Source organism: Saccopteryx leptura, unplaced genomic scaffold (assembly GCF_036850995.1).
Source record: "Saccopteryx leptura isolate mSacLep1 unplaced genomic scaffold, mSacLep1_pri_phased_curated manual_scaffold_31, whole genome shotgun sequence".
In the NCBI taxonomy this organism is placed as follows: Eukaryota; Metazoa; Chordata; class Mammalia; order Chiroptera; family Emballonuridae; genus Saccopteryx; species Saccopteryx leptura.
Window position 1 is genome coordinate 687,366 of NW_027095713.1, and position 69,192 is coordinate 756,557.

Sequence of the window (69,192 nt, forward strand, 5' to 3'; positions counted from 1 at the left end):
CTTACCTTCATGTAGGTTTTACCTCAACTTGTAACAGTTACAAAGCTAGCAGGGCGGGCCCCTCCTCCGGCTCTGACAGCCGACGGAAGCACAGATTTTCGAGGTCTGGGCATCTGGGCATCTGTGGTCACCGAAAGCCAGGGGAGGGGGAAGGAGGAATGGAGGGAGAGCTTGGCTGTGGCTCAAGGAACACGAGGTCCAGTGCACAGTTGACCCCAAGCTGCTCAGCCCAGTGTGGTCCAGGAGATAATGGGGGCAGTGGGGTCCCTGGGCACCGGGGAGCATTGTGAAGCTCTGGACATAGCAGACAGTGCACCAGAAGAGACAGTATAGGCAGTGACCTCCCCCAAGGTCACACTGTCCCGAGTCAGGGAGGTTGTGTGACCTTCCTCGGCAGAACAGGATTGGAGTGAGGGGGGAGGATGGCCTTGTGAAGCCTTAGGCATCCGGAGACTTAGCTACCTGTGTCCAGCCTCCCCACAAGCCACCCAGAGAGACAGGCAGGTGACCAGGACGGAGGAGGAGGCTAGGGAGAGACAGCCGACCCCTGGGCCCGGGGCTCATTTCTGCTCGAGACCCTAACTAAGCCGCTCTCTTCGCCCCCATCCTCTGCGGCACAACCTCATGACCCAGAGCAAAGTTAACAGGGTCCTTGGAGGAAATGAACTATGTTTCATTTGGAAATGCAACAAAGCAAATGCTACAACCCACTGTTTACCACCAAGCACTTTTCTGTGACTTTGAGAAACAGTTTACAAACAAAAGGCCACAATGTTTCAGATCAAAAGAGGACGTAAAAATTCTGTGCAAGCTTTTGCTTTCTTTCTTTCTTTTCTTGGTAGAACTTTTTCCCATTATATTCTTAATTTTTGTCTGGAATTATTACCTCCTTGAACCAAAAGCACATTTCTTTTTTGTCTCAGGAAGAAAAAACAATTATGCTATTCAATTTTTTGGCTACAAAGATGTACTGTAATATGAAGTAATAAAAAAGAAAAAGCAATATAAAGTAAGAGTTAGACAGATTAAATTACCTAATAGAAACCTGAGACAGGGAGGCCAGTCGGCTTTTATTGAGAAAGCTTTTACGAACGTGCAATCAATAATAAAGTTTATACATCCTGTTTTATGATTTGATTAAAAAATTCTTCCATTTATTAAATAAGCCCACATCATTCTACAAGTAATGAAACAGCTGTGGTGGATCTCAGGTCATTTTTCTTGGGGGAATAGTCAGCGTTCTGCACGGCCCCGCGGTTCTACGGTGCCTCCTCGGACGGACGCTGACTTGAAAGTCTGGAACGGATCCAGTTTATCCGGGGGGGGGGGGGGGACGAGGGACGTCCGCGGTGACCGGCTCTCCCAGAGAAAGTGGGAGATGCAGGTGTCAGCGTTCGGAACCCCGCGTCTGCTCACAGCTCGACGTTTGTGGGAGGCAAGCGCGTGGCTGTGATTTAGGACACTGTCTAGATAGAAGCCGTAGGACCATAACAAAGAGCTTTAATATCAGGGGTTCGATATTTGAGACGGGAGCCTCTGAGCCGAGCTTACCACACTGGGCCCCGACTCCCCAGCCGAGGGTGCTCAACTTGCGTTTCTCAGTGTGGCTGAAGACACCTGTCCCTTGGCGAGGGCAGTGCGGCACCAGGAAGCCGCTCAGGTGTACACGAAGCATCATACGGACGCTCACGTCTGTGTGGCCCCCCTCCCCGCACCGGGCTCAGCCAGCTCTCTGCCCACCGTGATGTGCTAGCTATTGGGCGCAGGGCGGCTGGGAGCTTGGGCCGCGTAACAGGGAGCATCGTCTGCCCGTGCGTACGGCCGCGGGCCTCAGATCTCAGCTCCACCACACCCAGCAGACTTCACGGAACCCCGGGTGTGACGATAGAAGGATGGTATGACTTCCAGAAATGCCTCGCCCGCTCCAGGGTCAGGTGGCCACTGGGCATAGAAAACCTGCTGCCCATCGGCCACCTGGTCCTCCGAGGGCCATGTGCGCAGACACAGCGAGGAGGCTGGACAGGAAACTCACTGCCCCTGGGTTTCCTTGGCAACCCCTCCCTGCCAGCTCCAGATACACACACTCTCACATGGCCACAGTCACAAACAGCCCCCCCCCCACACACACACACACACCCTCTGTGTACAAATGTTTTATCCCTAAATCCCAGCGCAGACAGACGGCAGCGGTGAGCGCTGGAATTCTGGAGTGACATATTCCTAACTATGAAAACGCTGACCACCAGGACTTTGGGCATCAGCCCCACCTCGCAGCAGAATGTTCCAGATAACTTCTGCATGGGATCGGCATGTCACTAATAGCCACGGGTGAGGACACGGTGAAAAAATGCCACCTCTTCATTTATGCACAAGCATCTCTCTCCCCCACTCACCTGCCTTCTGAGTCCTCGTAGGTCAGGGGCCTAGCGTGGTGGGGACCCGGTTGTTGGGTTCAGCACCAACGGCCTCACCCCGCTGTGCTGAGATGGAGGGGGCTCATTTACTCCTCACCACAAAGGACTCCGGCTTCCCCGAACCAGCCAGCCTGTCCGAGGACCCAGGAGGCCAGCTCCTGAGGAAAACTGATTCCACATACGAGGAAGGAGGAAGAGAGAAGGACCAGTATCCTCAGCATCTTATAGGAAAAGAATCCACTTTTGCAGGAAAAGAGAAAAGGAGAGAAAGGATGCCCCCTGCTGCCTGTGTGTGCTAGGGGACACGGGTCGTGGCTTTTGCTTGACTAGGGGTGCCCTGGGGTGAGAACACAGCTTCTTTGCGTGTGAGGTTCAGTGGGGCCTCAGGGGTGCCGCAGGGAGGGTCCCCGCGAGAACCAGCCCCGGCCTAGGAGGGACCAGCAGATAACCCAGGCCAGGGGTCCCTGCGGGGCCACCACCTTGCGCACGAGAAGGGGGCACTGCATCAGGCGCCCAGAACTGACCGAATGCCAAAGAGGCCCCCCCCTCCGGGGAGCGCGCACCTTGGCAGAACTTGGGGACCAGCCCCTGAGGGACAGCGGGAAGAGGTAACGCGGCCTTTGCCAGAAAGAGGAAAACCTCACCCTCTGTCTGAGGAAAAGCAGCGGTCGGCGAGAAACCTCTCTGCTCGGGCGCCTCTCCTGGCTCTCGGACCCTGAAACCAGAGGTCTCCGGAGCTGAGCGGAGGAAGTCTTAAAAAAAATTAAAATATTAACAAGGGTCACAATCTGTCAGTATCTCCACCCAGAATAGCGGGGCCGCGGTTCCTCCTTCCGCCAGGCCAGCTGCGCTCCCGAAATAGAGCCGCGCGCGCGCGCGCGCGCGCGGGGGTATCAAGTAACGCGCAGAGGTGTGTGCCCGACACATGCTGTCCGCGCACCCCGCGGGGACGGCTTTAGGGTGTTGAAATCCACTCCACTTGTGCTGTGGTCACAAATAAACCTTCCCGCTCGGCTCCCAGGCGTCCAGGAGCCGTGGGCTTGGCAGCATCTGGACAAACCTTCCTTCTGCACCGCGGGTGCCGAGCTGGAGAAGTCCCCTTGTTCCGCCGTGTCCGTCCGGTCCACGGGTGAGGGCTCACATCAGAGTCCCTTTATGTAAAAAAGCAAACAAGAAACAAAACACACTCGTCTCTCTGCCACTTTCTCTGGGGTAATTACCTCTGTCTGCACCACAATCTTTCTTTTAAACTAGATGTATTATAAGAACTGGTAACACTGTAAGTTTCAGGGGTGCAGTGTTATCATTCCACGAGTATCTGCTGCGTCCCCCAGGTCCAAACTCTAGTTTCCATATCTTTGACCCTGTTACCCAATGTGCCCTTTTTCTACGCCCTCCCCACCCTTTGTTGTCTGTGTCTGTTTTTGATTGTTCTGTTACTTTTCTGGTTCATATTCTACACTCATGGCAACATTATTAGCAATAACCAAAGCAGCACATGGAAACAATCATTCCTTTGGGAGCTAATGCTGCAGGTCCCAGGTCCCCAGGCCCTCCGCATCCACCGTGACCCACCCTCTGAGCTCCAAGGACGCTGACCTGGCCTCCATGGCAACCCCTTCACGGTGCCCTGACCCTGTGTACGCAGGTCCGTCGTCCAGCAGATGAGAGCTTGGGCTGTACCTCGATTTTGACACCATAACCATCCCCTTGAATGGCACCTACACCACTGCCAGGTGAAGGAAGAGTCGTCCCCACACACTCAGAGCAGGTGTGTGACCTGCACGAGACCAACATCTCTGCTTACAGAGAAGGATTTCCATGCTGAGTGAAAAAGTCCAACAGCTGGTAACTCAGAGGTGGACGCACACATCCACCACCAGGTGAGCATGCTTCCCATGTAGACTGGGTAGCAGCAGGTCCTGGGCACAGCCCCCGGGCACAGGGCATCTCCAGTTGCCCCTCCGGCCAAGTTAGCCTCGGGCCCCTCCCAGCAGCCTCCTGCCGGGTGATGTCCCCCTCCCCTAAATCTGGTGATATAGGCTGCCTGCCTGGCACCTTAAACCTACAGGCTCAAGGGGACAGGAAAGATAGAACACGTGTCCCAGACACAAATTCTGCAGGAAATCGAAGTGCTCACGGGTTAGAAACTCACGGTTAAGACGTGCACAGGCGGTTTTTGCCACTCCAGGGTATCCACGGTGTGACACTACACACCGCTGGGGACCCTCAGCATCCTGGGGCCATAGAATTATATGATTCTATCTGGCTAGCTAGGCATCACTCATCTATCCACCTTCTGTCTTTCATGTACGAGCTATAAATCATCTGTCTATGTGCCTGCCTGTTGTGTACGTCTGTTCTCTGTTTATGTAGCTACATATCTGTCATCTGTCACCTCTATATTACCAATGAAGCTATCATCCATCTGTCTATAACCTATCCATCTGTGTATCTACCATTCATCTATCTTCCTGCTAATCTGTTTATCTGTGTGTCTGCCTGCCTGCCTGTCTCTCTGCCTGCCTGTCTGTCTGCCTGCCTGCCTGTCTGTCTGCCTGCCTGTCTGTCTGCCTGTCTGCCTATCTGTCTGCCTGCCTGTCTGTCTGCCTATCTGTCTGCCTGCCTGTCTATCTGTCTGTGTGTCTGTCTGCCTGCCTGCCTGTTTGCCTGTCTGTCTGTGTGTCTGTCTGCCTGCCTGTCTCTCTGCCTGCCTGTCTGTCTGCCTGTCTGCCTGTCTGTCTCTCTGCCTGTCTGTCTGCCTGCCTGCCTGTCTGCCTGCCTGTCTATCTGTCTGTGTGTCTGTCTGCCTGCCTGCCTGTTTGCCTGCCTGTCTGTCTGTCTGCCTGCCTGTCTGTCTGCCTGTCTGTCTACCTGTCTGTCTGCCTGCCTGTCTCTCTGCCTGCCTGCCTGCCTGTCTGCCTGCCTGTCTGTCTGCCTGCCTGCCTTTCTGCCTGTCTATTTGCCTGCCTGTCTATCTGTCTGTGTGTCTGTCTGCCTGCCTGCCTGTTTGCCTGCTTGTCTGCCTTTCTGCCTGTCTGTTTGCCTGCCTGTCTATCTCTCTGTGTGTCTGTCTGCCTGCCCGCCTGTTTGCCTGCTTGTCTGCCTGCCTGCCTGTCTGTCTACCTGTCTGTTTGCCTGCTTGTTTGCCTGTCTGCCTGCCTGGCTGTCTCTCTGTCTGTGTGTCTGCCTGTCTGCCTGCCTGCCTGTTTGTCTGCCTGTCTGCCTGTCTGACTGCCTGGCTGTCTCTCTGTCTGTCTGCCTGTCTGTCTGCCTGCCTGCCTGTCTGCCTGTCTGCCTGTCTGTCTGTCTGTCTGCCTGTCTATCACCCGTCCCTTTCATTCCTGTGCCTGAGGGAAACTGAAGTCACTTCTCATCGGCTCATGTCACTCGTGATGGCAACTTTGCAAGCAAAGAGCTTACACGGGTTGGGGCACCACCGGCAGGTTCCGGTTTGAAGTGGGTCAGGAAGTTCCCACTTCCTCCCCGTCCCCCAGGCCAGACCCGGCCACCCTCCCCGTCCTTGGGAAACGGCGATCCCACGGACCAGCCGACGACCTGCGGGAGCGGACGTGTCCTGAGGCGAGCACGGTGCTGAGTCGATGCGGAGGGTTAACAGTTGACATAGCTGGGATTCCGGAGCCGGGCAGCAGAGCCGCCTCCGTGCCGTGGGCAGCTGTCATTTCCTGAAATCCGCTGGTCCAGGGCTCGGGGCAGGAACCAGAGCCCTGAAAGTGACCGGCTGTGTGCCACCCAACAGACCTCAGTTCGGTGCCCACACAGAAGCCCGTCCACCAGCTTCCCAGAGAGCACAGCACATGGCACCAGGTCCGGCGTCCTCCCGAGCCTTGGGGACCGTGGTGACAAGAGGACAGGGTGTCCAGGGAGAGCGGCAGCCTTGTCTCACCAGTTTGTCACCAGAGTCCCCACGGTGCTGTCTGAGAACATTATCGGGGACAGTGGCTCACACATGGCACTCAGGGCACAAGTTGTGATCACTTCTGCATGTCCCCACCATGATGACCCTGGTGCTCTGGGAACACATGACCACAGACTGGGGTTTAAACCACAGACGTTCATCCTCTCTCTATCCTGGAAACCAGACATCTGTGATCCAGGGGTCCCAGGGCTATGCTCCCTCCGGGGGCTCCAGGGAGGGTCCCCCTGCCTCTCCCAGCTCCTGGGGCTCCAGGTGTCCCTGGGCTGGTGGCCGCCTCCCTCCCGTCTCTGCCTCCGTCCCCACGTGGCTTCTCCTCTGTGTCTGTGTCTCCTCCTCCGTCTCTTCTAAGGTCCCTGTCACTGGGTGCATGCAGGGTCCCCCCCTGACCCAGGGTGACTCCTCTCACACCGTTCACACAGTCACATCTACACAGGCTTAATTTCCAAGTAAGGTGCATTCACTAGTATATGGGGTTTGTATGTGGACGTGCATCCCGGAGACACAATGTAACCCAGTATACCTAATTACCTTTCAGCAATTTGCTCCTGACCAGGTAAAGACCTTTAGAGACTTTACACGTAGACTCAGACACATGTGTGTACCCACACAGGCCAGTGACCCACCAACGACCCAACTGTCCACATTCCATCTCCGTCATCGTCACCGTCCGTGAGCTTGAGCGACTCGCAAACGTTTGTTCACACAGCGATGATGAAACCTCCAGCACAGCTCAGGACTGGACGCCTGGGGGACCCCGCTTCCCCTCTGCTCAGCTGCAGTCACCCTGAGACCTTCCCCTCTGACCCCAGGGCTCACCTGTCCCTGCTCAGCTCTGTGTGTGACCACCGTGCTCCAGGCTGCTGTCACCCTTCAGGACCCCACGGTGACATCCCGCCCACCCCACCCCTCTCCACACAGCAGCTTTTGAGGACACTTTCAGAGTCTTTTTTGGCATCTTTGTGTTTTTTTTTGCATTTTTTTTTCTGAAGCTGGAAACGGGGAGAGACAGTCCGACAGACTCCCGCATGCGCCCGACCGGGATCCACCCGGCACGCTCACCAGGGGGCGACGCTCTGCCCATCAGGGGGCGATGCTCTGCCCCTCCGGGGCGTCGCTCTGTCGCGACCAGAGCCACTCTAGCGCCTGAGGCAGAGGCCAAGGAGCCATCCCCAGCGCCCGGGCCATCTTTGCTCCAATGGAGCCTTGGCTGTGGGAGGGGAAGAGAGAGAGGGAGAGGAAGGAGAGGGGGAGGGGTGGAGAAGCAGATGAGCGCTTCTCCTATGTGCCCTGGCCGGGAATCGAACCCGGGACTTCTGCACGCTAGGCCGACGCTCTACCACTTTGGCATCTTTATTTAAATATAATTTACATACCACGCAGTTCACCCAACAAAGGGTATAAGTACGTTGGTGCTTCTAGTGTGTTCCCTGAGCTGCACAGACATGACCAGATTCATCCCAGAACGTTTTCATCAATCCCTGTTCTGCACGTGTCCCAGAAGTGGAATCACACGCTGTGTGTCTGGCTTCTCTCCCTGAGCATCGTGGGTTCAAGCTCCACCCGGGTTGTAGCCTCGTTCCTGTTCATGGCTGCGTACTATGCCACCGTGTGGGGAGAGCTCCCTTTATCGGTCTGTGTGTCGATAGATAGTCGTATTGTTTCCCCATTTTGGCAATTGCGGGTAACGCTGCTAAGCACAGGTGTGTGGAAGCATTGGTGAGCCTGTGTTTTTATTTGTCACCCGGGCTGCTGCGTCACACGCAAGCCCTCGCCCCAGTTGTTGTCTCTGCCTATAACCCGTCCCACATTTTGGGGGCTGGTCTTCAGTGCTGAGGATCTCTGGATGACCCGGCTGAGATGAGCCACCAGAACTCCAGCTCTCTGCAGAACTGAGGATCACCACTCACCACCCCCTCCTCGAGACAGGGAGGCCCATTTCCACCCTCACTGATCCCTAACCACGAAGATGGTTCCCATCTGGGGGACGGAATCCGGGACAGGACAGACTCGCCATTCTTGTTTTCTGTACACCAGGGGTCCCCAAACTACGGCCTGCGGGCCGCATGCGGCTCCCTGAGGCCATTTATCCGGCCCCCGCCGCACTTCCGGAAGGGGCACCTCTTTCATTGGTGGTCAGTGAGAGGAGCATAGTTCCCATTGAAATACTGGTCAGTTTGTTGATTTAAATTTACTTGTTCTTTATTTTATTTATTTATTTATTTATTTATTTATTTATTTATTTATTTTGTATTTTTCTGAAGCTGGAAACGGGGAGAGACAGTCAGACAGACTCCCGCAAGCACCCGACCGGGATCCACCCAGCATGCCCACCAGGGGGTGATGCTCTGCCCATCTTGGGTGTTGCTCTGTTGCAACCAGAGCCACTCTAGCGCCTGAGGCAGAGGCCAAGGAGCCATCCCCAGCGCCCGGGCCATCTTTGCTCCAATGGAGCCTTGGCTGCAGGAGGGGAAGAGAGAGACAGAGAAGAAGGGGGGGGGGTGGAGAAGCAAATAGGCGCTTCTCCTATGTGCCCTGGCCGGGAATCGAACCCGGGTCCCCCGCACGCCAGGCCGACGCTCTACCGCTGAGCCAACCGGCCAGGGCCTACTTGTTCTTTATTTTAAATATTGTATTTGTTCCCGTTTTTTTTTTTACTTTAAAATAAGATATGTGCAGTGTGCATAGGGATTTGTTCATAGTTTTTTTTTATAGTCCGGCCCTCCAACGGTCTGAGGGACAGTGAACTGGCCCCCTGTGTAAAAAGTTTGGGGACCCCTGCTGTAACCCTTTGGTTAGGTCTCCTGAATTTTCTCCAGCCAGTTCCTGGGACTGTTGCAGTTAGAAAAAGAAAACAGGTGCTCTGTGATACGGTGATCCAAGCACTGACCAGGGGGCTAGGAGAACTTACAGCCCCCTGTCGTTTTTATAAAACGTGCATCTTACCAAAGACTCTCCTCCAAGTCAAGTCCGGGTCTTAAGCAAGAAACAGCAGCCTCTACCGCACCGAGACCAACGTCCCTAAACCTTGCGCTGACGGCACGGGTGGCGAGTATGACACTGCAGATCCAAAGAGCTGCCGCCTCATTTAAGTTCGGGGAGCGAGGAAAGAGTGTCTCAGAACAGAAGTCCTGTGTCTGAGGCTTTGATTAAGCTGGTCCAGGAAATGTCCTGCTTTTTCTTAGAGAAAACCTGTGAACCCGCTCTTAGGAACACATGTCCCACAGAACAGCCAGGAGCCAGTGCTTTTCATTTCCGAAACGTATGCATGGCCTCACCTCTTCTAAGAAGAATTGTAACAGAGATTTTTATTTTTTATTTTTTTACAATCGTGAACGCATCACTCTTTGAAATTTGGAAGACAGAGAAAACATTTTTTAAATCACTACTGATCCCTAGCACCTTCATACAGGTGATATTTTGTTTCGTGTGCTATTTCCTGGCTCTCTTGTTTTGCTGTCTAGACCTTTGTGTGGAGATAACAAGCATATTTTGCCTGGTCTCCATTCTTACGCTGAGCCACACAGCAGGGTATGTTCAGTAAACATCCCATAACTTGGCCAGACCTGTGGTGGCGCAGTGGATAAAGCGTCGACCTGGAATGCTGAGGTGGCCGGTTCAAAACCCTAGGCTTGCCCGGTCAAGGCACATCTGGGAGTTGATGCTTCCTGCTCCTCCCCACTTTCTCTTTCTCTCTTTCTCTCTCTCTCTCTCTCTCCCCACTTTCTCTCTCTCTCTCTCTCTCTCTCTCTGTCTCTCCTCTCTAAAATGAATAAATAAAGTTTAAAAAAAAACATTCCATAACTTACCGCCCTTGTCCCATTCTCGATCGTTTTCATGGCTTTTCATTCTCCCTTTCCAGGGATCTGACAGTGTGGGGTTCTGTGCTCCCATTGGGGGCTGTTTCCTTAAGAGGATTTTGCAACCTGAGCATTTTTGAACCAAAGAACAGGAACCTGTGAAACTGGCAGAACATATTACAAAGTTGCTTCTGAGTAGGATCTGAGGGAACATCTAAAGGAGACACAATGTGTTCATTTTGTTAAAACAGGCATCTGAAGCTGGGTGGGACCTAGGGACCTCAGGAAGGTGCATTCTTTACACCAGTCTCTGCCGACACGGGGTAACCAAGTGACCCGGGTTCCCGGGGACGAGAGCGTCCGGAGCACTCGAGCTGGTCACCTCTCTCAGGTCTGAACTGATGACTCAGCTGATTGTCTTCAAAGCGGGTAAGTTCATCTATGGGCCTCAAATACAACATTGGGCTCACTGCAATGTGATCAAATAAATGAGATTCCCCTCACCCCTCACCTGAAGGTTCTACCAAATAACCCTGGGGTTTACAGAAGAGTGTCTCTTATCTCCCAATGGGGACAGGAGGGGGGTTGCAGTGGTGAGTGAGAGCTGTGGTCTGCAGACCCCAGGGCCATAGTGGAGAGGACAGTTCTGTGAGTGTCTTAGGACCACAACAAAGGTCCACAAACCAGGGGTTTAAAACAACAGACATTCATTATCCCCAAGTCCTGCAGACAGGAAGTGGGTCCCAGGCCTGCGCTCCCTCCGGGGGCTCCAGGGAGGGTCCCCCCTGCCTCTCCCAGCTCCTGAGGCTCCAGGCGTCCCCGGGCTGATGGCCACCTCCCTCCCGTCTCTGCCTTCGTCCCCACATGGCTTCTCCTCTGTGTCTGTGTCTCCTCCTCCATCTCTTCTAAGGTCCCTGTCACTGGGTGCAGGGCCCCCTTGACCCAGGGTGACTCATCTCAGACCCTCCCCTTCATCCCATCTACAGAAACCCTGTTTCTGAATAAGGTCCCATTTTGAGATTCCAGAATGGTTCTGAGTGTTTCCCTTTGTCAGCTCATCAAATACTCATCAGAATCCCGAGGCTTATATAGAGACCACGTCATCAAGGTGGGGACTGAGACGCAGTGTAGGTGAGTCAGATCACAGGAGATGGGGTCACAGAGGTCACCAGGACCATGACCACATCAAGGTCACTTTGAGATCACACCTGAGAGCTAGCTGACCAGGTGTGGTTAGGGTCTCACAGGTCACCCAGGCAATAGTCTGGGCGTCATCAATGAACACAGTCACATCAAGGTCAATCAAGGTCACCCCTGTCCTGACGGTCCAGCCCATGTCTGGGTGTCTGACGGTCGTCAACTTCACCATCCAGTCCACAGAAGGGCAGAACTGACCTCCTCTTTTTCTAACCAGCACCCTGGAAATCTCAGGGTTCTCAATGGAACTTTGATGAGGAACTAATCTTTCTTCCCAAATATTAATACCAGAAAGCCTCCCGTCCCTCCCTCAGGCTGTGTGTCTGTGACCTTGTCTGTCCTCTGTCACGTCTCCCGTTTGGTGGGAATAGAAAACAGAAATTACCACCCAGTGTTTCCGGATGTAAATAAAAGATGACTCTTAGAAAAATGTATTGCCAATAAGTCCATTCGTGGGCGTGTTCATTAGCTCATGGACGATGGCTGTTATTATCACTAAAGACACCAAAACAGATTCGGTTTCAGGGGAACAAAAAAGGGTAGGTCCCTATTGTGCTTTTCTGTCTTTTCCTTGTACATTTAAAATAAAACAATGTTAAGGTGAGAGGCAACAGCGTCTATCTGAGGTTTGTAAGAACAGCTGCTCGGGAAGCCCTGCTTCAGGCGGGAGCCCAGATAGCGTCCCCATGAGGAGACACAGGTGACAGGTGTTTATGGGGAAGGGACAGGGACAGTGACCTCCACAGCAGGGGGGCGATGCTATGGGTGCCGATGACGGGACATGGTGACGCTGATTCTAAACATTTAGTTTAATGTCCATTCAGTCGTCACATGTCTGCTGTATCTTGTCACCTTTGCAAACAGCGCTTGGGGACACCAGGCGGCTGTGGGTCCTGTGCAGAGGTCACTTTGTCCTGTTTTAGCGTCCAGAGGTTTGGGGCATCTGAAGTGCAAGGTGGTCCCCTGTGGGACAGCAGCTTGGGCTCATTTGTCAACCAGCTTCATTTATTTTATTGTTTACGTCCTTCATGTCTCTGAAAGTAATTCAACCACAGAGCACAGCCGTCTGAGTCCGGGTCCGCAGATCACAGGCTCCAAGTTCATTTTCAGCTGCCCACTCTGGACCTGGCACACCTTGACGCCCACTAACCTGAGCCCTGTACCCCCACTCCACTTTCTGCCAGGATCAGCCGGAAGGGTGGTTGAGTTTTTGCACACTGGCCAACAGGACTTACCCACAATAATCTCCTTCTAATTCTCCTTTACCTCTAAAGTGTCGACCTGGAAATGCTGAGGTCGCCGGTTCGAAACCCTGGGCTTGCCTGGTCAAGGCACATATGGGAGTTGATGCTTTCAGCTCCTCCCCCCTTCTCTCTCTCTGTCTCTCCTCTCTCTCTCTCTCTCCCTCTGTCTCTCCCTCTCCTCTCTAAAATGAATAAATAAATAAAAATAAAAATAAAATAAATAAAAAAAACAACTTACTATACTCATTCTCTTTTACCTCAAAAAGATGAATTTTTGCCTTTTCCCTAAACCCTTCTTAGGAAAGGCATCCCTGTCCCCCAAGATCTCACGACTGCTCCTCATTTCTTGCTAGGAGCCCGGTTCCCCGAGACCCACAGTTGTTCACGTAAATAGCGCCCGTGGGCTGCCACCTTTGCTCTGTGTAGCTGTTGCCTTGTACACTCTCTCACTTGCATTGATTCTTAATTTGTGACCAGACTCCCCCCCCCCCCCAGCAATGGAGCTGTTATGGGTCAGGTAATAAGAGAACGCAAGGTCTAATGCTGTAATGTGCATTTCTGCACTTTATGAGAATATTGAATAGACTTCATTATCTCTCCTGATACCAGAGCGCATCCTACCATTTGATTACGTGAACCGGGAGCATCTCCACACGCCATCCATCACCCTGACCAGTGCAGAGCGCTGAATATTCAGATTAAATTGGGACTTTTTTCCCTATGAATAAAGAATTTGATTCTCTTCTATAATATACACTGTCTCCGGGGACAGGAAATTGAGTTGAAGGTAGCTGAAGGCAAGTCGGGAAATTTTATTATCCAAATACAAGATTCTTTTCCTTCTCATCAAAAGCCCGAACCGCCACCCTGGAGGACCGAGGGGTCAGCGGAGAATTCAATTAGAGATGAAAATGGAAAGGGGGGCATTTTTCAACTTACCTTTTATTTCCCCAAACAAGTGGCACAGAAGCCTGCGGGGCACAAAGGGGTATTTGTCAAGGTCTCCGACCGGCTTCTGACGGATCAGGGAGCCGTCGCAAGGACTTAAAGGAGCAGGCAAAGTGCCCGTGGGACACGTGTGTGTGTGGGAGGCCACGCGGGTCTGTCTCCAGGGTCCTAGAGACCCCCCTGTAGACCAGGGTGCCCCCAGAAGAGCACAGATGAGCAGCCCTAACCCTCCCTCTCACCTCCATGCACAGTGTCTGCAGGAGGCAGGTGGGCTCAACGTTGCTCCTGCAATGATGTCCCAGCATCTCGGAGGGGTGAGGGTGGTAGCCCTGTTTCTCCCCTTCCCCCAGCACAAATACTCACTCCTGGTGCCACTAGAAGCTGTGAAAGACAAGGCACCAATTCTCCCCCCGGCACCCGCTGAAGGCTCCGGTCTGACCACTCAACTCCAGCCCCAGGAGAGTGAGTGTGAGTTTCCGACGCCCGCCCGTCACAGAACACAGTCGGGCTGTTTTAGCCAGTGAGTCTGTGGAAGTTGGTCACAGTGGCCTGAGGCCACCAATAAGTCATCCACAGTGCAACAGCCTCCTCATTAGTATCGAGAGTCTCATGCTTCCAGACCTTCATCCTTGTCACCAGATGTAAATGTCTCGCTCGTATTCGACTGTTTCAATGCCCAGCTTAAAAGCCTTCAGTGGCTCTGGCTGTTCTGTATCAGTCAGCCGGCAGTGGGTAACAACCATCCCGAACTCAGTCATTAGAACAAGAATCACATCTGCATCATGGCAGGGGGGGGCCTGGCAGGTCCAGGGTGGTTCTTCCCTCTGAAGTCACTTACAGGGATTTGGGGCACATCAGGCTTATCTTGCTGGGAGCTCATTGACCCACCTTTATCCTTTCAAACATCTTCACAAAGGGCACTAAACCTTCACGGGGTCTTCTTGTCTCCAAGACTGTGTCAGAATGGACAACACCCTTCTGATTGAACAAAACAATGTGGATTTCTGGGTTGTCTGGATAGTGTCTAAGATCCTCTTGCAAACACGCCTAGTCTTCATGAATGTCTCTCTTTCACGTGCTAACTTACCCAAGGCGACCCGTGATGACCAGCCCACAACTGTGGGTTCCGACCCTTCTCCAATGTCGCAGGCGTACCGGGCGCACATTGTGCCTCCCAGGTGATCGCAAGCAACAGGCTTACCTAACCTTTCGGCACAACGTAACACTGTTTCCAGTGTCTTCATGTAACTGATTGTACGTAACAAAGTCCGAGCATCTTTGCCCCGCACAGAGCACTTTTGTTTCTTGTGGGTTCTTTCAATGCATCCTGCCTTTCAGCAGAAACCATCCTTAAAACCTGCACATGAAGAGCCCTAACCCCCACCAGGTTTCTCTCCCTCCCTCCCTCATTCAAGCACTCTCCTGTCTGTCCTCTGTCATAACCCCACACTGTCCAGTATAACTGCGTACTGAATTATCTACTTCTGTAATGCCTCTCTCCCTCCCTGCCAGACTGCGAAATCTGTGAGATCATGAACTGTTTCCTTCCTCTCTTGTCCTCAGGGTTCAGCACACAGTCAGAAGACCCGATTCTAACCAGTTTAATTAGGCTTGTGCTGCCGTGTAATCGATACATTGTAAGTAAGTTAAAAGAGAAAAGACTGGTAGAGGCGGGCATGCTGATGGGAAGAACTTACAGCTAATAACAAGCATTCGGACAGTAGCTGGAGTAAAAAAAAAAAAAAAAAAATTTAAGTGCATCACTGCCTGACCAGGCGGTAGCACAGTGGATAGAGCATCAGACTGGGACACAGAGGACCCAAGTTTTAAACCCCGAGGTCACCAGCTTGAGCATGGGCTCACCAGCTTAAGCGCGGAGGCGCTGGCTTGAGCTTGGAATCATAGACATGACCCCGTGGTCGCTGGCTTGAGCCCAAAGGTCACTGGCTTCAGCCCAAGGTCACTGACTTGAACAGGGGGTCACTCGCTCTGCCATAGCCCCCCGGGCAAGGCACATATGAGAAAGCAATCAATGAACAACTAAGGATGAAAAACTGATGCTTCTCATCTCTCTCCCTTCCTGTCTGTCTGTCCCTCTCTGTCACAAAAAAAGAGAAAGCAATTGAACATCTAAAACACACACACACACACACACACACAAATGCATACATTACCTCTATAAAAGTCTTTCCTGTAGATAAAAGGGCAAATTTGAGCGCTGCTCAATCTTTTTTTTTTTTTCAAGTCATTTGGGATTTTTTTTTCGGTTCTCTTTAGTTTGACTAGAATTGCTATAAATTAGTTTCATTTTTCCTGAGTTCTTCAACCCCTTCATTCTTCTAAAGCTTATCAGAACAGGCACTAACAAATTAGTTTTTTAAATGACCAGGTCCACCTGGCATTTTTACATGAAATGCTACTGCTTAGGGGGGAAATTTTAATGGATTCTCCCCCCCCCCCCATCCACACACCTTTTTTTTTTTTTTTTCTTGTTCTGGTTGCAGCAAAAACGATAGCCCATAAGGAATGGCCATAAAACCGTCTCAGCTGAAAAAAAAAAAAAAACCTTCAAAGGCCATTTGATTCACCGTTCTGTCTCTGGAAGCCTATCACGGGAAACCACTCTGCTTTTAATCAGGCGAGCGGGTCGCTCGGTCCTGCCTGTCTGAGTGCCGGCAGGAAGGGGGTGCAGGGGTGCGGGCTCGCAGGAAGGAAATGTTTCAGCGACAATAATGGAATATGCAATATTCAAATAATGGAATGCGTCTGCCAGTCAGCCGCATGTGCCCGACCACCATTACGGGAACGGACGGAACAGCCCCGGAAAAAAAAAAAAGCAATTCCTCCACTTGAACACTGTACGAAGGGCAGGCTGATTGAGCACCAAATGAAACCAAATGTTGAAAAGGGAATCAGTCAGCAATAAAGCTAGGAGAAATGGGAGAGGGGAGAGTCGGAGACGGGGCTCATAAATGGTTGCCAAGACCCGCCAATCAGAGAGGGACCGGCACCCAGACTTTATTGAACGCCTCGTTAGGTACTTGGAGAGGAAATGACTTGAAATCAAACACATGCACCTTGGTGGCGATCCCAGGGTCCGTTGCAATGAGTGAGACAAGGACTTAAACAAAAGGAACTGCCTTTCGCACAGATGGCAGGTATCAACCCGACCGCTCTTTGATCTGTGGCTGCAGGGGCCCCCTGTATTTGGAGCTGCAAGGTCAACGCCAGGACCAGGGAGAGCCACGTTCTAGGACACTTTCCCTGGGGTGTCTTCACTTCTTATGCCCAAGTGTGCGGCCGTGGGCATCCACTCCGGGTTCCGAGGGAAACCACGGAGTGAGATCCAGGTGGGGCTGAAGTTGCAGGCATTTCACCAGGTTTCAGGGACCACAGGGAGGGACACGGGCTCAGGTGGGCCAAGGAAGAAGCACACGCCCCGCCCTTAACATACAAGTGAAGCCCACTCAGGTGTCGCTCACCGTCCTCCTATGAAGTCCTCCAGAATTCTCCTTCCTGTGGCACCCGCCCACCCCCCCACCCCAGGACCTCCCCAACCCCGGCAGATGGAAGGAACCACCAGTTAAGCTTCCATTCCAGCAAGTGCTCAGCCCGGGCTGTGCACATCCCAGTCCCACAGCACCTCTTTGTCCCCCAGGCAGGGTCACCCCGAGCCAGCGCAGACTGAAGGTGCATCTGTTTCTATCCTGATGTGTATTCCTGTCCACTTGGCAGCCACACAGGCTGTCGCCCCGCGGATAAAGCCGTCTTGTGCGGGCGTTCAGGAAGCCCTCTTCCCCCCAAACCACTGATGAATAGGACTCTGACAGGCAGCTCCTCGCAGGCCCCGGAGTGAAAGGCACCCTTGTTCTCGGACAAGAGGTCTGTATGTGATAAAGTCAGGCCGACATCTGCATGGAGGTTGACTCGTCGCCTGAGGTGACAGCAGGGCTCAAGTAGACACTGGCCTCCGGACTCAGGGACAGGACTCCTGCCTGGGTGGGTGGCTGCGTGACCTAGGACACTCGGGATTTCTCCCTACAGTCTGGAGACACCGACTGAGTTTGAAAGCGTTGTGCATACAAAATAGAACTATATTTAGGAGATGTAGTTAGTGACTCTGACTAGAGCTCACTAAACCCTGAAATTACCCCCTAAAGGGGACCCAAACCAGGCAAAACTTTATAAAATTTTTAAAATAAATAAATAAGATAAAAAATGTTACACAATAAATTAACAAAAAATATCAGGAGTCAAGAAAAAGGCGTACGTGTGCAATGTGATGGTTTCCCGACCCCGGTACAAGGGTAATGATCTGAAATAAACTGGTGAGGCATACAGCAAAAAAAGGTCATGTTTGTCAGATTTATTATTTGTGCAATGACGACGGTTCGTTCTCATGCTGAAAGGCCAGCGTTTACAGCAGCTGCACGTGTCCAGCCCACCGTTATTGGTTGATAAACACAGTTAACGTAAACCGGGCTCCCATGATCAGAAGTTGCCCTTTGGATCTAAGGACTGCGGTCTCCGGCTCGCGCTCGCTCCCGGCCCCCGGAGCGCGCACGCTCGCTCCCGTGCTCGGCGGGCACGCACTGCGCATGCCCGCCCGCTCTCAGTGCGCACGCACGGCGCATGCCCCTGCGCCCCATCCCTTCCCTCGCACGCCGCCGAGCCTCCTGCTCGCTCTCGGTGGGCACGCAGTGCGCATATTCGACCCAGAGGCCTACACCCCTCCCACCCCAGACCGCCCCCCCCCTCCGGGCAAGTACAGTCTGCGCATGCTCACGCTTCCCAGGCTCTAGGGTTGCCTCGCCCGCGTGACTGCGCCCCTGATAAAACCTAAAAGCAAATGAACCTGGCGTGGGGTGGCCACCACCACCCCCTCCCCGTCCCGCCTCCACACCGCCTCCTGAACGCCCCTGGGCCCCAGCAAAGCCCCCAAGCAGGACCGCGCCAGCAAGCCTCCCGTGCCAGTGGGGAGGCGTGCACGCCGGCGTGCAGCGCCGTGCGCCGTCGTGATGACGTCACAGTGCGGCGACGCGCTACGTAAGCGACCGTGTATGGGAGCGCGTCCAGCGCGGCCGTTTTGAAGCTGCGCTGAGAGGCTGTGGAACCTCGTCTGCCTGCGGCGGGCGCCCCGAGTCTCCGCAGCCCCCCACGCGGGGCGGCGCGCCCTCCCGGCCCCGGACCACATCAGCCCGGGCGCCGCCTGCACCGCGGGCCCCGGAGGCCCCGACCCGGGCCCCGGCGTGAGGAAGGGGCTCCCGGGACGGCACGGCCGCGCCTCGGAGATGCCGCCGGGCAAGGTGCTGCAGCCGGTGCTGAAGATGAAGGTGGACGAGCTGTTCCTGTGCTGGCTCAGCGAGGCCGGCACGCAGGCCATGCTGCACGACTGTCTGAAGCGGCTCCAGCGGCCGGACGCGGACGCGGGCGGCGGGGAAGCGGGGCCGCCTGGGCCGCCCGGGCCGCCGCCCGCAGCGCCAGGACCCGCCCGCAGGCCGCCCGGCCCGGCCGCCGGGCTCACCGCGCTCCCGCTGGGCGCCGCCGCCGGACCCGGGAGCGGGCCGCCCGCGCGAGGGGCGCGCAGATCCGCGGGGACGCGGGCGGTAAGTCTCTCCTCCCGCTCCCGCCGCCCGCAGACGTAACTCGGGTCGCGCAGCGACGGGCGGCGGGGTGTCAGGCGTGACAACGCCTTTGCACTTAGTCCCCCCCCCCCCAGGGAATCCCCCCGCACTGAAACAACAAACGTAGTCCCCCAGGAAAGCCCCCCGCACTGAAACAACATAGTCCGTCCCCCCCAGGAAAGCCTCCCGCACTGAAACAACAGTCCCCCCCCCCGAGGGAATACCCCCCCCGCACTGAAACAATGTAGTCCCCTTCCCTCCCCAGGAGAGTGCCCTGCACTGAATAAACGTAGTCCCCCCAGGAAAACCCCCCCGCACTGAAACAATGTAGCCCCCTTCCCTCCCCAGGAGAGTGCCCCGCACTGAATAAACGTAGTCCCCCCAGGAAAACCCCCCCGCACTGAAACAATGTAGCCCCCTTCCCTCCCCAGGAGAGTGCCCCGCACTGAATAAACGTAGTCCCCCCAGGAAAACCCCCCCCGCACTGAAACAATGTAGCCCCCTTCCCTCCCCAGGAGAGTGCCCCGCACTGAATAAACGTAGTCCCCCCAGAAAAGCCCTCCGCACTGAAACAACATAGTCCCCCCCCAGGAAAGCCCCCCCCCCCCCCCCCCGCACTGAAAGAACATAGTCCGTCCCCTAGGAAAGCCTCCCGCACTGAAACAACATAGTCCGTCCCCCCCAGGAAAGCCCCCCGCACTGAAACAACATAGTCCCCACCCCAGGAAAGCCCCCCGCACTGAAACAACATAGTCCCCACCCCAGGAAAGCCCCCCGCACTGAAACAACATAGTCCGTCCCCCCCAGGAAAGCCCCCCCGCACTGAAACAACATAGTCCGTCCCCCCCAGGAAAGCCCCCCCGCACTGAAACAACATAGTCCCCACCCCAGGAAAGCCCCCCGCACTGAAACAACATAGTCCGTCCCCCCCAGGAAAGCCCCCCCGCACTGAAACAACATAGTCTCCCCCCCCCCAGGAAAGCCTGCCGCACTGAAACAACATAGTCTGTCCCCTAGGAAAGCCTCCCGCACTGAAACAACATAGTCCGTCCCCCCCAGGGAAGCCCCCCGCACTGAAACAACATAGTCCCCACCCCAGGAAAGCCTGCCGCACTGAAACAACATAGTCTGTCCCCCAGGAAAGCCTCCCGCACTGAAACAACATAGTCCGTCCCCCCCAGGAAAGCCCCCCGCACTGAAACAACATAGTCCCCACCCCAGGAAAGCCCCCCGCACTGAAACAACATAGTCCGTCCCCCCCAGGAAAGCCCCCCCGCACTGAAACAACATAGTCCGTCCCCCCCAGGAAAGCCCCCCCGCACTGAAACAACATAGTCCCCACCCCAGGAAAGCCCCCCGCACTGAAACAACATAGTCCGTCCCCCCCAGGAAAGCCCCCCCGCACTGAAACAACATAGTCTCCCCCCCCCAGGAAAGCCTGCCGCACTGAAACAACATAGTCTGTCCCCTAGGAAAGCCTCCCGCACTGAAACAACATAGTCCGTCCCCCCCAGGGAAGCCCCCCGCACTGAAACAACATAGTCCCCACCCCAGGAAAGCCTGCCGCACTGAAACAACATAGTCTGTCCCCCAGGAAAGCCTCCCGCACTGAAACAACATAGTCCGTCCCCCCCAGGAAAGCCCCCCCGCACTGAAACAACATAGTCCCCACCCCAGGAAAGCCCCCCGCACTGAAACAACATAGTCCCCACCCCAGGAAAGCCCCCCGCACTGAAACAACATAGTCCCCACCCCAGGAAAGCCCCCCGCACTGAAACAACATAGTCCGTCCCCCCCAGGAAAGCCTCCCGCACTGAAACAACATAGTCCGTCCCCCCCAGGAAAGCCCCCCGCACTGAAACAACATAGTCCGTCCCCCCCAGGAAAGCCCCCCGCACTGAAACAACATAGTCCCCACCCCAGGAAAGCCCCCCGCACTGAAACAACATAGTCCGTCCCCCCCAGGAAAGCCCCCCCGCACTGAAACAACATAGTCCCCCCCCCAGGAAAGCCTGCCGCACTGAAACAACATAGTCTGTCCCCTAGGAAAGCCTCCCGCACTGAAACAACATAGTCCGTCCCCCCCAGGAAAGCCCCCCGCACTGAAACAACATAGTCCCCACCCCAGGAAAGCCCCCCGCACTGAAACAACATAGTCCGTCCCCCCCAGGAAAGCCCCCCGCACTGAAACAACATAGTCCGTCCCCCCCAGGGAAGCCCCCCGCACTGAAACAACATAGTCCGTCCCCCCCAGGAAAGCCCCCCGCACTGAAACAACATAGCCCCCCCCCCAGGAAAGCCCCCCTGCACTGAAACAGCGTTGCACTGACAGCCCCACGTGGGCTGTGATTGTGCAGTGTCCAGCGCCAGACCGCTTCCCCGCAGTTCTGCTCCCCGGCTGCACGACTGAACCTAGACGTTTTAGCCCCAATTTCTGTACAGCGGTGGGAGCGGGACGGCAGGTAACAACCAAGAAAGGTGCGCGGTGTGTGCCTCCAGCGCTCCTCTGGAACTTGCTGTTCACCTTTGACCTTTGCGGTTGGGGCCGCCCCCGTCTGTCTGTCTGTCCGCAGCTAACTAAGCATGTCAGGGACTACATAGTGTCACTTAGTCTGGTTCCCAGCCACAGTGAAGCAGCCACTGAGGAGAGGGACGGGTGGTCTTTGCTGTGTTCTAACGGATGCAGCGAGTTCTCTGGGAAGGAAGTCTCCACGGAGAGGGGAAAGGAGCTGGAAGCAGCAGCTTCGGAGACCACCGGCCAAGCCCAGGTGGTGTGTCTGGAACCCCTGGGAACCCCCTGGGCAAGGGCCCCATCCCTGAACTCTGGTCTGACTCCCGGACCTACGGAACTGCACGGCCGCTGCCCGAGCCTCTCCTTTTTCCAGGTCACGGGCTATGTGAGTGAGCAGAGCCAGCGCCCAGCATGCTTACTCTGTGGGAGGGGGTCTGTCCTCCCCCCAGGTGGCACTGTCACTGGGATGGGGGGGTCTCAGTGAGCTTCCCACTTGTCACTGAATGTTTCGATGACAAAGCCCGGCAGCGCTCAGCGGTAAGCTCTTGTGTGTCATGACCTGGGACTGAGTTGCCTAGGACTGGAGATGGTCGCAGGTCAGCTGTGGGAGACCGCGAGCTGGCAGACCCGCCCATTTCAAGGCTTAATAGGTGAGCTCGAGGCTAAGCTCTTCTCACACCTCCTTCGCCCTGTTAGCTGTGAAGCTGAGTGTTTCTACCTGTCCCCCCCCCACACCTTGCTTGCTTTGTTGAGATGCTAGAGGCAATGGACGGGCCCTTCCTGTCACCCTTCCTTTGTTCTGATGTTTGTTGATTTCAGTTATGCAGCCTGGAGGGTTTTCTACACTTGGGAGAATTCTTGGGTTGCCTTGGAGATGTGTGACTTTGTATCAGAGACTTTCTTATTTGCATACTGCTCTGCACCATATAATAAAGCAGACCAGGCATTTTGCTTTGCTCTTGCAAGCTATGGGCTGGGCAGAGACCACTGTTCCCATCCTTTTTCTCTCTGAGTTTATTTCTTCGTTCCGCAGCACCGTTCTCACTCAAGACCTGGACAGTTACTAGCCGTGCTGGTCTGTCAGCCGTGTGCAAGGAGGGTAGGCGGGGTGCACGGGGGAGAATGCAGGCAGGCCTCCTGCGCGCGGCGCGGCAATCCCCGTGCCAGCGACCACAGCCTCGCTAGATGCCGTTGTGCTGGTGGAGGGTTTTGCTTTCCATGTGTGAAAAACACACCCCTGTTGTGAATCACAGGGAAGCTGATCGCAGCACAGTGCAGTCTGTCTGTGCGGGTCTGCGGAGCGGGCCACCAGCCCCACACCTGGGGGTGCAGGTCCAGAGGTGTTGCAGGCAGGGACAGGCGCTCCTGTCTGCGTGGACGGGGGCTGGAGGAGGAGGTGCGGTTGATCCTAGGGGACACTGGTGGGGGCACAGGGAGCACTTCCGGAAGTGTGCACACTGGGAAGCTTGGATGTCCTCAGGCTGCAGGGCAGAGCAGGGCAGGGGGAGGCAGTGGACGCCCTGTTGGGCTGGATCCGAGTCCTGGTGGAGGGACCTGGGCTGGGCAGCTGCTGGGTGTCCACGCGACAGGCTTGGTGTTTCTGTGAGGTCACACTGTCCCAGTGTGTGCAGCTAAGGACCCTCGCTTCCGAGTCTGTGTGGACATGTCATTTGTTAGGAAGATGCTGAAACCAGAACTACTGGGTTTTATGGAGAATGTACATCTAACTTTTTAAGAAACTGTCCACCTGTTTTCCACAGTGACTGCACCATGTCACATACTTGTCCCGTGATCTGCGCGTGCGTGTCAGTTGCTCCACGCCCTGCCAGCGCCCCATGTCAGCAGGTGTGCGGAGATGGCCTGTTCTGGAAGGGGCGAGCGTGCGTCCCACTGTGGCTTTTACTGTGCCTCCCTGGGGACCCTCGCTGCCCGGCGTTCCTCCCCGGGGACCCTTCGCTGCCCGGCGTCCCTCCCCGGGGACCCTTCACTGCCCGGCGTCCTTCCCCGGGGACCCTCGCTGTCCGGCGTCCCTCCCCGGGGACCCTCGCTGTCCGGCGTCCCTGCCTGGGCTGCCTGGCTCCCGCGTGGTTTCCGCGGCGAAGTGCTTTGTCCTTGTTCCAGTCTTCCCGTCCTCCCCTGAGTTGGCTGCGCAGTGGGTAGTTCTGTGTGTCCGTGCCTGTGACGCCTTTGTTGGGCACAGGGTTTGCAAGCTCGCCCCGTCTGGGACTCCCCTCCCCTCTTCTCCCTTCCTCTCCACTCCTCACCTTCTGAAGCAGAAAGTTTGTCACTTATACGACCAAGTTTTCAACTTACTTTCTTTATATCTTCTGGAGGTGTCGTCCATACTGTAAACAGCATCTGTCAAAGCCCCGTCAGAAAGGTGTTCTCCAGTGCTGCCTGTTCGGTCCATCTCGCTTCCACACTTACAACTGTGTTCATTTCCAAACACTCGATACCCATTCCAAGTCCCCTCTTGCACATGCTCTCAGGGACATTTCTGTCTGTTGTTTTTATACAAATACCCAGTTGCTCCAGCACCGTTTTTTGAAAAGACTATTCTTCTCCCACGACGTTGTGTCGGCACCTTTATTGGAAATCATTGGGCAGCAGTGTCAGGGCCATTTCTGGACTCTTCCTTTCGATGCAGTGAAGTTCTGTGCTGACTGACACCCGCATCTCACCCTCGGGGTTCTTGTGCTGGCGGGCCAGCTGCAGGTCAGCCCTCCAGCAGGTCAGCCCTCCAGCTTGCCCTAGGTCTTTGCATTTCTGAGGACTTCTTCTGATGTCTGCACGACATCCATGTGTCCGTGCCGACGTCCCCGTGAGGTCTGTGTGTCCGTGCCGGCGTCCCCGTGAGGTCCGTGCCGACGTTCACGTGAGGTCCATGTGTCCGTGCTGACGTCCGCGTGAGGTCCGTGTGTCCGTGCCGACATCCGCGTGAGGTCCCTGTGTCCGTGCCGACATCCGCGTGAGGTCCGTGTGTCCGTGCCGACGTCCGCGTGAGGTCCGTGTGTCCGTGCCGATGTCCCTTGAGGTCCGTGTGTCTGTGCTGATGTCTGCCTGACCTCCTGTCTCTTTTTCGGGGATATTCATCTTTTTTCTGCTCCAGTGGTTTTGGCTTTGTTGTCAGAGTTTTGCTGGTGTCATAAAATTAGTTGGGAATCTCCCCCCTCTTTCTTTTTCTGCAAGAGCATGCAAGATTCATATCTTTGTTTTCTTAAGCAGCTTCATACAATGTAGGTAGGATGGTAATCTTTGTTTCAGAGATACTTTCCTTGTGTCACATCCCAGACTACAGAGCATTCCGGACACAGGTCAGGAACCTCCTGCCCTTCAGGCTGAATTCTGTCACCACTGTGGACAGAAGTCGACGTTGGAACGTAACTCTGGAAACTAAAATCAGACGTCTCAACAGTCATGGGTCAAGGAAGTAGTCACACGGGCTTTATTAAGTTGCTGAGAACCACACAAGAGTGAACACGTAAACAAAAGAAACATACAAACGAAAAAAAGGACAAGAAAGAATGACCCCGAGGCCCTGGTTGGGTAGCCCAGTGGGTTAGATTGTCGTCCAAGCCACCGAGGCCACAGGTTTCCTGCCTGGTCAGGACACAGCAGAGAGCCAGCAGAGGCATAAACAGGTGAGACAACAAGTCTGAGTCTCCCCCGCCCCTTCCTCTTTCTCTGTCAGATAGACAAATAAGACTTGAAACAAGAAGAAGAGCAGTGTCCTCAGTTGTGACCCAGCTGCACTGGTGCTGTGGTGGGTGGTGGGTGCCCTGTGCCGCCCCTGTGAGACGTGTCTCTGAGCTGGTTTTCGGGAACAGTGAGTCCACACGAGCACCCGTGCTGTGTCACGTCAGGATCAGCACCGCAGTGCTGCGGGACAGGGATCTCCCGCTGGGGTCATTCTGGCCCAGGGTCCCCTGCCCGTCCCAGGCCTGCGTGCCTCAGTTTCCTCATTGAGAACGGCAACGTAACCTACTTGCGCTGTGCTCAGGGCTCACGTGCCCCTGGGGGAAAACCCTTGAAACCATCGCGTGTGCCTGGGGTCTCTCTTGTCTTCCTCCCTCCCTCGCTGGCCTCCTGAGAAGGGGCCGAACTGTTCATCCTTCCCAGTTTCCTCGAGAGTGGACAGACGGGTCACACAGTTCTTTGTCCTGACGGGTGCCAGCTCTGGTTTGTAGCAGGCTCTGATGGGGACGGGTTCAGTCTGTCTCGGGGCCACTTCTTCTCCAGCTTCTGTGACCTGCACTGTGGTGTCGGTGTGGACTCTGCTACACTAACACCTGGACGTCAGGCTCACGGGGTCCAGCCCTCTGTGACCTGCACTGTGGTGTGTGGCTCTGCTGCACTAACACCTGGACGTCAGGATCACGGGGACGGTCCAGCCCTCTGTGACCTGCACTGTGGTGTGTGGCTCTGCTGCACTAACACCTGGACGTCAGGCTCATGGGGTCCAGCCCTCTGTGACCTGCACTGTGGTGTGTGGACTCTGCTGCACTAACACCTGGACGTCAGGATCACGGGGTCCAGCCCTCTGTGACCTGCACTGTGGTGTGTGGACTCTGCTGCACTAACCTGGACGTCAGGATCACGGGGTCCAGCCCTCTGTGACCTGCACTGTGGTGTCGGTGTGTGGGTTCTGCTGCACTAACCTGGACGTCAGGATCACGGGGTCCAGCCCTCTGTGACCTGCACTGTGGTGTGTGGACTCTGCTGCACTAACCTGGACGTCAGGCTCACGGGGACAGTCCAGCCCTCTGTGACCTGCACTGTGGTGTCGGTGTGTGGGTTCTGCTGCACTAACCTGGACGTCAGGCTCATGGGGTCCAGCCCTCTGTGACCTGCACTGTGGTGTCGGTGTGTGGACTCTGCTGCACTAACACCTGGATGTCAGGATCACGGGGACAGTCCAGCCCTCTGTGACCTGCACTGTGGTGTGTGGACTCTGCTGCACTAACCTGGACGTCAGGATCACGGGGTCCAGCCCTCTGTGACCTGCACTGTGGTGTGTGGGTTCTGCTGCACTAACCTGGACGTCAGGATCACGGGGTCCAGCCCTCTGTGACCTGCACTGTGGTGTGTGGACTCTGCTGCACTAACCTGGACGTCAGGGTCACGGGGTCCAGCCCTCTGTGACCTGCACTGTGGTGTGTGGACTCTGCTGCACTAACACCTGGACGTCAGGATCACGGGGTCCAGCCCTCTGTGACCTGCACTGTGGTGTGTGGACTCTGCTGCACTAACCTGGACGTCAGGGTCACGGGGTCCAGCCCTCTGTGACCTGCACTGTGGTGTGTGGACTCTGCTGCACTAACCTGGACGTCAGGATCACGGGGTCCAGCCCTCTGTGACCTGCACTGTGGTGTGTGGACTCTGCTGCACTAACACCTGGACGTCAGGGTCACGGGGTCCAGCCCTCTGTGACCTGCACTGTGGTGTGTGGGCTGTGCTGCACTAACACCTGGACGTCAGGGTCACGGGGTCCAGCCCTCTGTGACCTGGTGTCCCCAGCGGGCGAGCAGCCCAGTGTGGTGGGTTTCTGCTGCACCCTCTACCCTTTGTCTCTGCTCACCTCGCTGTGTGTCCGTGCCTGTGCTGTGTGAGCACCCAGGTCCTTAGGGACCACGTTGACCAAGCTTACGCATCTGTGTTGGGCCGTTGGGTGGCTCTTCCGTGGCGTGGTCAGGGGGACATCCCCCAGATTGGGACAGGCCAGCAGGGAGGGCCTGCACATCTTTTCAAGCTGGGAATCACGTCTGTTTACAGGTCTGCAGGGAACAGGGACAGGACGGGTACACAAGGGACAGTACAGGTGCAGCCGGTCAAGGACGGGAGCCCAGCCAGAGCAGGTGACTGTGCCTGTCTGAGGGGTGCACCTGGCCACCCTGCCGCCCCCAGGCTGACCTGACCTGTGGTTTGCTTCCCATGACCAGCATTGCCTCAAATGCTGCCCAGGTCAGATCGAGGTGCTGGGTGGCCTGTGGCACCAGGGTTTCAGCAGGTGGCCCAGTTAGGGACCCTGGCCTTAGGCCCAGCTTACGTGTCTCCCCGTTTTCTGTCCCTCGTGGTTGCATGTGTTGCCCCGTCTGTCTGGAGAACTCTGATGGGTCACACCTCTGTGCTGGGGACATTGATGAAGTGGGGAGGGAGCTGGACTTGGGTAGAGCCGGTGAGGCAGAGAGGCAGAACGAGGGGGCGACCCTGACGATCATGGGGAGAGTGGGGGTCAGGTGGAGCGAACATCGCAATAGGGAAGAACGCCAGCCTGGGCTCTGTCCTGTGTGACCCGAGCAGGTGACGTGCTGGCCTGGGGACCGGGTAGAGGGCCCTGGTGCTGGGAAGTGACCAGGGGCCACGGGGACGTGCAGGAAGGACCAGGACCACGGCAGAGCAGGTCCTTGTTGGTCGGTTCACACCCTTGCTGTGTGCGCCCAGAGGGAACCCTGCCGGAAGCAACCTCGGTTCACAGCAACGTGGCCGTTGTGACAGGTACAGCACCCGCTCCCTGCAGGGCGTGGGTGGTGGGGGTGTGAGTGGGGACGGGGCCGTGGAGCCGTGCGAGCGGGGACGGGCCCGTCGAGCCGTGTGAGCGGGGACGGGGCCGTTGAGCCGTGTGAGCGGGGACGGGGCGTCGAGCCTTGTGAGCGGGGACGGGGCCGTCGAGCTGTGTGAGCGGGGACGGGGCCGTCGAGCTGTGTGAGCGGGGACGGGGGCGTTGAGCTGGGCCTCCTGCTCAGGGTTCCGCAGACCTCCAGCTGCGGGGAGGAAACAGGCCGGAGAGACTCAGGGAAGGGTGGATGGAGTGTCTGCTTCGTGCCAGTGATCCAACTGTTTCTTGGCTGCCCTCCCCCCCAGAGGCCTGGAGACACAGAGGCTGTGTCCACTTGTCTTGGGGACCCTGTGAGTGTGAGGCTGACCGCTGGGCTGATGAGAGGTAGCTGGGGTCCTGAGATGTGGGCCTGGGAGCTGCAGCTCTGCACTGCTGGGAGGGAAGCCCCTGCCCGGCCCCTGTGGGAATGGCTCAGAAAGGCTGCGTGGGCAGGAGGGCTGAGGCAGCGTGAGCTGCTCAGGGTCCCCCTGCGCCTGTTCCTGGGACACCTGGGTTTCTCATTGGCTTGGAGAACAAGACAGCCGGGAACTAGGCCTGACGCAGGGAGCCGGTCTCCTGAGCTTGTGGGCCTCGCCTGCCACGTGGTGGACACTGGCTGGTGACGTCCGGGGACGGGGGAAGACAGAGGTGGGGGTTCAGATGGGAAGAGGGGCCCATTGTGGGGAGGAGGCAGCAGGCCCCACACCGTGGTGTGGACCCCGATAGAGTGCGGGACTCAGGTGGTCAGGATCGCCTCACCAGGCGCAGGGCAGAGGGTGGTCAGCATTGCCTCACCAGGCGCAGGGCAGAGGGTGGTCAGCATCGCCCCACCAGGCGCAGTGCAGAGGGGCCTGGCCACACCCCTTATAGGAATCGGCCCACCGAGGCTCTCCCCTCAGGAGCCAGGATATCCTGGGAGAGCCCTCTGAGCCACCGTTTTCGTGTTATCCCACCTCCTCCTCGGTGTCACTGCCAGCACACACGCTCCTGGTGTCCCGCCACCAGAGATAGCCCGCGTACAGTGTGCACGGCCGCCCTCCAAGCTCCTCTGTGGCAGCACCGTGTCCTTGTTTCTGTCCTAAGGCCCTCGGGGTTCCGGTGCACGCACGCGGTGCGGGTGGTGGCCGAGGTGCCGCTCTGCGCCCTGCGCGTTACTGCGGTCTACCGCGGAGGGTTTTCCCTCGCGCTCCCATGGCGGGACCTCCTGGACCTCAATCCCAGCAGTGCCGAGTGGCTGCCTCCTCCTGACAGGCGGGCTGGGGGGCGCCTGGGCTGTGTGGCAGGCAGGCTGGTTCTGAGCCCTGCCCTCGCCCCTTGTCTGCACCGCGGTCCCTTACCACTAGGTCACAGTCCCTTACCACGTCGCCGCCCAGCACGTGCAGCCCGGCCGGTGCCTCGGAGCGCCGCCCAGTGTTTGGGGAGAAGCGAGGCTGCGGGGCAGTGCAGTCTGTTCTGTCAGCTCCGAGAGCAGGGAGGGGCGTGCAGCAGCCCCTTTGTTTTCTGTGTCGGGGTGGGAGCAGCTGCCCTGGCCTGGGTCCTCAGGCCAGCACAGCCGCAGGGTCAGCGCTCTGACAGGCTCCTGTGCTGCTGGGCAGACCTCACTCTGCAGCCAGCGCCTTGTCCCCTCCCTCCTGAGGACTAGCTGGCGCTGTCCCCAGATCATCCCTGCACCGACCTGCTCACTGGCTCGTCCCTCCGCGCTGAGCGAGCCGCGGGAAGGTCCCCGTGCCCCGGGCGAGAGCGCGGCCCCCACACCCCTCCACAGCAGGACGCAGCAGCGCAGGGAGGGCAGCTCTCACCGCCTGCTGCTCCCTGCTGACCGCCGCCTGCTGACTTCCCAGCTCAGCTGCTCCGCGCAGCAGCCCGGCCTTCCCCCACCCTCCAGCATGTGCCCGCCTCAGCCTGTGGAATGCGTGCGGCCCAGGGCCGGCCCCCAGAGCGCCCGCCCGGCCGCGCATGGAGCGCGCTGAGACCGGCCGCCCGCACAGTCCCGCCAGGCGCAGCTGCCGCCCCGAGCCCTCCGGCCCCGGCCAGGCCCAGCCCCAGCTCCGTGAGCGCGGCACCCGGCCCATGCGAGCCGACATGCGGCTCAGGGAGCTGTCCCTGCGCCAGGATCCCGACCTGAGGCAGGAGCTGGCCTCCCTGGCCCGCGGCTGTGACTTCGTGCTGCCTTCCCGGTTCAAGAAGAGGCTCAAGGCCTTCCAGCAGCTGCAGGTCGGGCGCGTGCACTGTGTCTGCGTGAGGGGCCCCTCACCTTGTCCCTGCGTCCCTGCTGCGGTTGGGCCTGGGGGAGGGGGGTTCTGTACCTCACCTGCCACCTGCCGCGTGTGTGTGTGTGTGTGTGTGTGTGTGTGTGTGTGTGTCCTGGGGCAGGTCCCTCACTGTAGGGAGGCTCATGCTCCCTGCGCTTGTAAAGTTTGCTAGGGACAGGGTTCTTTAAAAAGTGGCTCAGTGTCTCTTGTCCTGTGGTGGTCGATGCCCACCGGCTGTGAAGCCAACTTCACCGGGTGAGCCAGGGCCGTCTGCGGACGCATTGTGGCTGTCCACATTGTGACGGTCTGCAGTGGGTCGTGCGGTCTGTCAGTAAACATGGGACGCCCCTGTGAGCGCCCATTGCAGCCTTTCTCAGGGCTTTGGGAGAAGAGAGACTTCCGTGTGACAGACACCAACCTGGGCGTGATTCCATACGGTCCCACAGCAGTATTGCAGTGGTGGCCTCTGCTACAAGCTAGTGTGCCTTTACAGGGATTTATTGAGATATTCACACACCACACAAGCCAGAGTTCGTTTCTGTGGTTTCCGGTAACTGAGGGCTTTTATACTTCACCTTCATGTTGTAGGTGCTCAGAGGAGTAAAGCATGTTTTCCTGTCTATGTGTTGCGTGTGTTTTATGAATCAGTGTCAGGGGCCCACATACTGTAAAGTGTGAGAGTTTCCATGACCTCTGAGAGTCACTTTGTCATGGGAGGTGTCTCTGGTGGAGTCTCCTCCCCTGCCCCCGCGGGGCTCGGCAGAGGTGTCTAACCCTTGCTTTGCAGAAGCTGCAGGTGGCCACTTGTAGTGTTTCTCTGCAAGTCAGTGCCATGTCATGGCCTAAAAAAAAAGATCACACCAAATCAGACCGTTCTATTTGGGGGAAACAAAGACCTCCTTTCTGCTGATGTTTTTGTTGGGTGTGTTTTCTAGGATCGCATTTCAACTCTTACACAACCTCTGAGATCTTCCAGTGCTCTGTTCCCACGTTCCGCATGTTGTCTGCAAGCGGCAGGGTGGCACTTTGCTCCTTGGGTTTAAGGAAAGTCTATTTATTTAAACTCATCTTAATTTGGAGACCTTAGAAATGGAGTCAGCGGCACTGAGACCTGATTAGGACACCAGAAAGGCGGACGTTTGGTGGTTCACACACGTCACTGGTCCAGGATGTTGGGTGCGTTGGGACGTCCTCTGCCCTTGACCTCCATCGCGACTTGACCCGTTTGTGAGTGGATGGCTGTAGGATGCTGTTCGTCCTACAGTAAACTCACTGGGAAACATCCGTGGATGCCCTCGGCAGGAAGTTGTGTCATGTTACAGAAAATGTGTCCCCTCAGTGCTTCTCAGGAAAGACAGACGATGCGTGTTACGTAAAGTGCGTGTTCCCTGAGGTGCGGCGACGACTATGGGGGTCTGCTTGTGCAGGGAGGCGGGGTGGGGGTGGGGGAGGAGGACTTCGGCTTCTTTCGCGGCATGTGGTTCAGTGTGGATGCCCCACGCAGCCTTGGCGGGTCAGTAAATGCGTGGTTGAGTGTGAAGGCAGGACGTACGGCTGCGGGTATGATAGAGCGCGAAGGGTGCCGGGGCGCGGAGGGAGACGGGGTGCGGAGGGAGATGGGGTGCGGAGGGCGACGGGGCGCGGAGGGAGACGGGGCGCGGAGGGAGATGGGGCGCGGAGGGTGACGTGGCTTCTGGGCCTACAGAGTAGACCAGTGTCTGCAGAGACAGCACCTGGAGGGGCTGCTCGTGCGAGGGCCCGCACTCTGGCACCCACTGCGCGGCACACTGTCTGTCTGAACAGGGCGTGTTGCGGTCCATCTGATTGTCTGCAGCCCATGTGCCGGGAGGCCCGCGGGTGTGTCTGCGATTCCTGGAATTGTGATGGGCCAGAAATAGCTCTTAGTGAGGCAGGGGTCATCTTGATGGTTGCCCTGGCGACAAGCGTGCCAAGTCTGCGTGGAGTCCTGTGGAGTGGGGTCAAGGTTCAGTGCCTGGGAACCAAACACCTCACCCTGTCAGCTCTTCTTTGCGGAGCCCCAAGGCCGCTGCAGAACTCCTCTGACACACACGCACTCGCCCATGTGCACATTTCTGCTACATCTGCTGTCGCTCATGTCCAGCTCATCACGCGGCAGTCAGGGAGCGCTGCCCACGGCCCTCAGCCTCGGCTGAGCCTGTGCGGCCGGGAGGTGGCCGGCTCCCAACTGTCCCCCGTGTGTCGGGAAGGAATGTGCTCTGCAGCTGTGCTGGACTCTATTTGTGTCCCGGAGATTAAGGCTGCAAATCCTCCGTGTCCGCACCGGCCGGGTGTGTTTCTCCTTGTCCGGTCAGCTCTGCGGTGGGTGCGGGGAAGCGGGCCCCGCCCCTCCATGCCGGTGTACCGCATTGCCACCAGCGTGCGCTGTCTGTGCCGGGGCGTGAGTTGACACCATCGGCCCCTCGTGATGTGGGATTCCTGCCAGTGCTGTCCACACCTTCCGTCCACCCTCCAACGCTACCTCACAGATAGACACGTCTGAGCTTACAGTGGGGTCTCACCGATAAACCCGTTCTGAGTTCAGTGTACCTGAGCTAGCCAACGTCCTAGCAGAGCCTGTTTCTACCGGACTGCGTGGCTGCCGCAGGCTCAGGGTGAATACTGAGTCTGTACGTCGTGGGCACTAGGTAGCATGCTGTCCCCACACCAGCACTGTGCCTGTTTGCTGTGTCTCGTCCTTCTATAAACAGTCCAACCGGTGTGCTTGTGTGTCTTATAAATAAATATGGCATTTCTCACTGTCCTTTTTTTTTTTTTAAGAGAGATAGATAGATAGGGACAGACAGGAATAGAGAGAGAGATGAGAAACATCAGTCATCAGTTTTTCATTGCGATACCTTAGTTCATTGATTGCTTTCTCATATGTGCCTTGACCGCGGGTCTTCAGGAGACCAAGTGACCCCTTGCTCAAGCCAGCGACCTTGGGTCCAAGCTGGTGAGCCTTGCTCAAACCAGATGAGCCCACGCTCAAGCTGGCGACCTCGGGGTCTCAAACCTGGGTCCTCCGCATCCCAGTCCGATGCTCTATCCACTGCGCCACTGCCTGGGCAGGCTCATCCTTGTCTTTTAAACAGAGTATTTAGTTTACTTACATTTATTACCACTATTGATGCATTTCGGTTTATTTTCAGTCCTACTTTGTGATTCTTTTCACCCTCTCCTTTCCTGTGTCCTTTTATCATTTCCTCATCCAGTGAGAAGTTGACCCTTTGTTCCAGTCTACTGCTCACCGTGGACATATCAACCCTGTAACGCAGTCGTCCCCAGGCCGCAGGCCGCAGGCCAGTACCGGTCCATGGGCCATTTGGTACCGGTCCGCAGAGAAAGAATAAATAACTTACATTATTTCCGTTTTATTTACATTTAAGTCCGAATGATGTTTTATTTTTTAAAAATGACCAGATTCCCTCTATTCCATCCGTCTAAGACTCACTCTTGACGCTTGTCTCGGTCACGTGATATGTTTATCCGTCCCACACTAAAAGCCGGTCTGTGAAAATATTTTCTGACATTAAACCGGTCCGTGGCCCAAAAAAGGTTGGGGACCCCTGCTGTGACGTTTCTGGGTGCAAAACCAGTGTCTTGACTCTCCTGTTCCCTCGCCCTTCATCTGTGCTCTGCTCTTATGTCCTGAGAGGGTTTTTAAACAGAGCTACAGTGCGCTGTCGAAACCCACAAGCTCTGTGAGTGGGTCGCCACAGCTCCCTGTGGTCAGACTTCCCCTGGGGCACCTGACTCCCACCCGGCTGCCCCTCAGCGTGGCCTAAGGTCAGTGTCTGCTCACGGACACTCACAAGCTCGGTGAGTGGGTCGCCACGGCTCCCTGTGGTCAGACTTCCCCTGGGGCACCTGACTCTCACCCGGCTGCCCCTCAGCGTGGCCTCAGAGAGTGTCTGCTCACGGACACGCTTCTTTCTGTTTTGTTTTTTTTCTGGTATAGAAAGGTAATGTAGTGTTATTCTTTGTGACCCACCCAGCAGGCAGGGTTCTAGCTTAGCAACTGTTTCCTCCACCTTCTCATATCTGTGGTTTCTGTTGGAAAGTTGGGGACGGGTCTGTTTGCCCCTTTGAAGGGGATCCCCTTTCTGTTGTGTTTCCTGGTGGCTGCTTGTCAACAGTGTTTCCTCTTAATTTGCTTTTCATTTCTTTCTTTTAATTAAGTGACAGGCAGAGAAGCAGAGAGACTCCCACATGTGCCCTGATTGGGACCCACTGCAAGCCCTGTGTGGTGTGATGCTCTGCCCATCTGGGCCGTTGCTCTGTTGCTTGGCAATTGAGCTTTTTTAGCACCTGAGGTGGAGGCCATGGAGCCATCCTCAGCGCCTGGGTCCAACTTGCTCAAACTATTCAACCATGGCTGCAGGACGACGGGGAGGGGGAGGGAGAAGCAGATGGTCACTTCTCCTGTGTGTCCTGACCAGGAATCAAACCTGGGACATCCACACGCTGGGCCAATGCTCTACCACTGAGCCATCCAGCCAGGGCTGGTTTTCATTTCTAAAAGTTTAATTTGGGCTTCTCTTAAATATATTCTCTCTCCCCATGTACTTTGAAGCATCTCTGATGTTTCTGGAAGTCTGTGAAGTCTGCTGGTTCTGTATCGGGTCGTGCTGGGTCTGGAGCCTGTGCAGGTGGATCCTGCTCTCAGGTTCTGCTCCCCCCCTCCCCCCCGTGCCTGTGTCCGTCTGTGTTTGGTGAGTCTTGGCCGTGAACCACTCGTCGTCATTAGAGCTGTGGGGAGTTCTGGGTTTTGAGATGAGGCTGAGTGAGGGGACAGGACCGGTGCAGGTGGGGGTCTGAGGGAGCGCCTGGTGTTGTCTGTGGGGGGTGATGACCTGGGTGACAGTTCCTGGGAAGGAGCTGAGTGAGGGGACAGGACGGGTGCAGGTGGGGGTCTGAGGGAGCGCCTCGTGTTGTCTGTGGGGGGTGATGACCTGGGTGACAGTTCCTGGGAAGGAGCTGAGTGAGGGGACAGGACCGGTGCAGGTGGGGGTCTGAGGGAGCGCCTCGTGTTGTCTGTGGGGGGTGATGACCTGGGGTGACAGTTCCTGGGAAGGGGCCTCAGTGGGCACGGGTGGAGTCAGCAGCCTATGGGTGAGAAGGGACATGTGTCCCCCAGGAGGGCAGCCTTCCTGCTGGGGCGGTGGGTGTGGCCGAGCGGTGGGGGCGGGTCTGCAGAGCCCTGCTGAGAGCAGCAGAAAAATATCCTTTGGTGTGTCTGCTCGAGGCCTCACAGGGCCCGGACTCCCGCCCCGTCACCCCTTCCGTCCCTGTCCCCCTTCCCTCTCTGCCCGGAGGCCCTCCTCTTCCTGCCCTCGGTCAGCTTCCCGGTGGGGCAGTGTTCCGGGCAGCTCCTCCTGTTCCCGTGTGCCCTGTCCGCTCTCTTCTCTGACAGCGCTGTTTCCACACAGGATGTCGGGGTCCCTGTGCCCCGTGTCTCCCTGGCCCCTCCACGCAGGTGGTCCGTCCAGCTTCCCGGTGGGGCAGTGTTCCGGGCAGCTCCCCCTGTTCCCGTGTGCTCCCTGTCGGCTCTCTTCTCTGACAGCGCTGTTTCCACACAGGATGTTGGGGTCCTTGTGCCCCGTGTCTCCCTGTCCCCTCCACGCAGGTGGCCCGTCCAGCTTCCCTCCTTCCTGGGATGCGGCTGCGTCCAGGACGTGGGCCCGGCACGCGTCCTCCCTTGGAGCTGGCCGTCCGTCTCTCCATCCATCTGTCTGCCTGTGTGTCCCTGACCAGGTGTGGCCCCTTGATCGGCCACAGAACAGAGCTCAGGCTGGGTCCCAGTGATGCCTCCGCTGCACGTCTGCCAGCAGGGAGCCCGTGCTCAGGTCGGGTTCACGCAGCCCCAGCACCGGTGAGGATGCCGTCAGGGGAGGTCAGCGAGCCCCAGCACCGGTGAGGATGCCGTCGGGGGCGAGACCAAGTCCACTGGACCGGTGAGGATGCTGTCGGGGTGATTCAAATAGTGACTACAGGAAAGAAAGCTCCTGTGTGCTGGCAAACCACATCAGAAAGTCCGACGGTGTCTGCGACAGGACCAAACTCTCTAACCTAAAAACACAGGGGTCCTGGGAATTGGTAAGAAAAGGACCAAAAACATTGTGCAAAGTAGCTGAGCAGGAACTCGCAGGGAAAAGTTACCGCCTTGGACAAACGAAAGGATGCTCAGCCTTCGTCAGTCAGATGTGAAACACGGCGCCGCGAGACGTCTGTCCCGTCACACGGGGACACCCCGAGTGCGCAGGCACACCCTGTGGATGGCCAGGAGGAAGGGGCACCGCGTGGTCGTCGGTGAGAGGGTCCCGTGAGAAGTGAAGGGAAGCACATGGAAAGCCCACGGGTCAGACGGGCGCTGTGCCCGCCCACACGAGGCTGCTGAGGGTCCTCGCCTCACCCACGGGCGCACAGCGCTCAGCAGGCACCGGGCACAGTGGCCTTCAGGGTGTGGTCTGAGCAGACCCAGCCGCAGGGACACCGGGCCCGTTGGGTCCTCTCAGCGTGTGCCCGTGTGTGTGGTCAGAGCAGCCGGGGGCCAGTGTGGGTGCCCGGATCCCTGCCATGACCCAGTTCCCACAGCCCGGCCGGCTGGAGCACAGCCCCGTGCCCCGGAGCATGGCTGCCGTCCCTCACTGTAGCTGGTGTCCTTGCACGGAGGACACTGGGCCAGGGAGCATGTGCCAGGGACAGCCGTCTCGCTCCCAAGCAGAGGGTTTCTGAGCCGTGGCTGAACGTCGGCACAGAGGGACAGTGTGGAGGGCGGTGTGCGTGACACGTGGGCCATCACTCCGTGCATTCCAGACGTCCCCCAGGGCAGCCGTCCTGTCCTTGTAGAGCCTGACGTGGACCAGCAGCACGGCCTCACCAACGTGCTTGCTGCCCTCGTCCACTGGGAGAGCTCTCTGAAGCCGCGAGGACGGTCCACCCAGCCCTGGTGACGGGGAACATCTCCATGTCCTGAGGGTGGGACTGAGGGGACACGGACTGCTCTGTGGTGTTTGAGGAGACACAGGAGCATCCCCCTTACATCACTGAGGAGACAAGGACGGTCCCCAAGATGGGACTGAGGGGACACAGGACTGTCTGGTGTTTGAGGAGACACAGGAGCATCCCCCTTACATCACTGAGGAGACAAGGACGGTCCCCAAGATGGGACTGAGGGGACACAGGACTGTCTGGTGTTTGAGGAGACACAGGAGCATCCCCCTTACGTCACTGAGGAGACAAGGACGGTCCCCAAGATGGGACTGAGGGGACACAGGACTGTCTGGTGTTTGAGGAGACACAGGAGCGTCCCCCTTACGTCACTGAGGAGACAAGGACGGTCCCCAAGATGGGACTGAGGGGACACAGGACTGTCTGGTGTTTGAGGAGACACAGGAGCGTCCCCCTTACGTCACTGAGGAGACAAGGACGGTCCCCAAGATGGGACTGAGGGGACACAGGACTGTCTGGTGTTTGAGGAGACACAGGAGCGTCCCCCTTACGTCACTGAGGAGACAAGGACGGTCCCCAAGATGGGACTGAGGGGACACAGGACTGTCTGGTGTTTGAGGAGACACAGGAGCGTCCCCCTTACGTCACTAAGGAGACATGGGGATGGTCCCCAAGATGGGACTGAGGGGACACAGGACTGTCTGGTGTTTGAGGAGACACAGGAGCGTCCCCCTTACATCACTGAGGAGACACAGGATGGTCCCCAAGATGGGCCTGCGGGAACACAGGACTGTCCTGTGTTTGAGGAGACACAGGAGCATCCCCCAGATGTCACTAAGGAGACATGGGGACGGTCCCCAAGATGGGCCTGCGGGAACACAGGACTGTCTGGTGTTTGAGGAGACACAGGAGCGTCCCCCTTACGTCACTGAGGAGACATGGGGACGGTCCCCAAGATGGGACTGAGGGGACACAGGACTGTCCTGTGTTTGAGGAGACACAGGAGCATCCCCCTTACATCACTGAGGAGACACAGGAGTGTCCCCCTTACGTCACCGAGGAGACAAGGACGGTCCCTGAACTCATGGGTCCCCCGTGGTCGGAGGGGTAGGGGAGTCTCACAGGGTTAGCAGCCCCTAGCACAGGGCAGACCTGACTGGCTGTTGTATCCTGGTGAACAGCACCCGTGGTGTGAGCTGCCTGGTCAGCGACTCCGTGTGCTCGGGGGGTGGTGGAGAGGAGTGAGCGCCCTCAGTGTGTCACTGCCCGTTCGCCTCAGCAGTGCTGGCTGCTGTGGCGTGTCCCTGGGGTGAGGCCCCGTCACCCCTGCAGGGTGAGCCCTCGTCTTGTTTGGGGCGTGCATCTCCCTGGGCTGGGGTGCGCCGCCCCCTAGGCCCCGCGGTGCCCGTGAGCTCCAGGTTCCACGCCCTGTCAGGTGGCGAAGCCCTCACGCTCCACCTGCTGAGTGTCGGTGCCCTCGGCCACCCTTGGGCTCGGCCCTGGCCTCAGGCTCTGGTTGTCACTGCTGGGTCCAGTAGGTCCGCCAGGGTGCTGGCTAGACCTGCCCTGTGCAGCTGTGGCCTCTGTCCTCCAGCACACGGCACACAGAGTGGCCTGGAGACGCGTCCACGGGCTCACACCGCTTCCGGCACTGCCAGTCGGGATGACCGGACGTGGTGCTCGGTGGTCACCTGGGAGCCCCGGCTTCAAGCAGCTGTTTGCGCACCAGCAGGCCTGTGGGTCGGCAGGGAGAGGGCCGAGTCCCACGGGGAGACGGTGCCCGGCAGGGCCTGGACATGAGGCCGTTCGGGACAGCACAGAGCAGCTTTGCTGTGCCCCCTCACGTGCCCCGGCCACCTGGTGCCGGCTCCGGGCTGACGTCCCGCAGGCGTCTCTTAGTGGTCCTCTGCACAGCGGTCCTGAGGGAGTTTGGGATGCAGGCTGCTTTGTGTACAGAGTGCACCTGGGACCTGCACCAGCAGCCCGGCCGGGTGGGAGCTAGCTCAGCGCGAGGTCTCGGCCCCTGGGCTCAGAAGGGGCGTCAGGAGGGTGCGTGGCTCAGGGCAGATGCTGTGAAGGCGTCAGTTTCGCTCCATGGGACTCAGATCGCAGCCTGACCCGTTCCCCCTCTGTTCACCCCACGTCTTTCTCTCTGCGTTTGGTGAGGACGAGAGCCCAGGGCAGCCCTTCCTGGGAGGGCCCTCCATGCGGGCGGGCAGTGGGCACCTGCCCCGCTCTGCGACTTGCGGCTGTGCGGCCAGGAGCTTACACCGTGAGCTCCAGACAGAGGGCCCTGTCCTGGTGTGAGCGACTGCCCGTCCGTGGCCCGCCTGTGCTGACCTGACCTCCCAGGGTGCTGCAGGGCCGGCTCCCCACAGGGACTGTGCTGGCCTCAGGCAGGCTGCGTGGGTGGCTGTCCCCGCCTCGGGGTCCCGCCCGAGCAGACGGCCCATGAGCAGTGCGCATCGGGGTCCCACCCGAACACACCGCCCATGATCAGTGCACATCGGGGTCCCACCCGAGCATACGGCCCATGATCAGTGCACATCGGGGTCCCACCCGAGCACACGGCCCATGATCAGTGCACATCGGGGTCCCACCCGAGCATACGGCCCATGATCAGTGCACATCGGGGTCCCACCCGAGCAGACGGCCCATGATCAGTGCACATCGGGGTCCCACCCGAGCACACGGCCCATGATCAGTGCACATCGGGGTCCCGCCCGAGCAGACGGCCCATGAGCAGTGCACATCGGGGTCCCTGTGGCGCTGGTCTGTGTGTGTCACGTCCCGCACACGGGGCTCGGGACCGGAGGCGGCTACAGGGCGGTCGGGAGTTCTCTGTGCACACTCAGGCCCAGTGGGCCCGGTGCATTCACCGGGGTGGATTTCCCGTCCGTCCACCACGCATCAGTGCAGAGAAGGTGTGTGCACCCCACGTTCTGACTCAGGTGTCCCGTCTCGTTCCCCAGGTTCAGACGAAGAAGGAGGAGGCCCGGCCGCCGGCCGCCAGCCAGAGCATCCCAGCCTTCTACTTCCCTCGCGGTCGGCCCCAGGACACGGCGAGCATAGACGCCGTCATCGCCAAGATCGAGAAGACGTTCGCCCAGTTCCCGCACGAGAGGGCCACCATGGAGGACATGGGCCGAGTGGCCAAGGTGGGCGTCCAGTGTGCGGCCGCGTGTCTTCTGTGCGTATGTGGTGTTGGGGGTGGGACGTGTGATCTGACTCCTGCCACCTCCATTCTGGGAAACCAGACAGGGACAGGCCTTGTCTGTGCTGACCCTGAACACTGCAGACGGGCGCTCTGTCGTCCGGCGGACCCGCCCCCGAGGGGCCCCAGCCCCATCTGCACCCCCTGACCTCGTGTTCCCTTGTCTGCTGTGTGGCCCTGGGGCGGGGAACCCAGACCTCACTGCACATGCCTGACTGTAGCTGCACACACACGTGATCGTAGCTGCACACACATGTAATCATAGCCGCACACACGTGATCATAGCTGTGCGCATGTGATCATAGGTACATGTACACACACATGTGATCATAGCTGCACGCACACATGATCATAGCTGCACACACGTGATCATAGCTGCACACACGTGATAGCTATATGTACACACGTGATCGTAGCTGCACACATGATTGTAGTTGCATGCACACGTGATTGTAGCTATATGCACACATGATCATAGTTGCACACGTGATCGTAGTTGCACGCACACGTGATCATAGCTGCACGCACACACGTGATCGTAGCTGCACGCACACACGTGATCGTAGCTGCACGCACACAGGTTTCAGGGGCGTGCCGTCTTGCAGTTGGGCCTCTCCTTCCAGCACTGTTTCAGGGAGACCTGGGCTGACGCGTGCAGACGCAGCATGGCGGTGTGGGTTCTGCGCAGTCCCGCGGCGGGAGCCCCGGCGGCCGAGTTCTGCATCTCCCCGGCATGCGTGCTGCGAGGGGCCTGTGTCCCTGTGGGTCTGTGCCTCGCCCTGCAGGTGCAGTCCGGGCTGAGGGCCCTGTCTCCTCCCAGACACGGGCACAGGCCCCGAGGCGCACACACTGTGTCTTCCCGTCAGTCACAGCTCTCACCTGTGTTCTGCGTTTCCCAGTGTGAGTGCCACACGTCTTGTCACTCCTGTCCCAGGGGGTTTGCTGCTCCTGAGGCGACCTTGGCGGAGTGGGTTTCCGGGTCTCGTCCTCGGGTCCCTCACTGCAGGGCCATCGCTGCAGCTGATTCTCGGGGTGGGGTCTGGTGGCCGGCAGCCCCGAGCTCAGCTGCCAGTTCTGTCGTTTTCAGCACGTTCGTTAGCAGTGTGTACAAACGTGGTCAGGTCCACGTGCGCTCGGCTGGGCCCTGTGGGCGGTGTGGGCGCCCTGGGCGGGAAGGAAGCCTGCAGACTGTCTGGCTCCTGAGTCACAGGGAGAGCCCAGTGTCCCCGACTGCGGCGTGGCCGTGGGGTTCAGCCAGGTGCCCAGCCGATCGGGAACACTCCCATGTCCTGGTGCATCTGTCTGGTCATCCAGGACACAGGCTGGATCTGAGAGGTGCTGTGTGCTCCGGCTGAGATGGCCGTGTGGTTAGGCCGGTCATTTTGTGGACACTGGGGAGGAACACACAGGAGTCGCTCTACGGCAGTGTCAAGCCGACCCTGCGTTCCTGCGATGAGCCCCCGGGTCACGGTGCTCCCACAGGGCGCTGCTTCTGTGGGGTGTTCTTGGGGGTGTTCGTGTTCGTGTCTGTATTCGGGAGCGGTGGTCGGTGATCCCTTTGCCCACTTTTGGCGTTAGTGCTGCGTCCGTGTCAGAGGACAAGCTGGGAGTGTTTCCATCTGTCGGGGTTTGTGTTTTTATAAGTATCTTAAGCTTTTGTTTTATACACGTGTGAAAACACACAGGCTTCCAAGGTCAAAACGAAACACCAGGGAATTCCAGCTCCTCTCCCTGTCTTCTCAGCTCTCTCCCTTTCTCTGTCCTAGTTTTCAGCCCTTGGGTTCGGCCTTTCCTGTTGTTTTACGTGGAACGTGTGAACTACAGGCAGCTCTGTGTGTGCGCACGCGTACCTAGCCCCCCCCCCTCCCCGTAGAAAGTAGCGTGCCGTTCCACACTTGGGGGTGTCCTCACTGGACGCGTGACGGCTCGGAGGCCACCCCTGGTCATCACAGGTGCCGTCGCTGTGCTCACGGGCAGAGCCGCACGGCCACCCTGCAGGGTGCGGTGGGCACAGGGACTTAACCCCGGGGGCTCCACAGCTGCTAGGAATGGTTGCTTATAGCTGCTTGTAGGTGGCCAGGAAAACGGAAAAATAACAAAACTTTTAGTACCGTATAGTTTAAAATACTAAAAATGTGAAGAATTAGCCTGTTATCTTTGTAGAAAACCTGTCAGATGGTGAGAACAGAGCTTGTCCCGGCTGCGCAGCTCACCCTGCAGAGCGGGCACCCTCTCTGAGCCCTTTCCAGTGGCCACACCATTTTCTAAGCTCGGTCCTCTTCCAGCGGTGACCCTGGCCCTTCCACCAGTGACCCTTGCATGTGCTGCGTGCTGAAGCGTGTCTGGGGTTCCCTGGCTGGGGGCGTCCCTGGCCTGGCTTCCTCCAGGATGCCTTCACGTTTCCTGTCACGATGTGCTGTCGCCAGGTCCTCGGGCTGGACCTCTCGTCCCTGCGGCCGCGGCGCCCTTGCCAGCCAGGGCTGCTTCAGAAGGTGACCTGTCTCCTTGTGGGCTCCTGTGCTCTGCAGACGGCAGCTCAGCACACAGGAGCGAGGCTGCAGGAGCCGCACAGCAGACGGGCAGGGCAGTACCCCCCCCCCCGACTGGAAGGAAGGGACAGGCTGTTTCCACGGTGATGGGACCAGAGGGCCCGTGTGGGTGACCGCTCTGTCGTGCACATTTGGGACCATCTTGTACAAGCAGGGACGCCGGGCCCCAGGGTCTCTGCCTGTGTGACCACGTCATCGTGTCCCCCACAGCTGTGCCACCCGTGCCCGGTCAGCTGGGAGGGAGTCCCTCGGTCTCCAGGGCCTGTTCTCCGAGGCCGGAGTCGGCCCTCGCACGGGAGGGGAGGCTGCCACCTCAGGAGCTGGCGGCCGTGTGTCCCGGAGTCTGCAGTGTTTGCTCTTTATCTGTGAGAGGAGAGCCACAGCGCCGTCCAGCTGGGGGTTTCGTCTGCGTCTGGCTCAAGGTTAACTCCAGGGTTGTGTCCCTCCGTCACTGCCGTCCTCTGGAACTGGTGACAGCGAGGGATTACCTGTTCCCTGCCGGCACCCCACCCCCCCACCTCGCCCCTGGCCACATCTCACAACAGAACCTCCCCTCTGCCGTTCAGCCCGCCCACGGGGTTGCTCTCTGTGGGGTTGTAGTTCCAGAAGTCAGTGTCATTATTTTCTAAAACAATGTTTTGCCTAATTTATACACTTTTTTTTTAATTATTATTATTATTTTTTTTACAGAGACAGTGAGTCAGAGAGAGGGATAGACAGGGACAGACAGGAACAGAGAGATGAGAAGCATCAATCATTAGTTTTTCATTGCACGTTGCAACACCTTAGTTGTTCATTGATTGCCTTCTCAAATGTGCCTTGACCGTGGGCCTTCAGCAGACCGAGTAACCCCTTGCTCAAGCCAGCGACCTTGGGTTCAAGCTGGTGAGCTTTTGCTCAAACCAGATGAGCCCGCTCTCAAGCTGGCGACCTCGAGGTCTCAAACCTGGGTCCTCCGCATCCCAGTCTGATGCTCTATCCACTGCGCTACCGCCTGGTCAGGCTATACACGTTTTGCTATAAAACTTCTCCCTTATCTTTGTGTATGATTTTTTTAAAAAACCTTATTGAAACCTTCACATGCGACCCTATTCTAAGGCTGTCCCCTGTGCCCAGTGTTGCTAGGGTTTAGTCTCTTCTTAGGAAAATGTCTGTTTCACAATTTACCTAATTTTTTTATCTCGTGAATTTCTGCCTCTTTTTTTCCTTTTTTTTTTTAAGTGAGAGGAGGGGAAACAGAAACACAGACTCCAGCATGCACCCCAACTGGGATCCACCCAGCAACCCTGTCTGGGGCCAATGCTTCAAATCAACTGACATATTCTCAGTGCCCGGGTCCAATGCGTGGAGCCATGGCTGTGGGAGGTTAGAGGGAGAGAAAGAGAAGGGGGAGGGGTGGAGAAGCAGATGGGTGCTTCTCCTGTGTGCCCTGACCAGGAATCGAACCTGGGACGTCCACACGCCGGGCTGATGCTCTACCACTGAGCCACCAGTCAGGGCTGTCTTTATTAATTTCTTACATGTCTCCCTGCCGTCACCCTTTCTGCCTCCTTGAATGAGAGTTAAACCTTCTTCTCTGTCAGCTCTGTTGCATATAACTTTTGCACAGTGAGATCACCACCTTTGAGGACACAGTCTGCTGCATGGTTGCACCCTGAGGTGGAGGAAGGGCCCATCTGCACGCCCTGCATGCCCTGTGCTCGTGTGCACGCCGCCTGGCGCACACGCACGCGTGCGCGTGCACATACACACGCACACACACGCACACACACACCCCTGCCCGACCTGCTCCCCTGCCGGGTCTGCCTTCTGTGGTGCCCGTGGGAGGCTGCCCGCAGTGTGCTGAGTGCTGTCGGCCTCACTGGCATCATGTGACTGTCTAGTCCTGCCCATCGGTGCCCCTGGAGAGTGTTCATGGCACAGCCATGGTCTGCGTCCTCACCACAAGGTGCGCACTCAGGTGTTTCCCGTTCCTGCCTTCTGATGAAGCTGCCTGTGTGTTGGTACGTGTGACTCGTGCACACGTGTGTGCATTTCTCTGGGGTGAACGTCCCTCAGGCTGTACTGCTGGGTCCCCGGGGACCGCGTGTCTGATGTCAGCAGCAGCTGCAGCAGTTTGCTGTGCGGTCCACCCCTCCGCCACTCCCGCCCGCGGCTGTTCATGAGGGTGCACTGTGCTGTGACCTCCTGCACTTGCTGTTCCCCGGATGGATCTGAGGGTAACTCTCCACGTCCTCCACGGTCCTGCTGTGGCCAGTCCCAGCTCACGCTGCTGCAGCGGACACCACAGAAGGGCTTGTGACCACACACGTTCGCTGCTCAGCATCTGCGGGTTGGTGGTCTGAGGCCATGGTGCTGGTCGGTGAGGCCTCCCGGCTGCAGACGCCACCTTCCCGCGTGCTCAGGGGGTGCAGGGCTCCGCAGCTCTCTGGGGCCTCTGGCAAGGTCACCGGTCCCCTTTTGGGGGGCGCCACCCTCATTACTCATGACCTCAGGGCCTCCTGTGGCCTCCGTGGTCACATGGTGAGGTGGGGGGTAGGAGACAGCAGAAGGAATGAGGGGTGTTAACAGTGAGAGCAGACGGTGTCCTGCGAGGACATGTGCCCTCCCGTGGCTATGGTCTGCGTGGTTCTAGGACATCAAGCGTTCTGGGGGGAGGAGGAAACTGCCCTCTATCCTCCAAACACGGCACAGAATGACGAGGGAACAACTGCACCTAAGGCCGACGTGTGGGACCCTCACACGTGGGAGGGGGAGCCCCGTGTGCAGGAGGGGAAGAGGGCACGGGTGAACAGATGTCCTGAGCAGGGACACAGGCCGGCGCCCAGACAGGGGGAGCAGGTGAGTCGTGACCCGGCTTATTCTGCTCTGTGGACCCATTGGAAGAGGGGTCTCGGTGGTCTGTTGCGGGCAGGATGTGTGTCCTACGCGTCTCTCCCAGTCTGGCGTTGTCTTCTCATCCCTCCAGTGACTGGAGCGGCAAACTGATTGATTTCTACAGAGTTGCGTCTCACACTTCTTTCCTGAGTAGCAGCCCTGCTTGGGGGCGGTCTGTGCGGGGGCGGGTCCGTACCGCAGCGGGGTCGCTCCGTGCGGGGGCGGGTCCGTGCCGCAGCGGGGTCGCTCCATGCGGCGCTGCCCCTGTGTCGCTGCCTGTGCGCTCACCGCCCTGGTTGCTGTCCGCAGGCCTGCAGCTGCCCGCTGTACTGGAAAGGGCCGCTGTTCTGGGCCGCCGGGGGAGAGCGCACAGGCTCCGTGTCCGTCCACAAGTTCATCGCCATGTGGAGAAAGTGAGTCCCGGGCCTGGGCGTGGGAGGGGAGAGGCGGCCAGCAGTGCCTCCCCCGCGGCTGGCCCTGCCGGGCCCCTGTCCACGCACCGTCTGGCACAGCCCGTCTCCTGGCTGGGGGAGGGGCGGGCACATGGGTGAGAGCACCTGCAGACACCCTCTGTGCCTCCAGGATCCTGCAGAACTGTCATGACGATGCTGCCAAGTTCGTCCACCTGCTGATGAACCCCGGCTGCAACTACCTGGTGCAGGAGGACTTCGTCCCCTTCCTGCAGGTAGGCCCTGTGCACCACGCGCCCCGCCCCCGCCCGCACCACGTGGCCCTGGTGCTCTGGGACGTGGAGTCTGTGCCACATGGGCATGGGGGCAGCGGCAGTGAGCGTGGGCTTTCCTTTCTGAAGCGGCGTGAGGACACTGGGCATGGTTTTGCAAATGCCACTCTGGTTCCCGGACACGGTTTCCTGCGTCAGTCCCTCACTGGGGCAGAATGGGAAGACGTCCGGGTTGGCCTTCTGGGCTGTGTGTGCCGTCACTCTGAGTGACTGCGGGGACCAGGGCAGACCCAGCAGAAGGGACTCAGAGGGTCCTGTGAGTGCAGCTCCTGAAACGGGGACATACTGGAGGGAGGTCCGTGCTGACTCATGTGTGGAGTAAACTGCATGGGCGGGGAGCGTGGTGTGATTCCTGTCCTTTCTTGGCCAGCGGATGACGTGGTTTTACACGCTCCCACATCTGGCTTTATACAAGCAGCGTGCGCCATGTGTGCGCACACAGCACCCAGCTGAAGGTGCAGGGATGGGGGGGCGGGTGTACGTGCGGCCCTCCGTGACCACCGTGCGCAGAGCTGTCTTGTCCCGTCTGCATCTGCAGGACGTGGTGAACACCCACCCTGGCCTGGCCTTCCTGAAGGAGGCATCGGAGTTCCACTCTCGCTACATCACCACCGTGAGTACTGGGCACCGGTGCCCGTCCCCCGTCATGTGAGCGAGGACCCCTGTCCACGGGCCCTGTCCCTCCCGACCCTCTTTCCAGCCGTAGACGAGCTGTCAGCGGTTTGCACGCAGAGGGCCTTGTGTGAGCCCCGAGTCAGGTGCACATCTCGACCCCGGGCACCAAGCACAGCAAGTCCCGAGGGCCTGGCGGTCCTGCGGCGTGTCCAGCAGTCACACCAGCCCTGCCTGTCCCCGGGCGAGCAGACGGCACAGGTCCAGCCCAGTCAGAGCACGGCCTGGGAGGGGAGGACAGGCTTCCCACAGAGCCCCACCTGAGCTGTGGCAGATCAGCCTCTGCTGTGCGCTGTGGTGGGAGCACACATCCTGTAACACAGGGAGCACACGTGTGAGGAGACATGTGCCGTGATTCCAGACTCCGCGTGCCCCCCACCACCGTCAGTGGGGGCATCACTGTCCTGAGAACGTGGAGCACAGAGCATAAGCAAGGCTTATGTTCACATGTGGGGGCTCCATCTGTTCTGTACTCATGGTGCAGGGTCAGGTGGGGGTCGTCCTGGGTGAGAACACGCCCCTCCAGGACCGCGGCTGAGCCCTGAGCGCAGGTGTCCTCACTGCTGGATGGGATGTGTCCCAGTCTAGCCTTAAAGTCATGCTTTTCACCCGGTGCTCACGTGTGTTTGTGGACGTGCTGGGAGACTCTTGTTTCCACCACACGTGGCTGTGAGGACTTGCAGCCTGTCAGGACAGCTGCCCACGGCCCCATCGCAGCTCAGGTGTGTCATCTGGGGCATGGCTGCCCCCTCCTGCCGCATGGTCACCTCCGTGCTGCCCCCGAGGCAGGACCTGGTCTGCAGCCCAGCTGTCTCTGTGTGTGGGGCAGGCGCCCTCTGCCGGCGACGTGGGGAACTGCGCCTGTGCTGTCTGCTGACCGCTGCCTCCCGCAGGTCATCCAGAGGATCTTCTACACGGTCAACAGGTCCTGGTCTGGGCGGATCACGTGCGCAGAGCTGCGGAGGAGCACCTTCCTGCAGGTGGGCAGCCAGTGGTGGGCACCTGGCCTGACCCCCCCCCCCCACACTGAGGGTGTGGACGTGGGCTAGGATGGGGTGGGGGCTGCCGGGCCCAGTCCTGAGCACATGGGCATCCCAGTGCTGTCCTGCTGACGGGGGCAGCCCTGACCCAGGCGCTGAGCACCAACCCGCAAGCAGGGCCCACGGTGTCCAGCTGGCAGCTCGCACTGCAGCCTCAGGGCGACATGGCTTCTCTGTCTGGCAGAACGTGGCACTCCTGGAGGAGGAGGCGGACATCAACCAGCTGACAGAGTACTTCTCCTACGAGCACTTCTACGTCATCTACTGCAAGTTCTGGGAGCTGGACACGGACCACGACCTGCTCATTGACCCGCAGGACCTGGCCCGGCACAACGACCACGGTGCGAGGCACACGGGTGCACCGATGGGTGGTGCATGGAGGGGGTGCACACAGGTGGGCTGTGCACGCAGGGGATATGCACGGGAGGGGGGGCTCCTCTCCCAGGAGCCGGCTGTGCCCCGTGTCACCACAGGTCTCCTCAGTTTGTCCCTGGGTGTCTGGGGACACTCCTGCTCATTGCATCATGCCGGGTCTGCTGGGTGAGCCCTGCGTGGCCAGGTCCCACACGCCTTCATGTGTCCCTTCTCAGGGTGCTGCCTCCAAGGCCCAGCAGGGTTCCTGCACCGGCAGCAGCAGGCCTGTCCCCTCCTGGGAAGGCCGAGGACGGTGGTCAGAGGTGACGCCGTCCTGTGCAGCCACAGATTGGTTTCCTCACTTGTTCCGTGTGGTTTAGCTGACCTGGCTCCCCGGGGCCGTCATGACGCGGGCACAGATGGGCCTAAGTCAACAGACAGAGGTCCTCTCGGCTCTGGAGGCCGGAAGTCCCGAGTTCAGGGGAGTGAAGCATCGTCATGGAGGAGGGAGTGGGGAGTTTGCAGACGGTGCTGAACAGGACTGCAGATGGGGCTTAACTCACTCTCCCCATCCCACAGACCAGACATCTGAGATCCAGGGGTCCCAGGGCCACACTCTCTCCGAGGGGTCCCCCCTGCCTATCCCAGCTCCTGGGGCTCCAGGCACCCTGGGCTGGTGGCTGCTTCCCTCCATCTCTGCCTCCGTCCCTGCCTCCGTCCCCACGTGGCTTCTCCTCTGTGTCTGTGTCTCCTCCTCTGTCTCTTCTAAAGTCCCTTCACTGGGTGCAGGGCCCCCCTGACCCAGGGTGACTGGTCTCTGACCCCTCACTAATTACATCGTTAAGGATCCTAGTCCGCATGGGACCTTGTTCGCAGGAGTTGAGGGTCAGGACATGGACGTGGGCGTGTCTTTTTTTGCAAAATAGTCTCCTGCCTCTGACACTGCCCACTCCCTCCCCCCAGGAGTGGCCATCCTGCAGCAGGGTGAGCTAGGAGGGAGTGACTGTTTCCTGTTTTGTGGGCATAGTTCTTGCTACGGACTGAACTGTGCTCCTCAAAATTTTTGCGTTTAAGTCTTACCCACAGGACCTCGGAATGGGGCTGTATGTGGAGATGGGTCTTGACAGAGCAAGGTAGAGCAAGGTCACTAGAGTGGGCTTGATGCCACAGGATGGGGTCCTAAGAAGAGGTGAGGACACAGACACACACAGAGGGATGACTGTGTGAGGACCCAGGCAGGACATGGCCGTCTGCACGCCCAGAAGAGAGGCCTCAGGAGGACCCGGCCCTGTGACAACTGAATCTCAGACTTCAGCTCTCAGGACTGAGGAAGAGAAACATTTCTTTTCCGACCCCCCATCTGGGTCCTTGCTTTAGGCACCAGCAGACATACCCGCTTCCCCTCTTGCTGGTTCGTCGCCTGTGGCTGAGATACATCTGTGCTCTAGGCACAGCCAGCTGATGGTGTTGGGCAGCTGGGCCCCGAGGCCGTGGCTGCAACCTGTCCCCTCTGTGCCTCTGCTCCGTCACGTGGCCCTGGGTCAGCATCTCAGCCCTGGTACTGGAGACTGGGGCATGTGGGGGGCACATCCTGGTCCACGGGGTTCCGCCCTGACCCAGCCTCAGCTGCAGAGCTGCCTCCCAGCTCCCTGAGGGGCGGCCCCGCACTCACAGCCGTCTCTCTTGCAGCCATATCCACCAAGATGATCGAGAGGGTCTTCTCCGGGGCAGTGACGCGGTACGTGTCTGCATGCTGTGTCCCGGGGGGGGGGGGGGGGCGCGAGGGTCTGTGCACACGTCCCGTTGCCTGCTCCACACCCTGACACAGGACACAGCTATCACTGAGGTGACGAGCACCCGTTTTTGTCATGGGGTCTTAAAGGGGACACTTGTTTTGTGACGTCCTTAATAAGGGGCACCCCAGTGGCCCTTGTTGGGCCCTGGTGTCTGAGTGATGCTGCAGTTGGGGCAGCTGAGGGCTGTGAGATGCCGTCAGCCAGGCCCTGGCCACTGTCCTCCCCACCTGAGTCAGGGGGCCTCCTGTGCGGTCATAGGTCTCAGCCCCTCCCCAGCGGGGCCCGAGCAGCCCTGGGACACAGGTAGGGTCCCAGCTGAAGCTGCTCCCCCCGACGCGGTCCTGTCTCAACCCCGCCCTGAACCCAGAGGCAGAAGGGTGCAGAAGGAGGGGAAGATCAGCTACGCCGACTTCGTCTGGTTTCTGATCTCCGAGGAGGACAAGAAGACCCCGACCAGGTGGGTGTCTGCTGCCCCGGGCTCCTGGGCGTGCAGGGGCAGCCGGGCTGGGGCATCGCTGAGCGAGCATCATCTGGTCCTTCCCCGGGGACGGCTCAGTGCCAGGCGGGGTCTGTCCAAGGAGGAGGGGGTCCTGGGGTTGGGAGCTGTCCTGAGGGGCCAGAGCCGACCAGCCCCGCTCGCCCACGCTCGCAGCATCGAGTACTGGTTCCGCTGCATGGACCTGGACGGGGACGGGGTGCTGTCCATGTTCGAGCTGGAGTACTTCTACGAGGAGCAGTGCCGCCGGCTGGACTGCATGGCCATCGAGGCCCTGCCCTTCGAGGACTGCCTCTGCCAGATGCTGGACCTGGTGAAGCCCCAGAGCACAGGTGCCACCCGGGCTGTGGTCCCCGTGGGGGGCTGTGGTCCCCGTGGGGGGCGGGCGTCCCGGCATGTGGGGCCCGTCAGGGGAGGCCGTGCCCTCTCTGTTGCAGACCAGGCTGAGTAGAGCCTCAGGTTAGCCGGTACAGACCGTGTCTTGGAGACAGCGCCCAGGGCAGCACTGGACACACCAGCACCCTGATTTGCTGGACAGCCCCTATGTCTGACCCAGCTCAGGGGCCCCCAGTCCTTCCTGTCCCGAGACCTCCCTGGTGAGGGGTCCTGTCTTGGTAGGTGACCACAGAGGGTCAGGAAGCTGGGTGTCGCCAACGTCTGCCCATGCCCCTCGGTTTCCAACCTCAGGGTGTGTAGCTGGGACCCCTGCTGTGGGCAGTCCCGTGAGGCACCTGCCGCTGGGCTCTCCCCATGTCCGTTAGCAGCTGGAGTCCGGGCCCTGAGCTGGGATCCCCAGGTCAGCTCAGGACGTCCTGACTGCTCTCCCGTGGAAAGGCTCCTTCACGGGGTAGCCGACAGAGCACCATGCAGGACTCGGGACCGCTGAGGTCAGAGACGGGGAGGTGGTCTCTGAACTAGCACACCTCCGTGCATGTGGCCTCCGTGTGCTGAGTCCAGGACATTGCAGCTGTCGTCCCGAGACCCTGCTTCCCCTGCCCTGGGATTCCTGCCGTGTGTCCCCGCAGCTCAGATGGAGTGTGCGCCTCCCATGGTGGATGCACACATGTCACCTGTTCTGCCTGCCCCCAGTCCAGGCTCCGTCCTCACCTGGGACGGCCTCCTGGGCCCTTTTCATGTTCTGAGCGCGTGTCAGACACGTGGCGCTGTGCCGCGGTTCTGAGGGCACGTCCCCCACGCAAGCACCCCTTGGCTGTGCTCCGGGTGACCGTCCCCACTGCGTCCGCACAGGGAAGATCACGCTGCAGGACCTCAAGCGCTGCAGGCTGGCCCACGTCTTCTTCGACACCTTCTTCAACATCGAGAAGTACCTGGACCACGAGCAGAAGGAGCAGGTGTCGCTGCTCAGGGTGAGTGTGGCCGGGAGCCCGGGGTGTGCCGGGTGCCAGGCGCGTGCAGCCTGTGACGTGCGTGTCCCGTCCAGGAGACCGAGACCGAAGGGCCCGAGCTGTCGGACTGGGAGAAGTATGCGGCGGAGGAGTACGACATCCTGGTGGCGGAGGAGGCTGCCGGGGAGCCCTGGGAGGACGGGTGAGTGGGGGTGGGGGCGGGGAGACAGGGAGGCAGCAGTCAGTCATTGCTGCTGAGCCTTGGGAGGACGGGTGAGTGGGGGCGGGGACGGGGCGGGGAGATAGGGACGGCAGCAGCCAGTCATTGCTGTGGAGCGCTGGGTACGGGGCCCGCAGCTGCCCGTGTGGGAGGCCAGAGCCTGTGTGTGGCGTTCATACTGGTCTCTGCGTGTGAGCCTTCACCTCGGCACAGTGCCTGGGCCCCAGGGTGGGGGTGGGCTCCCCTGTAAGTGGCTGCCAGGGGCTTGGGCAACAGGTCCACTCACACTGCTGCTGTAAGTTTCCTCTAACCGCACGGACGTGCGCCACCCTGGTGCAGTTCCATCCCTGTTGTCCTGTGGGAGTGTTCATTACGCAGCCTCAGGCTTCCCCGTCTCCTCACGTATCCCTCGTGGGGTGCGGGATCTGTTCCTGTGTGTTCGTCGGGGTCGTCCTCTGCACACGGGTCTTGCTCGGATGCAGAGGCCCCGGGTGGTGAGCTGAGCTGTGGGTGACAGTGGGGACATCCGGCCAGCAGAGCTGCCGTCTCCCCAGTGGGAGGCTTTTCCTCAGAGCCTGCAAAGGTTTTCACAGCGTTGTCCTGATGCGCGGGTCACCCTGTAAGTGTCCAATAGGTCTCCATCCATGACACAGGAAGGCTAGGCTTGTTTCCTGATCATTGGCCTGCTGTGCACGGTCTCACCACGGCCCTCGCGTGGCCTCGTGAGCCCCCTTGTCCCCCATCACGGAACCCCGCCCTGTCCCCAGTGGCTTGTGCTCTCACCGCGACCCTCCTCCTGCAGATACGAGGCGGAGCTGAGCCCTGTTGACCAGAAGCTGAGCTCCCTGCGTACGCCGCTGGCCCAGAGGCCCTTCTTTGAGACGCCGTCCGCCCTGGGCGCGGTGGACCTGTACGACTACGAGTGCGAGGAGGACGAGCTGCAGCCCTCGTGACGTCCTGCGGCCGGCCGGGTGCAGCAGCTTCTGTGCAAACAAAGCCGTTTGCTGTTTCGTGGTTGAGCTCTTGTGCAGAGAACAAGGTGCGTTTGGGTGGCGTGAGGCATTCTATTTATTCTCCATGGACACGGTTGGAGGTGGCCCTGGAAGGGTGTGCCGCCAGCCGGCCTGGCGGGCAGAGGACATGTGGCCCGGGACACAGCTGGCTCCCCGAACGTCAGACCTCCCTCAGCCCTCGGTCTGGCTTCTGAGCTGAGGTTGGGAGGCGGACTGCGTCCTGGCCAATGGGCCACGCCGGTGAGGACCCACCTCTGCCTGGGACGACCTGCCTGTCCTGCTCCCTGCATGGACTGCAGCTTCAGAGCCATGGGCACTTCCTGCAGCCCCGCGCCTCCCATCTGCACGCGCCCCGGGCACAGGGCTGCCCCAGGCGGGTGCTCATGGGAATGTTTCCTCTTCAGTGTACAAAACGTGTAAAGTTAATTTTTATTTGCTGTGTAGAGCGATTTAAAAATGTTTTATGAAATCCTATTTGTATTTTCAAATAAATAATATAAGCGTTCTCAGCCTCAGGCTCTCCTCAGTCAGCCACGCCCCACGGCCCCAGACAGGCATGTGGGCCTCTTCCCTTGTCCTCCCTCCGTGCCTCCTGGGGCTCTGACCCCCTTCCCACACTGGCATAGACACTGCTTGTCAGGAGCAGAACAAATAACCTGGAGTCACCCACGCCTCAGCCTGGGTGGGTGTCACCCCCAGGACAAACCTGCATAGTAGTGTGGCCACGAGGTGTCTGTTGTATGGCACGCTGACCTCCCACCTGCCCCAGCAGCTCTGTGAACCCACAGATACTCGCCCTAATCCTCTGCCAGCAGGTTCCCAGCCCCAGGAACAGAGGGAGGCATGTCAGGCCTGCACAGTCCAATCGGCCCACACAGGCCAGCGATTCAGGCCACGGGAGCCACAAGACCGGGCCATGTCCCCTTGAATGGGTCCTCAGGGCGCCCTCCACAGTTGGGAGCCTATGGGCTCTGGTGTTTTGGTCCCACCCCGCAGGGCCCGGTCAGAAGCCGTCCCCAGAGCTGCAGTTGCCCTGTGCTCTTTTCTGCACCTCCTAAAATATCTATAGGGACATGTCACGTGTTTCCTCAGAGTGCAAAATGCAAGTTCACTTGACCACGACGTCTTGGCCGGACCTTCCACTAAGACCAAGTCAGCGTGCTAAATGAGGTCCCGAAGACTGTAAACCACATAATGAAGGACACAGCCGACCCTTAACTCATTACATCTTGTTCTAGGGTACAGGCCTTTCCGACCCCGGGGCTTTCTTTTCTTTAATTGATTTTAGAGAGAGGAAGAGGCAGATGGGATGGAGCTGACAACCTCTGAATTTAAGGAGAACGATCTAACCACTGAACCAGCCAGCCAGGCCACAGGCCCTGGGAGTTTGAATGCGCCGCTCTCCCCTAGACAGTTTGAAATTGTAGGCAGAGGGGAAAACGTGACTCAAGTCGGGACCTCGCGAGTTTTGCATGGACCCACCCACCCACATCTCTGTGCCGTGGGAGCAGCAGGGGCAACAGCCGCACGAGGGTCCCGACTACCAGGCCCCGCCCGGGCGGTGCACAGAGGTCACAGGTTCCGTCCCGGGTCGCGGCGTGCAGGAGAAGCAATACGTACAATGGGGGCTAGATGGACACGTACAGTGCCCAGCTGGTCTCATCCACCAGAGACCGGGGCGGGGCGCGGGACGGCGCCGGAGGAAGCGCGCGCCGAGGTCTGGGGCCTGAGCCCGGCCGCGCTCCGGTGCGTCCTGCCGGGGATCGAGCGCGCGGAAAAGAACGCACGCGGAACGCGAGCACCGCGGTAACTGCTACCCTGCGCGAAGCACGTGACGCCGCACGGCCAATGGGCGGTGCGCACGGAAGCCCGGCCCCACCCCCCCCTACCCCGCCCCATGGCGTTCGGCAGGGATATGGACCCTGCGGGCCGCCGTCCTCCCGGGAGCCTGGCTCTCTCCTGTGTCCCGCGGCCGCTCCGCTGTAAAGGCCGTTCCGTCGCCGCCGTCTTCGGTCCCGGAACTCCGGGGGGCCTGCAGGGGCGGCGGCCAGGGCCCACGTACAGATGGCCGGAGAAGCCGGGCCGGGGAGGCGGAGGAGGAGCTGCTGCGCCGGAGCTTAGCTAGGAGCGGGGCTCCGGGGATCCGGCGAGAGTGGGCGGGACTCCGGGTTGGAACTCCGGCGAGAGTGGGCGGGGCTTCTGCGCCGGCAACTGCTGCTGCGGGTGGGGGCGCAGCGCGTGTGTCTGGTGCACCCCGAGGTCAAGTGGGGACCCGCGAAGCCGCAGTTGACTCGAGGTAACCCCGGGGCGGCGGGCGAAGATCTAGAGCTGGAACTCTGGCGAGAGGGCGGGGCTTCTGTGCTGGGGGTGGGGTTTCGCGGCTGAAACTTCGTCGGGAGTGGCTGAGCTTAGGCTAGGGGCGGGGTTCGGCGAGAGTGGGTGGGGCTCCGGGCTGGAACTTCTGCGTGAGTGGGCGGGGCTTATACGCTGGGGGTGGGGTTCCGTGGCTGGAACTTTGTCGGGAGTGGCGGAGCTTAGGTTAGGGGCGGGGCTCGGCGAGAGTGGGTGGGGCTCCGGGCTGGAACTTCTGCGTGAGTGGGCGGGGCTTATACGCTGGGGGTGGGGTTCCGTGGCTGGAACTTTGTCGGGAGTGGCGGAGGTTAGGTTAGGGGCGGGGCTCCAGGGTTGGAAGCCAGCGAGGGTGGGCGGGGCTTCGTGGTCTAGCTCTGTACGCTGTGGTTTCTGAGGGCGGGGGGTAGTGGGAGCTGGATCCGGGGGGCAGGGGTTGGGGGACTTAAGTGAACCCCGTCCCCACTGGCCCTGTACCTCTGGAAGCTTCCGTCACCAAGGACGCGTCTCTCCCCGAAGCTGAGTGGCAGGTAGCGGAGGCGAAAGCGCTGGTCCACACGCTGGACAGCTGGTCGGTGGTGGAGACGAGGATGATGCCGACCAAAGCGCCCGATCGGAAGCTCGTCCTCGGCAAAGGGACCTAGGAGCACCTGACAGGTGGGTTCCGTGCGCGTGTCCCTGCCCCTTCCTGCCGAGAGGGGTCAGTAACCACAGCGCCACCGGTGGGATCGCGGGGACCAGCAGGTCAAGCACAGGCCGCTGCGTGGCGCGACTGAGGGAGGACACCTCTGACGTCACAAAGGCCTCCACGTGGTGGAGCCTCCTGGTGCGTTGAGTGGGCTGCCCCCCAGCCCTGCCCTCCCTCCTGGCCCCTCTCAACACCCAATGGGAACCCTGCTCTTTTGGGACCCCTGACAGTCACACCCCTCACTGTTTTGGGCTCACAGTTCACAGCAGCGAGCGGCAGGCGAGTCCTCGCTGCCTGTTGGTGTCTCCATGAGTCTTACGTGCATTCATTCCCCGTGGGGTCAGTCACGTCACCTCCATGCTTGAACTTGGACCCTGGGCTTCCCCTCAATCCCAGTCCACGCCCCAGCTGTCCCAAACACCTTGCTCAGAGAGTCCAGGGACACAGCCAAGGTGCAGGTCAGCCTCCCAGGAGGAACAGAGGACACAGTGTTTGGGACAGGTCCCTGCCGCGGCCAGTTTGGCAGTGGGTGTGCACAAGAGGAAGGCGCTGCAAGACTAAGAAAAACACACAGGATACATGGAGAAAAAATGGGTACAGGGGATTCCTAGCCTCTAGGACTGAGAGCCCAGATCTCTGCAGCCTCTTCGTGTTTATTCATGTTTTTGGTTATGAAGCAAATTAGCAGAGCCTGGAGCAAGTTAGCCTAGAATGGGTTCAGATGTGGAGAACGGTAGTTGTCCAGTAGCTTTCTGGTAAGGATCAGTGCTTCCTTTCCAGGCGTCCCCAAACTACGGCCCATGGGCCGCATGTGGCCCCCTGAGGCCATTTATCCGGCCCCTGCTGCACTTCCGGAAGGGGCACCTCTTTTACTGGTGGTCAGTGAGAGGAGCACTGTATGTGGTGGCCCTCCAACGGTCTGAGGGACAGTGAACTGGCCCCCTGTGTAAAAAGTTTGGGGATCCCTGCAAGTTTAAGCAATCTTATTGGTGCTTGCTGGGGCGGCATTCTGCCCCCCAGGACTTGGCGTTCTAAAGTCCTCACGGAAGACTTGCCTCAGGGCTGCAGTCTATAGCCATTTTCCTACGGGTCCCCTCACCTGAGGTCGAGTGATGGGGCCGGGCTCCCAGTGCGGGTCGTTTCACGCACTCTGCACTTGTAGAAAGAACTGGAGGCCGCCTGGGGCATGCAGGTGTTCGACCGGTTCACGGTGGTCCTGCACATTTTCCGCTGCAACGCCCGGACCAAGGAGGCACGGCTGCAGGTGGCCCTGGCTGAGCTCCCTGTGCTCAGGTACGGCAACAGCGCCCGGTGTCACAACAGACAACCTTCTTGTTTTCCCATGTCTGACTGTTGTTCTGGGGTGGTGAGGATGGAATATGGCTGGCCACACTCTTGGACGGCACAGTGTGTCTGATGCCTGCTGGGGCTCATCCCTTCATGAGAAACGTCACCCCATGTGGGACCTCAATCCCTGACAGCATCACCCCGTGTGGGACCCTGTGCCCTGACTCAGTGAAGGCCCATACAGGAGAGGACCACATGTGGGACCTCATTCCCTGACTGCGTCACCCCATGTGGGACCCTGTGCCCTGACTCAGTGAAGGCCCATACAGGAGAGGACCCCATGTGGGACCTCATTCCCTGACAGCGTCACCCCGTGTGGGACCCTGTGCCCTGACTCAGTGAAGGCCCATCAGGAGAGAACCCCATGTGGGACCTCATTCCCTGACTGCGTCACCCCGTGTGGGACCCTGTGCCCTGACTCAGTGAAGGCCCATACAGGAGAGGACCCCATGTGGGACCTCATTCCCTGACTGCGTCACCCCGGGTGGGACCCTGTGCCCTGACTCAGTGAAGGCCCATACAGGAGAGGACCCCATGTGGGACCTCATTCCCTGACTGCGTCACCCCGTGTGGGACCCTGTGCCCTGACTCAGTGAAGGCCCATACAGGAGAGGACCCCATGTGGGACCTCATTCCCTGACAGCGTCACCCCGTGTGGGACCCTGTGCCCTGACTCAGTGAAGGCCCATACAGGAGAGGACCCCATGTGGGACCTCATTCCCTGACAGCGTCACCCCGTGTGGGACCCTGTGCCCTGACTCAGTGAAGGCCCATACAGGAGAGGACCCCATGTGGCTTCTCCTCTGTGTCTGTGTCTCCTCCTCCGTCTCTTCTAAGGTCCCTATCATTGGGTGTAGGGCCCCCGCTGACCCAGGCTGACTCATCTCAGACCCGTCACCTCATCCCATCTGCACAGACCCAGTTTTCCAATAAGGTGCCACTCACAGATGCTGGGGGTCAGGATGTCACACACCTTAGAGGTGCCACTGGCTCCCTGGGGACGTCAGGGGCTGTTCTTCCGAGGCTGTTACTTCCTGCAGAGTGAGGGAGGCCCAGGTGGGGGAAGTTGGGGGCGAGGCTGCCTTTTCCTGGACCGGCTGTGTGTCAGACAAGGTGTTGGCTAATGTTATGTAGCGGGCACTCTAATTCCTCCTCTTTGTCTGCTCCCTGACCCGCCCCCTGGGTGTGTTTAGTAGAGTCGTTCATGCAGCTGCAGCAGCGTCTCATGAGGGAGAAGGAGATGAAAATTCGGAAGGCCCTGGAGTGGCTGCGGGTGAAGCGGCTGGGTCGGCAGCGCCGGCGGCGGGAATTCCCGGTGGGCTCCGTGGCGGGTTACACCAACAGTGGTGAGCGGGCGATGCATGAGACGTGGGGGCCTCCGTGCTGGGCCGGTGTGTGAGGGGAGCCCACTCGCAAAGACGACGGGGCTGGTTGTCACCGAGGCTGCCGGAGGGCAGGAGCAGACCGACCGTGAGCCGAGTGCCCCGGGCTTGTCAGGCCCACAGCAGCGGTCACGTAGGGGTGTGTCTGCCGAGCTCTCCACAGCAGGGTGGACGCCCTCCCTTACGGATGTGTTTGAACTCAGAGAACACTTCACGTTTTAAGCCTGTAGCAGACACCGTTGCAGACGACAGAAGCACTCGGGTCGTGTGAAGTGGGCATCACGATGAGTCGTGGGGTTCATCGGGCCGCGTGCTAACTGAATCATTAGGTATGGTCAGAACCCCAGGTGTCCTGAAGGGGCCCAGAGCCCTGCAGTCTCGGGCACCGTGGGTAAATGGGCAGCACCCCTGTTCTGCCCTCTGTCACTCAGCATCTACCAAGCACCCGGAGGTCCAGCCCCTCCATGGGGTTCAGCCAGCTCCCCACCCTCAAGGAGTTGTGGTCTGTGTGCAAAAGAGGGTGACCTCCCTCAAAACCCAAGTGAAGGTTCTTCCAGGCCTAAAGAGGCATAACATACACGTACAAACTGCTACCTGCCAGGACAAACCTCACCACAAGGTCTTGTGCCCGCTGTGTCGCCTCAGTGGACGTGAGAGACATGTGAGGGCCCGCCCTGCAGCGAGTGTCCTTGTACCACCGTCCAGGGAAAACCACGCTCATCAAGGCTCTGACGGGGTGGAGGACTCCTCCTGGGGTGCCCTCCGGGCCCTCAGGTCCTGCCTAGTGTGCTGCAGCCGGCGGCCACCTGGGGGCAGCACTGTCCCTTTGCAGGCCGCCTCACGTCCTCTCCTGGCTGCTGCCCTCACCCGCCCGTCCAGTTCCGGGCTTCATCTGCTGCCGGCCACTTCCTCCCTGGCTGGGGAGACGGGGCTGGGTGGGGGTTCTGGTCTCGGGCTGGCTCTCCCCTTGGTACCCCCATGGCCGGCACCCCTGTCCTCACTCCTGGAGTTGAGGAGGAGAGAGCTCACCCCAGGGCTGCCTCAGGCACAGCCTGGCCCACTGCCTGGTCCTGACAGCATTGCGGGGGCCCAGCTCAGTGGGGCCGCAAGGAGGAGAATGAGGTTGCGGTCTCGGGGCCCCAGAGAGGAAGCGTTGGGCTTCATGTGGGGGAGAACAGGTGCAAGACCACTCTGCACCACTGACGGTCTTGTCCCCTCCCGGTTACAGGGTCCACTGGGCCCACAGGAGCCCCGACCCTGAGAACAACGCAAGTGGGAGGGAGGGAGGGGAAAAGGCAGGAATGGAGGCTGTTGTGTCGTTGGGGGAAGGTGGTCTGGGCTGGGCAGACCAGAGGGTGCCCACCATGTGTCTGATGAGGGAGTGTTTTGAGAGAGAGAGCCCAGGTCAGCATGTACCTGGTGGCTCCTTGACAAACATTTATTGAGTGGCTTCATAGAGGCAGTCCCTGCCCACAGCCTGGAAGTCAGTTCGCCCGGAACGTCCTGCTGGAAGGACGCGTCCCTTTAACAAAATTTCTGGAGGAGTCATCTTTACAATTACATGCAGACCTTTGGTTCATGGCCCCTGGGAGGCTGAAGGTATTGTGAACCTCAGAACTCTTTATAAAGCAAAGATAAATGGGAGGAAGGAGGGCACAATTCCATGTTTAGAAATAGCTCCCCGGGACCGGGACACAGTTCACATTTCTGAAGCCCTTCATGTTCTCACCGCCTGGGTTGTCTGACCACATAAATCTGTGTCAAAGCTGAGTTTCACATGAGTTGGTTGTCCGGGAAGAAGTCACTGCTGTGGACGGTTCCCGGCTCAGGCACGACCGAGGGAGATGTGGGTGTGCAGGGGGTGACAGTCGCTACATCAGAGACACTGAGTTGTCCCAGCATGCAGCCCTGACACCTGGTCCGCTGTGCCCGACCAGGCTGAGCCATCGCCTGACGTCCCAGCGCGTGGTGCCCAGCTCAGGGTCTCAGGGCCTTGGTGTCACAACAGCATCCTGGCCCCCGAAGCGTGAGCAGGTCTGTCTTGTGGGAAGTGGCTGAGTTGACCCCAAAGAGAATCCAGTCCAGCAGGGTTTGTGCTGAGACACCGTAACGTCTGGTGCCCTTGCCTTTAGGATGAATGTTTCCTAGCAGGAGCTGCACAAGGAGTCTGACATCCCTTTTAGGATGGAAGTGACGTGAAACCGTGGCTGGGGTCCACCCTTTGTCTGCGAACGAGAGCCCCTGGCTTGGGAAAGCCACGTACACAAAGGAGGTACTTCCGTGACCTTCGAGGTCCTGGGACCCAAGCTGTGGGCCTGGGGAGGCAGCAGCGCCCAGGCTGTGGGACGATGTGGGGTCCCCCGCACGGCTGTAGTCACCAGAGTATTAGGTACACAGGAAACAGGGACATACAGTGCAGGTGATGCAGTGATTCCTGCCCTGGTCCTCACCAGGTACCTAGACACTCACAGCACAGTCAGTCCAGGAAGTCCTGCCTACAGGCAGCAGGGACAGGGGAGCTGGGCGCTGAGTCCTCCCCCAGGTCAGCAGCCCTGAGCCCCGTGGGGCTTGTCAGGGCCCCAGTCCCCTGGGTCAGTAGTTCTGAGCCCAGGAGGTTCACACCCTGCCGCCCGCGGGGCACAGGGGTCCCACTGCCCCCTCCCTCAGGGTCCCTGGGGTCCAGGTCTGGGCACAGGAGAGGGGGCCCCACGGGGACCATGCTGTGCCTGTCGGCTTGACTTCCTGTGGGGCCTCAGGGACCTCAGTCCCTCACCTCAGAGGACCTCACTCACCTCTGCGGACCTCACTCAGCTCCTCCAGCCTCTGTCCCTCCAGCAGAGTTTCCAGCTGGGCCTCCACTCTGCTCTCCCTCCCTCCTCAGACTCAGGCACTTCTGAAAACACTCCCGGGGACCTCCATTGGATGCTGGGAATACCCACTCCTGGGAGAGGGAGGAGGAGGGGCCCCCACCCAGAACAGCCCTGCTGCGCTCCAGGGTGGCGGCAGCAGCTGCAACCCCTAAGTCCAGAGCAGGACCCCACTGTGGGGACAGCACTGCCCAGCTGGAAGGGGGACCCACGGCCCTCACAGCCTCCAGTGTGTGGGGAACAGACCCTCTTGGGGGTGTCAGGATGCCCAGCCAAGGCCACGAGACCCCATAATCACAGGATGGGATGGGGAAGGCAGCTGTCCTGCATGTGACCACAGGGTCAGTGGTCAGAGAACGGGGTGACCTGAATGCCCGACCCCACTCTTGACTGTGGTCCCTGCTCGAGGTCCCTCTGGTCCTCAGGCCAGAGCAAACACGCCTTCATCCCAGCCCTCTGGTGTCTTCGTGCCCTCGGCCCGGGCCTCTGATCTCTGAGCAGCGGCTCTGCAAGTGTTCGCGTCCTTTCCTGAAGTGCCCTGCCCTCCCAGCCCTGAGTGGCCCTTGTCCCAGACCCCATCAGGGTGTGCTGCCTGATTGGGGGAACTGATTTCCTGGGCAGGTCTCATCCTGTGGACTCCCTCAGCCCCATCGCTGACCAGACACGAGGTGACCGGGACCCAGCAGGGGACCCTCACCCTCCTCTCTCCTGGCTTCTCTCTCTGGCTCAGTGGGCTGTTCAGTCAGCAGAGTACCTTGAGCCCCCATGTCCCTCCCCGGCGAGAGGACAGGACCCAGTGGTGAAAGATGGGAGGGACATTTGAGGCGGCTCAGTGCAGGTTTTTTGAGGTATGGTCCTCGCCCCTCAGTTCTAGGCATCCATCCTCCGAGCTGCAGGTGTGCCAGGGCAGCTGTGGTCTCGGGGACATACCGCTGCCCACCTGCTCCCCACGGCTTCCTTCTCTGTCCTTCCGTTCAGCTCAGGCCCATCGGCCCCTCCCCCAGGTCACTCTGCCCAGCGCCCCCTCCCCCAGGACAGCCCAGTGCCCCAGAGGGACGTAGCTGTTGGGCACAGTTAACGTCTCCCCTCTGTGATGTCTTGTCCACCTTGGACCTTCTGGGACCCGCCGCCTTGCCTGTCCTTTGTCAGCCTGGGCAGCGGGCTGTGCTCTGACCGGGTCTGCGGGACCGGAAGCTCAGGGTTAGAAAGGTGGGGGGTTCCGTGGTTACCTCTGCGGAGACTTCCGGGCTGGGGGCCAACCGCTTTGTGCAGGACATTTGTGACTGCGGAGCTGAGGACAGAATCAACCCCCCCCCATACGCACACACAGGGCTCCCCTGTAGCTCGGCGTTCTCGGCTGTTGGGGGACCCTCAGCGTTCCTGCGGGCGGTGGGTAGCGCTTGGGTTGTGTCCATCCTGGGCGGGCTGAGGCCAAGGGGCCGGGGCACATAGCAAGGCCAGGTGCGCCGGTCAGCTGCACGGTGTCCCCAGCGTTGGCCGCGGTAACCGCTCCCCCATATGGGGGCTGAGGGCGAGACGGCCCCGGACCTCCGGGTGCCCTGCGGACCAGGTCAGGGGCTGCTGAGACCCGCCCACTGCGCCCCGCCCCACCCGGCCGGGTTGTCTGTCACCCCGTCTGTCTCCCTGTCAGTCACTCGTCTCCGGCTCTCGGGACCTAGAGGAGCCGTGCAGGGGGGAGTGAGTCCAAATGCGGTCTGCCCCCCCCCCACCCGGAAAAGGAGGTAGAACCTCTTCCTGGGGGGGGGGTGTTCCTGATTCCCTCCCACGGCCCTCACCTCCCCGGTCCCCCTGGGGCTCCGTCCTCCTCCCCCCCCCCCCACTGTGAACATCTTCCCCGCCTCCTGCTTGGATGCCTCTGCGCGAAGTCCCCGAGCCTGCAGCCACGATTTCGGGGTTCGGGGACAGGACGGGACAGGACCGGCTTTGCGAAGGAGACGCTTACAGGGTTAGCGGTGGGGGGAGCTACCCCGTCCAGGAGAGCCCTCTGTCTCAGATTTCGGGACGCTGAGCGTCACTTACGGGACTGTCCCCGGGGCTCACCAACCCCGTCTTTTCCTGGATTTCTGGGGAGGGGGGTGCTGTTTCTCCGTGCCGCCTCCCCCGGCTCCCAGCTGCTCCCGCGGGCGCCTGTTCGCGCCCCTGCCGCCTGAGGACCGCTTGCGGCAGGAACCTCCGCGCTGGGCAGGGAGCTCCCCTCGGTCCTCCTGGCCTTGCCCAGCCTGCTGGCCACAGGGGACCTCGGGCACAAGTGTCACCTTTGTCCCTGGGACCTTCGTCTGAGACAGCAGCGAGGGGCGTCCCAGTGCAGGTGTGAGAGGGTGACTGACCCACCAGTGATGGTTTCCCTGGGGGCTGTTCTTGGCCCGGCGTGTTTCCAGGGTCCAGCGATGGGGTCGGCAGGAGGCCTGTGGTTCCCCTGGGGTATTCGTGGCTCATTAATTTGGCCCCAGCTGTTTACGGAAAATGTCTGAGCTCCTACCCACTGGCTGTGAGGCTGCAGACAGCTTCACCCTTCATGGGCTGGGGGCTGTGTTCGGGTGTCTGTGGTGTTAGGGGGTCGCACTGTTTCTGCAGCAGGTTTTGTCTTAGTTTCCACCACGTCCTCCCCCAAAGGGTTCCTCCCACCCTCACCACCTGGTCTCGTCAGGAACCCAGAACCCCTCACTCATGGTGGCTGCACCCAAACCTCCCCCCACACACATGGACCACACACCCCCGGGCAGTCTGTCCCCACGATCTGGGTCCAGTCCAGAGGAAAAGATAACCCGTTGGCAGGGTCGACTTTGTCTCAGGGAAAACCTAAAGACGGGAGCAGGGACAAGTACAATGACCCCTGGTGAGGACACAGGGCGACCCCTTCACCTGCGTCCACTTCCACCCCACACCCAGGGGAGGTCGTTGAACTTGTCCCAAAGAGCACTAGTGTCCTCAGAAATACTGGAGTGAGAACACCCGAAGGTAAGGACACTTGAAAAAGAGTAAGCACACTACACACCCAAGGTGCTCTGACGAGTCATGTATCACTCCCAAGTCCCATCACCCCATGTGTGTCCCTGTCACCCCACGATGTCCTGGGCACCACATGCGTGCCCTGAGTAGTGTTCCACCACTTAGTGCCCCGTCTGGAACCTCTCTGCCCCATCACAGGCTCCCAGGTGAGGTCACTTGTCTAACAAGCACACCAGCTCTGTGCTCACTGCTCAGGTCTTTTGTGCATGCAGAAAGTCGGCGACACTTTATTTTGTTAATGGGTCTAAATCTGCTTCATTCTTTGTCACAGACAGAGACCCTCAAGGGCAGAGACAGTCTCCTCCCACTGAGCTGCGGGCTCAAGAACCCCAGCCTGGGTTCTCCGTTTTTGGCAAAAGAATAGTGGGAACCAGTAAGTTTTGAAATGGCCTTGGGTAAAATTAGAGGATTAAAAAAAAAAAAGTTGAACAGGCTAAAAACAATTCTTATGATCAGGCGGTGGCGCAGTGGGTAGTGTCTGACTTGGCTGCCGAGGACCCAGGTTCAAAACCCAAGGTCGCTGGCTTGAGCGTGGGCTCATCTGGTTTGAGCAAAGCTCACCAGATTGAGCCCAAGGTCGCTGGCTTGAGCAAGGGGTCACTCAGTCTGCTGTAACACCCTGCGGTCAAGGCACATATGAGAAAGCAATCAATGAACAACTAAGGTGCTGCAACGAAGAATTGATGCTTCTCATCTCTCTCCCTTGTCTGTCCCTATCTCTCTCACAAAAACAGCTCGTAGACACAGCAGAGGGCAGGGGACTGCAGGAGGGAAGGAGGTGGGGGAGAGGATGGGAGAGGGAGATAGATGGTGATGGAGACTGGGCGTGGGGTGGCCCCACCTCCCCCGCCTCAAATATAGGAAGTACCCTCAGAGGAGGGAGGACGAATCTGAAACTTCATCCACTGATGACTTCGTGGGACCACAGTGTTTTCCATGTTCTTCGTGTGTCAGCGTGTTGCTACAAGGTAGAATGTTAACATTCCGGGGGTTATGCTAAGGACACGTTGAGTGGGTCAGGTCTGGAGTGACCCCCTCTCCTGTATGGCTGAGTGTGAAACCTCCCCAAAGCGAGGAAGGAAGGAAGGAGGTGTAAGGGCTCTGAGGAGGCTCAGTTTTCCCCTGTGGTCTGTGGAGTAAGAAGTCCTGTTCCTCCATCACCTCCCTGTGGGCGTAGTGAGTGCATGAAGTGAGATGGCACAGGAAGCAACAAAGAAGGCTGTTGTTGAATACCCATTTGGGTGTGGTGTCTGTCAGTGGCTATGCATTATATTTCTGTCCACCTATCAGAGCCCAGACAAAGTTAGTGATGTGGTTGAAAGCGTGTCACGTGAGTGGAGGGGGCTGGGGGTGAGCAGGCGTGGGGAATCGGTACAGCCAGCCTGTGAGGGTAGTTCTGGGCTACACGTCTCAGGTTCTACAATAGGAGTGTCATTCTGATTGGACCACTTTTAGTGAGTCCATCAGCTGGACTGCATTCCATATCCGGGAGCACACTAATTCTGCTCACACCAGTCCATGTAAGCACGGCGAGGTCCAACCTCACAGGCTTTTAGGCGGCAGAGCCGAGTCTGAAGTCAAGGTTTTCTACAAAGCGTGTTGTAAACTATGAATGTGACAACTTTTACAGGTGACAAAACAAAGGTCCTGATAGGTTTGTTCCCTGGATCCACATGTCTGACACCTGGTGTACGAGTTGCACAGAAAGTCCTGGGCTGAGAGGTGTGGAGAGACTTCCTCAGGGAAGACGGCTGGCCACACTCCGAGGAGGCAGAGCCAGTGTGACTGGACTGTCTACGCTGTCTGAGTGGAGCCCTGCACACACGCAGCTGCACGCCGGCAGGAAACACTCTAAATCTGCTTCAGTCTCCTCCCGCTGAGCTGCGGGCTCAAGAACCCCAGCCTGGGTTCCCCATTTGTGGCAAAAAGAATAGTGGAAACCAATAGGTTTTGAAATGGCCTTGGGTAAGATATCTAAGAGAACTTAAAAAAGTTGAAAGTGCTAAAAGGAGCTCTTATGACCAGGCGGTGGCGCAGTAGGTAGAGTGTCTGGCTTGGCCGCCGAGGACCCAGGTTCAAAACCCAAGGTCGCCCTGGCCGGTTGGCTCAGTGGTAGAGCGTTGGCCTGGCGTGCAGGAGTCCCGGGTTTGATTCCCGGCCAGGGCACACAGGAGAAGCACCCATCTGTTTCTCCACCCCTCCCCCTCTCCTTCCTCTCTGTCTCTCTCTTCCCCTCCCGCAGCCAAGGCTCCATTGGAGCAAAGTTGGCCCGGGCGCTGGGGATGGCTCCTTGGCCTCTGCCCCAGGCGCTAGAGTGGCTCTGGTCGCAACAGAGCGATGCCCCGGAGGGGCAGAGTATCGCCCCCTGGTGGGCGTGCCAGGTGGATCCCGGCCGGGCACATGCGGGAGTCTGTCCCCATTTCTAGCTTCAAAAAAATACAAAATAAAAGAAAAAGATTAAAAAAAAAAAAAAACCCAAGGTCCCCGGCTTGAGCATGAGCTTATCTGATTTGAGCAAGGGTCACCAGATTGAGCCCAAGGTCGCTGGCTTGAGCAAGGGGTCACTCACTCTGCTGTAGCCCCCTCCCCCCCCCCCATCAAGGCACATATGAGAAAGCAATCAATGAACAACTAGGGTGCTGTAACTAAGAATCAATGCTTCTCATCTCTCCCTTCTTGTCTGTCCCTATCTCTTTCTTTCACAAAAGCAGCTAGTGTGCACCATGGGAACAGCACCCATTTATGGAGCATCTGCCTTTGTCATGTTGCAGGGACACAGTGAATGTCCAAGGCACCTCCCATCACCCCCAGCTCTGGATGTCTGTGTCTCCATAATGGTAGGAACTCAAGTGTGTGGGAGAAAGCTCACCACTCTCCCAGGTGGGACTCTTCTCAATGGAGACAAAATCCAAAGCTCACCTTACCCCCTCCTAGGTGGGGCCCCACACCAGTCAGAAGACCCAACTCTGCTGTACCATGACTCCTGTGGTAGGACCCCCTTTTAACATCACAGGGACCAGAGGCAATGTGATCAAACCCAGACCCTCTACTCTCTCAGTTGTGACCCTTCCACACCGTCAAATAACAGAGTATGTGTGACGGGATGTCCTATGCTCTCAGGGGAAGACCTGTCCTTGCACTCACGTGGATCAAAAATGACGTGATGCCCTCCTTACTCTCTCAGGGAGGGACCTTTCCTCACACTCACAGGTTCCAGAGCTGATGTGACAGGACCCCCGTTCTCTCTGGTGGGCCTGTTTCCTATGTTCACAGGGAACAGAACCAATGTGACAGGACTCCTGTGTCAGGTGAGACCCCTTCCACAATGCCTGGACCCAGAGCTTACGGACATGACCCCTTACCTTCACAAGGCACAGCCTTCTTGTGAGAGGATCCATTACCCCACTGTCTTGTGTTCTTTGGAATATGAATTCACCTTGAGCTTGTATTATATGTTGAGTATCTCTTGTTCATCTGATAGAGTTCCTTTGATAATTACCACAGCTGTTGGAACTTATAAGGTACGAGAAAAAATATGTTGTTTTTTTTTTTCCATTTTTTTTTCATTTTTCTGAAGCTGGAAACAGGGAGAGACAGACAGACTCCCGCATGCGCCCGACCGGGATCCACCCGGCATGCCCACCAGGGGGCGACACTCTGCCCACCAGGGGGTGATGCTCTGCCCATCCTGGGCGTCGCCATGTTGCGACCAGAG

At 58.8% G+C, this 69,192-nt stretch overlaps 1 protein-coding gene and 1 long non-coding RNA gene across 4 annotated transcripts; one reads left to right on the top strand and one right to left on the bottom strand.

Annotated features, from left to right (window-relative positions):
* Positions 1-1,127: 1,127 nt before the first annotated feature.
* LOC136386977 (uncharacterized) lies at positions 1,128-3,213 on the bottom strand. Of its 2 annotated transcripts, none has more exons than XR_010748058.1 (3): positions 3,059-3,213; positions 2,394-2,582; positions 1,128-1,296 (listed from the first exon to the last, which is right to left on the bottom strand). It is a non-coding gene; the product is annotated as an uncharacterized lncRNA (long non-coding RNA). The 2 variants fall into 2 exon arrangements; XR_010748057.1 differs by having other exon boundaries at positions 1,128-1,466.
* A 15,393-nt stretch (positions 3,214-18,606) lies between these two features.
* Positions 18,607-54,319, top strand: PPP2R3B (protein phosphatase 2 regulatory subunit B''beta). Of its 2 annotated transcripts, none has more exons than XM_066358069.1 (13): positions 18,607-19,146; positions 40,468-40,653; positions 46,445-46,548; positions 46,718-46,820; positions 47,416-47,490; positions 48,443-48,529; positions 48,774-48,930; positions 50,633-50,681; positions 51,107-51,196; positions 51,392-51,567; positions 52,484-52,602; positions 52,677-52,783; positions 53,604-54,319. In XM_066358069.1, exons 1-13 carry the CDS (start codon positions 18,832-18,834, stop codon positions 53,752-53,754), a joined length of 1,719 nt encoding a protein of 572 aa, XP_066214166.1. In that variant the 5' UTR covers positions 18,607-18,831; the 3' UTR covers positions 53,755-54,319. The 2 variants fall into 2 exon arrangements, with proteins under 2 accessions (XP_066214166.1, XP_066214167.1); XM_066358070.1 differs by lacking the exon at positions 18,607-19,146 and adding an exon at positions 29,939-30,485.
* Positions 54,320-69,192: the final 14,873 nt, after the last annotated feature.

Excerpts from the sequence above, each read along its gene's own strand:
- PPP2R3B (XM_066358069.1), top strand. The coding sequence starts at position 18,832 with ATGCCGCCGGGCAAGGTGCTGCAGCCGGTGCTGAAGATGAAGGTGGAC. Across the intron at positions 51,197-51,391 it reads GACAAGAAGACCCCGACCAG|CATCGAGTACTGGTTCCGCT; the intron begins GTGGGTGTCTGC and ends CCACGCTCGCAG. Across the intron at positions 52,784-53,603 it reads GGGGAGCCCTGGGAGGACGG|ATACGAGGCGGAGCTGAGCC; the intron begins GTGAGTGGGGGT and ends CTCCTCCTGCAG.